General features: G+C 39.9%; 3 protein-coding genes across 4 annotated transcripts in view; 1 reads left to right on the top strand and 2 right to left on the bottom strand.

The window, feature by feature from the left end:
- Positions 1-15,791: 15,791 nt before the first annotated feature.
- Positions 15,792-57,793, bottom strand: brip1 (BRCA1 interacting helicase 1). 2 transcript variants are annotated; one of them, XM_061046070.1, is made up of 20 exons: positions 57,619-57,793; positions 56,816-56,912; positions 56,175-56,286; positions 55,843-56,061; positions 55,540-55,697; positions 54,835-54,972; positions 48,421-48,693; positions 46,545-46,766; positions 46,230-46,429; positions 45,547-45,679; positions 45,198-45,352; positions 44,915-45,092; positions 43,999-44,139; positions 42,588-42,749; positions 30,987-31,146; positions 30,735-30,856; positions 21,086-21,198; positions 20,920-21,002; positions 20,497-20,802; positions 15,792-17,643 (listed from the first exon to the last, which is right to left on the bottom strand). In XM_061046070.1, exons 2-20 carry the CDS (start codon positions 56,906-56,908, stop codon positions 16,943-16,945), a joined length of 3,669 nt encoding a protein of 1,222 aa, XP_060902053.1. In that variant the 5' UTR covers positions 56,909-56,912; positions 57,619-57,793; the 3' UTR covers positions 15,792-16,942. The 2 variants fall into 2 exon arrangements, with proteins under 2 accessions (XP_060902053.1, XP_060902052.1); XM_061046069.1 differs by having other exon boundaries at positions 57,665-57,710.
- A 1,537-nt stretch (positions 57,794-59,330) lies between these two features.
- ppm1da (protein phosphatase, Mg2+/Mn2+ dependent, 1Da) lies at positions 59,331-66,821 on the bottom strand. Its single transcript, XM_061046068.1, has 6 exons — positions 66,176-66,821; positions 64,759-64,987; positions 63,924-64,048; positions 62,778-62,959; positions 62,426-62,650; positions 59,331-62,089 (listed from the first exon to the last, which is right to left on the bottom strand). The coding sequence occupies exons 1-6, from the start codon at positions 66,690-66,692 to the stop codon at positions 61,715-61,717; spliced, it is 1,653 nt and encodes a 550-aa protein (XP_060902051.1). The 5' UTR covers positions 66,693-66,821; the 3' UTR covers positions 59,331-61,714.
- A 1,229-nt stretch (positions 66,822-68,050) lies between these two features.
- The window catches only part of appbp2 (amyloid beta precursor protein (cytoplasmic tail) binding protein 2), a 15,977-nt gene continuing 11,938 nt past the window's right edge, over positions 68,051-72,089 (top strand). The window contains exon 1 of the mRNA XM_061046082.1: positions 68,051-68,422. Coding sequence (XP_060902065.1) covers positions 68,285-68,422 — 138 coding nt within the window. The 5' untranslated portion in view covers positions 68,051-68,284. The remainder of the gene's footprint in view (positions 68,423-72,089) is intronic.

Genomic DNA, 72,089 nt, shown 5'->3' with positions numbered 1-72,089 from the left:
TGAGTTATCTATTTTGGTAAAACTTAACTGTAAGTATCTAATGGTCACTTAGACAGTGAATCCCTTTTTATTTAGAAGTCACATTAACAAGCTAAATGTTGATTGATTGTTCAGTTGACATGCACTAAACACAAACAAAGCAGACCAACTTAAATCTAGGCTGGTGCAGTCTTTTGTTGCTGACATACTTTGAAAAAAGGAGATTGTTCTTCAAAGAGAAAAAAAAAGCCCAACAAAGCTACGACTATAGTCACACAGTTACTGTCTATGATCACAGCATGGATTGACGCCAAGTGCGGTCACCTTCAAGTAGAAGGCTGAATCTAAACCCTGAATGACTTTTTATTGTGTGTCAGGTAAAACCTTTGTGACACCATAGCAGTTCTGCCAATCTAAGGGAGATGGTACTGCATTTGAAGGTCTGTAGTCATCTAAAGAGTTAAATAAGTAACAATTTTACAAAGTTAGTGGCCATAAAAGTCTAGTTGTAGTTTAATTGTAAGATGATGGTCGTTAAGTAGAATTAAGAGAGGGTCTCAGATGCTGTACAAGTAAGACTCACCTGCTGGTGAAGCAAGAAGAAAAGCCATTACATGACCAAAGTTATTATGATTTAACCTTTTGGCCCAATGTATATTTTTACATTTCAAGGCAATCAATCCAGTATTCACTCAAAGAGAAAAATGTCAAGCTGCTAATGGCACTTAGTGAAGAATCAGAGGGTCACCAAAGAAAGCAGGACTACCTTTCATGTACCCGGAGACACAGGGCCGGCCCGTGGCATAGGCAGTATAGGCAAATGCTAGGGGCGCCGGCATCCATAGGGGGCTAACCCCCAAAAGAGTGACGCAGAAAAGTTGAAGATAAGAAGAAGAAATAGAAGGAAAAATGCATTTAAATATCAGTAAATATTATTTATCTAATATAATTTTCATGCTATTAATTAGTAACGTTATGAAAGAAGCCATGAAAACACAACAAGGCTACTTCACATATTTAAAAAGGCTCTATTTTCTTTCCTCCTGCTTGACCCTGCTCATCACAACACAGCTGCTCGTTACCTGCTCGTTGTGGAGGAGGAGGGCAGGCGACTTATTAGAAGTGAGTGACACTGAGTGTACCAATTAATATCACGTTTATAAATGACCGTAATGTAAAGAACAACAACAAAGCCCTCAGGAGCCCAGAGACAAAACAGGAGAAGAGGAGGAAAAATGTGAAAAAGACACAGAGGTAACGTGCTGCACAGATCAGTGATTTATCTGTTGTAGTTAAGCTAGCTCGTTATGGATGGATGATAGTAACGTCAGTGTTTCCTAATTCCTAATCAGAAGCTTGAATTAACATCAGTTAGTTCCACTGTACTTTCATAAGGTAAAGATTATTCTTTTTAAGAAAATAACCAGTGTAAGAAATACACTTCTTCTTTTGTGAAGTAAGCTATGTTGTTGGACACAAAACCTACTTTTATATTTATTGACATCTTTGTGTACTTAGTTAGCTTTCACCCTAGTCAATTGAAGTGTTTATTTTCTACCTCCTGTTGTCATTAATAGTTTTAAGCTCTTGCCTTTAGAGTATTGATGTCTGAGAGCATGAATACATTTTGTGCTACAGTTCCTCACTGAATAGATAGTTGTGCATGCTGTAGGTCTGGTTAGGAAAACGTTTGGGCTCACCTGAAAAACTATGCTGAGGTTTCTGTACTGCTCTGAACAGAAAATAATATTTTGTGTTCACACTATATTATAAAATCCAATTTTCATCATAAACATTTAAATCCATCCCCTGCTGTCCCCGGGCCGTCTGTGACCACTTCTGCTTCCTGCACTGTTTGGTATTGTTTGTTCTGTTACACTAGTTATTTGTATTTATTTATAAGAAACATTAGTTATTGCCATTTTATTCACGTTTGTTTAGAAGTATTTTTTTATTTTAAAATAAAGAATTTCTGGTAAATATAAAGCTGTATGCCAGTTTTCTTTAAGTCTATGAATATTGTGATTAGTGGTCAAACTGGCTGCAATATAAGGTGTAACCGCTGAAATCTTGCCTAGGGCACCAAAATGGTTAGGGCCGGCTCTGCGGAGACAACAGGTAGCATCAAATTGTGAAAATTTATTAAGCCTATAAGGTTCCAGAACAATGATGGTGGCACAACAGAGCTATCCCTATAAGGTGATCACAACCACTGACAGGAAGTTTGACAGATGTCAGAGATCAAGTCCTTGGTCAACGTGTGTATATTGCTCTGGACAAAACTGTCATGAAATGTTATTTTCAGGGATTCTGCTCTTGAGTAAAAAGCCGGGCAAGAGGCGGAGGTCGAGTTTGAGGAATAGTTCAAGATTGGCAAAAAAAAGTGGCTCTTCATAAGGCTCTGATTCTTCTCCACTCACAAAGAAATATTCAAAGTTTGGATATTCAAAAATATTTGTATTAAACTTCCAGAAAATTAATCCCATAGCTGCTGGATATTACCATTCTGGAAAAAGTGGTATGTCAAAGGACACTGCCATGACTTATGCTTTCATGGCTTAAAAGGCTGAAAAGCATGAAGAATTTAAAATGATACAACAACATGGGTCCTGAATTAATACTCTTAGCCTCATTTGACTCTTCCTCTGTTTGGAGCAGATCAATAAGTGCTATTGATAAGTCACCGTGAAAGTTTGGCACATCTTACCCCTCCACCCCTTCCAGGAATAATAAGTTCAATTAAGCCCACAGGGCCGTAACATCACACGAATGCTTAGGCTAAAACAGATCTCAAGCGTTACATTAAGGCACAGTGGACTTGAATATTTCCTGTTCACACTTGTAGTTAAATACTTAACCTATTGAAGTCCCTTGACAGCAGGAGTATTGCTGTTCTATACTGTCTTTCTCTTTAATGCGTATTCTATGTTAATTGTTTTTCTGCACCTAAACACCAAGTCAAATTCCTTGTATGTGGAAATGCACATGGCACTAAACCTGACTCTGATATCTCCCCCAAAAATCAATTTGAAAGATTGTTTGCAGCTCTATTGTGGTGGGAATTAGCAAATCAAAACAGCACACTGGTGTCGACACTAAAGTGAATGATCACCAGTTTTTATTAATCCCATCTCCATACTGTATTTATATATCAAAGCATATTTCTGTAATATATAAAAGCAGTGACACATTAACCTACAAAATTAAATACAACCAGACAACAGCTACTAGAAAACCTCAACATGATACTGCACAAAGAAGTTAAGTAGTTTAATGGATCAGAGTTTCTTATCTCTGCTGGTGTTCCACCATAAAGAGGCGTAAAGTTGCATAATGGCTAATTGCCAGTCCTTAATGCTCTCCTGCTGAGACCGTCCTACAATATGCACAACTGAAAAGGCATCAGGCTCTCAGCTGACAAATGGTTGCCACAATCACACTTAAAGCATTAACCAGCTTATGGTGTAAGCACACTAAGATGAGCCCAAACAACGGATGTCTATATCAAGATTAGTCAACTTATAAAACCACATAGGCAGATTAGGTGTCTAATTCGACTGACCCTCTGAAACAAATCTGGGTTTATTATCCAAGGAGCTCCAAACCTCTGACTCAAGCCAAGTTCTAACAGCTGCAGCCGGAGACAGATTGCGTTGGATCCTCTAGCACTAGATGATCCGGACTACCAATCCTTATGAGGCTACATACGCTTAAGGAAATCAATACCAGTACCTATTAACCTAATGCACAACAATGACTGTACCAATTGAATTCCATTGAAATAAATTGAAGATTAAGAACATTTTAAAATGGTTGTGTACCAGTTTTTTTTCCAATCACAAATCCACCTGCATTCTTTATTTTATGACAAAAGGACAAAAAGCAGATAAACACTTTTTCCAACTCTTTTTCATACATTTTATACCAGAAAACAAAACATGCTTTGTGTCATTTATATTTTATTTGGAAAATATGGGTAAGCTGATTTTCACACAGGATGTTCAGCAGGGAAAGATCAAAATTTGTATTAAAATGTTGCTTTTTTGGATGCACAACTGTGAAACTTCCATTATTTAAATGACTTAAATATCCACCAAGCAGGATTCAAACTTTAGAGGGGAGGGGAGTTATACTTTTACATGGATGTTTGTTTTATTATATAGTTCATGTCTCTGTTTGAATTTCCTTTGCAAAAACTGTTCATTATTATGTTCTTTATATGGGAAGATGAGAGTGTGGGGAAGAGGCAAACAATTTAATTCCATTCATTTTGATACTATCACAGTAGTCTTGGATCATATCCTACAGAAACTATGAATCAAAATCAGAAAAAAAAAGATTTTGTAAATTAATCATACATCATTCATAGAGTTGCTCCCAATCTAAAATGTTGTACTTTATACGATTAAAAGCAAATACAGCTCAAGAAGAAAAGTAGGAGACCACTGCAAAAATATGTTTTTCTTCTGGTTGTAGTATTTATAGCTTTGTGTTTCAATAAATCAAATTTCTTTGTGTTTTATTGTCAAAAACATTTCTACTAACTTTCAAATCAAATATTCTCATTTGGTTATTTTAGCCGAAGAAAATGAAACAAAGATGTCGGATTAATTTAAAGACATTACATTAATTTTTTCTATTTTGTAAATCAAAAGTCGCTTTGTGTTAAAGTGAAAAAAAAGAAGCAGTTTGAAGACATCACTTTGGGCTCTGTGAAAGTTATACAAGTGTTTTTTTAACCTTATACAGACTAGTGGATAAAATTAATGAATTGATTAATCATTGAAATAACTAAGAGAGTAATTCTTAACTAAGACAGTTGTTAGTTTCAGTCCTCTGTTTAATAGTTCACTGTATGGAGCTATGGCTAACGTGTCCTGACAGTGACTGTTTAAATGTGTTTTATGTATTAGCAGAAGACAGCTTGCATGGTAATCCAACCCCATCATGAAACTGCAGATATTAAAAGTTATTTACACCCTTCTTTTGGAAGTGAATAGTTGCACAGATATTCGAGAAACATCATTAATAAAAAATGATTCAACTTCAGAGTTCAAACTACAAATCATCAGGGAGACTGTATCCGTCAGTTAACATGTTACTTAAGCATGTTCTTGAGCTACAAATAAACCGCTCAGATGAAAATAATCATCTTTAATAACCACTGAGGCGTAATTATTGAAAGGTCACTATCAGAGCTTGCAAGCCTCCAATCTGTGCTGCAACAAAGCACATTAACACACACATGGTGTCTGCGCGCTGCCCTATTATGTGAAGATGAACAATTATTAATGTAATTCCTCCCGCAGTCACTATATGTGATTATGACGGCAGGTTGGGTATAAAGATTTGAAAGCAGGTGTTGGAGGGATGAGGAGTGACATGTTTTGGCACTGATAACAAAGTGATAAATGATGGGGAGGGGGTGTTATGACAACAATGACAAATTGAGACAACGGGTCAAAATGGCATGGATCGATGACTCCGATGAAGTTGTTGTGGATGTGTCGGCCCCACGCAGAGAGTGTTGAGGTCTGTGAACTGGACTGCATGTAGACTGCAGTTTGGGTGTCTGGTGATTGCACCCAAACAGACTCCAAAGCTTTACATGCAATATGGTGTCTGTCAATTTTACAGCTGAACAGCAGGAACTTGAAAAGGCCTCATGCGAGCTCCTCATGCGAAGGTCCAAGAAAACCGCAAAGGCTGAACCAAAGTGTGTCCTAAAGCCCTCACAGCAGAGGGGGGCAGTGACGTGCGTTCAGCTGTGGGCTTAGTCCGATTCACACTGTGATCCAGATGGCACAAAATGTGGACGCGATTTCACAAACAAGTCCTTCATCTTCACATAATGTTGTACACATGAAAGAGGCGAGGATTATTCTTTATTACACAAAATATGGACTCAATGCACGGCAGTGTTTGGCGGTTTGTAACCTTAAGACATGTCAGCAGATATTCACTGATGTGGATGAGATGCTTAAAGTGACAGAAGCGGCTAACGATAACTCAACTGAGGTCCAAATCTAAAATACTTCTTTACTTACAGCATGCTCAGCATATTCAAATTCAGTTATTTATACAAAAATCAAAGTGTTCATGCAACTTTTATCTCACCTTACAAATGTTTTTTTCCCCATTAATTGTACCGGCACCTGTCAGCCTCCAACCTGCGGCTAATAAGGATATTGGATGTTAACAAGCAAAAATAAATGTGTCCTCAGTTACAGAGTTTTATACGAGGAAAATATTGTTTATAAAATGTGTTACTGGTTTATTTTTCATAGGAAAAAAATTATATTTGTCAGAGATGATTTCAGATCTGAAAGTAGCACAGACTTTGGAAAGTTACAGTTTAACCTGAATTTACAAGTCAATCAGGGTTAATCTTTTTAATCTGACAGGTCACAGTGATAATCTCCACAGTTACTAGAGGGCACTCCAGGCTACTGTGTCAATTTTGATCGGTACAGAAATGTAATTTTATTGACATGAGGATGGTGATTGTAAGTGGCACCCAATATCAGAAAAATCTATAATTAACGTCAGTGTTAGGCGGATTATGTTTTACTAAAAAATCACGAGTGAATTGTTTTTGATCAAAAAATCAACAAAATTCAAATACAGATTTTCATATGCAGGCTTCAAGCTAAATTAACTATTTAGATGATATTGTAGAAATCTTTAGTGAAATACTGTATTTATTGAAACAGTCATTTACTACTCTATACCAGATATATAAATACATTCTTCAGATTGTAACCCCCCCCCAAAAAAAGATACATATACATGCTTGCTGAGTACTAAAACAGACTGGTTGTCTATCTATTGCTGGACACAAAGACCGCTCCAGTATGTATAAAGGCATCTCCAGCCTGTAAACTAAACCATTTAAAACAGTTTCAGTGTTAACAATCAATGAGGCAATAAAAAAACTGGCTGAGACATTTGTAGAAGCTGGGATACTTTGTCCTGTGATGACTGTAAGTCGGATTATGGAGGGGTGGGAGTGGTTATTGATTGAAATCGGCCTCCTGGCACAGCATTTGTGCATGAGAAGTTAGAGAAACAAGTGTCAAACAACACGAGAAAACCATCCACACTCAAAAAAAAAGAGAGATTAATGTAGAGTAATCATGGCATGGAGGCATTTCTGTTTTGTTATGGACATTTTTAGAACTTGAAATGCATCAGATGTTTGCTTTCAAACCCTGCTGTGAAAATACAACAGCAGGATAAATGCCAGAGCACCAACTACAGGAGATTGTTATGAACATACCTAGGTGTAGGACTAACGGTGAAAAGGTGACGTCTGTTGAGCTACACATTCCTGGAACAAACTATCAGCACGTATCAAGGATGTAGAACTACTACAAAAAACTCAAACATTTATTAAAAACAAACAATCGTGTACCCATGCATCACCGCAAAACTCCAAATAAAATCCCATCCAGATTTGCCAAGTTATGGCCCAGACTTTTTTAGTAGCCTAGTGTCTTCCTTTTTTTGTCAAAACAAACCATCTTTTTTTTTAAAAACGTGAAATATGGAGAAAGTCGTGCAAGTTTTGCCGAGTGAGAGATCCTCATTGAAGGTACTAACACATGTCACGACACTAAGGAGAAAAGAGTCAGACTGTGGGTTGTTGTCTGTTTACTAAAAGCTTCAATAAAGATTCTTCTTTATGAGGTCAATCGATCAAAACAGAGGGAAGAACTATGAAGGCAAATGTCAAAAACACAGTCAAGGAAAATCAGCTCAAGCAAGAGAGAGAGAGAGAGAGAGAGATGTGGTGTAATAAACTCCACAAAGATAAAGCTTTAATTACGATATCAACACACCTCTAACAGGAAAAGGAAAGAAAGGAAGGTCTCATTTAGGGGCTCCAATTCATTTAGTGCTGAAAAAGTTTGCGGATCAAAAATAAGGACTAAAAGCAGCGGGACACAAAAAATAAATATGAACTGCAACATCAGGGTCATTTTATAAACCGATGCAAATAAAAGCCTTAATGGAAGTGTTTCATCCATAAACTGTAAATATTGATGGATGAAGCCTGAGTGACGTCAGCCATCTGTTACTGCAGGGGGTTCCAGAGGATCATCAGCAGCAGCCATGTTGGAATTCCTGTCTCAGCCTAACTTTCAGTCAACCTAACGACAGGCTGAGAGCCGGAGCTGAGGCAGGTTTTTAAGCCTCAACGAACTGTTACATCCGACCCACCTGTCAATAATGTCAGCTACACGCCTAACTATGGATAACACCGTATTGTTTTCAAAATCAAAACTGAGCTGAGAAAAAATGTAACGCCCCGTACAGTGTGCGCCAGTGATGACAATAACTAATCAGACCTATTTGTTTTTTTGTACCAGGCTGTAAACATGATCATTTATGCTATTAAAGCTTTTTTGCCTGTCATGTGTATGGGACTTCCGGTGTTCCTGGAGCCAGCCTCAAGCGGACACTTGAGGATCTGCAAGATTTTGCACTTCCGCATTGGCTTCATTTTTCAAGACCGGAGGTTTCAGCTTGGTTTCAGCATATCACTTTCCTATATATATGCCCATTCCCGGGATCTTCTGGCTTACTGTATATGGGTCTGTATAGTATGTTAAACAGTTTGTGAGATTAACCGTCTCATAGACTGTCCTGTCATTCTTTCTGAAAGTTTACCTGATCTTGGCTGGTGTCTCCAGGGTACTGGAGCTCCACTGCAATGAAAGCTGCAGACCGAGCGGGGCGTTCAGACAAACAGCCTTTGCACTGCAGAAATCTGGTGACGGAGCCCTCCTCTGGGTTCCAGATGGCATTATACGCTGCACGAAGAAGTAGTGGGAAAGCATGTCAATAAACTTAACAAGGAAGAAACTGTTCCGTAAAAAAAAGAAGTGAAAGAATCATATGTTTGTGTTTAACGTTTATTCCAGTGCTTCCCATTTTGCCTTTTTTTCAATGCAAAACACACAAAAACACCAACTGAGGTGTGTAGCAGGAGACTAACAATGTGTGTGTTCTGGGAGGTGAAATTACTGGTTTATCATGTTTTTACTTATTTCTACCTTATAAGGTATACACTGAGCAAAGCATATTCACCCCCCGTACAGTGTGTGCCCATGAGAACAATAACTAATCACACCTATTTTGTTTTTTGTACCAGGCTGTAAAAATGTTCATTTATGCTGTAAAAACTTTTTCTTTGGCTGTGGTTTATGTGACCTCTGGGGCTCCTGCAGCCAGCCTCAAGTGGACAATTGGCAAACTGCAGGATTTTTCACTTCCACATTGGCTTCACTTTTCAAGACCCGAGGTTGCAGCTTGGTTTATACTTTTCCCCCGCTCTTTTTTTTGGCTTGTAAATCATCAAGTGTTTGACTATTTATTTTTTACTATACTTTTCATTGTTTGTAAATATTAGTTTTTTTCTGTCTGCTCGCTTGTACAATTATTTCTCTTATTGAACAAGCTCAAAATAAATTCCTGATCAAATTATATATTTTTTTTATTTAATACTGAGATGAACACCATGTAGCGCTTAGTGACTCCCTGTGTATAACATGATAAGCTACAATCAATTGTTCATTATTTTTATTCCATCTCAATCTGGTTTCCAACTCACCAGTTAAACTGTTGTCAGAATAGTGCTGCAGAGAAGACCGTAGGGCTTCCAGAGACGTGAGACTTCGGACCACCAGCAGTGAGTTGTCTTGAACTGATGGCTGATGTGGTTCACACACGCAGCGGCAGCTCGATGCTGCAGCACTGGATGTGTTTTTACTCAGAATAGAGAGAGGTTTAAATTCACAAACAGTGTGTCCTAATGCATCTGAAAAAACAGTGAAAATGTATCAAAGCATTAATCACACATTGACTTTAGGTAAAGGTTTGATTTGTATTAGTTAGCTGAAGTTTCTCAGAAGTTACCATGCACCAGAGGAAGTAATTCCATCTCACACGAGGAGCAGTAGAGTCCCAAAGAGCACGGCTCTTTGATTCTCTAAACGATGAAGAAAAAGTCAAGACTTAAGGTGTTGTTTTCATCATTTAGGAATCCCTTAAAGAAACATCTTGAGGATATTTAGAGTAATTTTCTTTTCTTTTATTTAATTGTACAAGAGGAGCGCATCACGAAAGAGTCAAAATAACAAGACTATGTGACAAGGAAATGCAGGAAGACGATGCTCAATGACAAAATCTACAAAAACAAAGACAAACAAATAAATCTAAAACATAAAAGGAAAAAAAATAGTGAATGACAAAGTAAATAGTTTAAATGAATGAGTGTTCAGCAAGAGGAACAGGTGGGCATGGGGGTGAGTGCTTAATTTAAATGACAAAAGAAACATCTGTAGGATGAGTAGTTATCTATGTTTATCTTTATATTTCTTCAATTTACATAAAACTGTCAAGAGAGAGAGAGACAGAGAAGGTATATGTATTTAAATATGGGGGCATTTAGAGACATTTCAATACATTTCACAGGTTCATAACAGATGTCTCCAACAAAGCGGAATAAAAATCTCTGAATATTAATACCCCACCCCCCTTCCGGGCCAGAGGCCCAGGAGGCCTTGTCCCCATAGCAGAAGCCAGGCTCTTGAGTGAGTAGTACCTGACATCCGAGTGCATTTCTTTTTGGAGACGTGTTGTTAAATCTCCTACGTTTCTTCCTGCAGGCTCGCTGTACTCTGATGGCTTGGTTGGAATAAAAATACATAGTTAAGGGATATTTAACATCATTGCAGTGAGTAAAGTTGCAGCTCTCTGAATAATCAAATTGAGATTAATTCATGCTTAGAGTACCGAAGTACAAAAACATCGAGTCACGTCTTGGATGAGACGTCCTTATCTGCATTTTTAGAAGCTCCCTTAAAGCACCAGAACATATACTAGCTCTGAAAGTCACATCTCAGTGTAGAAAACCTTTTAAAAACATAATATGATCACATATCATAATCTGTATGCAAATGCCTCTTAAGTACATAAAAATCATTGCATCAAATTCTATTCAATAAACTGGTGTAATCACATTGCTATGTTGCCCTTGATAAGGTAACTTAAATGACTGTAACTGAGTAAAAAAATGAGCATTTCAGTGACTCCTGTCTGATTAAAACTTCAGTGTTAGGGATGCTCTGAAGCTCGATAGAGTTCAGCGATTTAGATATACAGTGGGGCAACAGTCTGAGGCCGCTGCAGGCTTAGTGGGTTACATTTACTCCTGAAATGTAAGTGATACAGGTTTGATAGACACAAATTGATGAATTTTTCACTCTGAATTTATCCAGACTTTTTTCCTGTCAGGTCTCTAGTAAAAGTTTGCATGAAGACGGGGTTAACCAATGTGCGACCACAGCAGGGAAATATTCAGGAAAATCCAACAATATGTCCAATTAGTTATTGCGCTGATATAAGGGCAACAACTGTCATCAGTGCATCACACCATTTAACATCTTGGGGCAGCAGGAGCTCAGTCTGTAGGGACTTGGGTTGGGGATCGGAGGGACGCCGGCTCAAATCCGGAAATTGGTCTAGTAGCTGGAGAGGTATCTGAGCACTGCCGAGGTGCCCTTGAGCAAGGCATCGAACCCCAAAACTGCTCTGGAGCGCTTGCAGCTCCAGCCCCCTCACTCTGAGACCTCTCCATTAATGCATGTCCATAGGATCCTGTTTGTGCATGTGCGTTTTTCAGCCTATGTTTGTGTAGCATGTTCATTAGACAGAGTGTAAAACTGAATTTCCACTCTCGGGATTAATAAAGGAAAAATTATTATTATCTTGGATATGATGTAAACAATATTGTGACTTTGGCTGCATCCTCTTTACATCATGGCTTGTCTCCCAAAAATTTCAGGAGCGACTGTCCTGAAATGCATCAACACATTTTCAGGATTGCATGTTGAAGGCCTTACCTTTAGGTTTCGTTTGCTGTCTTCCTTGACCATCCGCACCTGGACTTATAGGACAACATCCTGCTGCTCCAGCTTCATGCAGACTCTGTGTGCCCTCTTGTTTGGGGGTAATGATGTCAAACTCGATCCTTGCAGAACGAACAGGTGTGGCGGGCACATTTTTGAGAGCTTTTTGTTCCTTTAAACCATCAGAGTGCTTTCCTGTTTCAGTCACTCTGCTGTTCACACCTGGTTTTAAGATCTGTTCTGAGTGTCTGCAGGTAATCCAGCTATCATCCTGATTCTCTGGTAGACATGTATTCTTAGTTTTTGACCTGTTTTCTCTGACTGGTCTGACTCTGGATGGTCTGCTCTTCAAACATTCGTGGTCTGTTTTAGCCTTTTCTTTGTTCTGGCTGCTCCTGGTCTCAATCTGCTGAAGACTGACTCTCCCTATGCTCTTCACCTTCACATTGCCTCTACCTGTCAATTCACATCGAGTTGCATAATTAGCAAAACACACATGCTGTTACAGTATGATCAGAGTTTCTCATGTTATTTCTTTACATCTGCATTGGGCAGAATGACAGACTGGCAGAGTCAACAACAACAATGTGGGTCTCTGGGACCCAAAAGCACTGTTTGTAAGACCACTATGGCTTTTTAAATGAAGGTCACATTCAGGTACCAATGAGACTAGGGTTGTCAAAACACCAGATTTTCTTACTGAGATACGATGCTAGTAAAAAGCAAACAATATTGATACTGCTTCAAAACCACGGCAACAAAAATAGAAGTCCTAGACACCCATGATTGGATAATTTCTTGTCTTAAATTATTGTCAGGTGAACTCCTGCACAGCGTCTAAATTGCATTAAGAAGTTGGTAAAGAAGATGAAGAGATAGTGCTCTCTCTCACATTTTTTCGCTGTTCAATGTGCACTGACAATAAAGGATTTCTATTTTTCTATCTATTTATAGATTTTGACTTTCATGTCATTTCATGTCAGTTCTGTAATCTGTGTCATGATGGATGCAAACAAATCTACCTACGGGTACAAATAAAGTAACCTGAACCTGATAGTCGATTATATTGAGAATTTATGAACCTATATCTCCCTACATACATTTCAGTGTAATCCCAGATTTACTACTTTATTAATTTACGAACTAATACCAAGTTTATACGACTACTTTAATTTAATGTTATCACTTATTAACTATTATCTCTATCTATTTATTATCTAACTAATAAACCAACTTTACCATCCTGTAAATGAGCTGTGATTTAAGAGAGGTTCAGACGTGAAGAAACAGGAATTTGAACTCCGTCCTGTATTTTGATCCTGTTAACCAATCCATATCCAGAATTAAATCTTTGCAAAAACATTGTTAATCTTTTTATTGATGATGATGCAAAACATTTTTGTCTTTCCACTTTGTGATCGTGGTCAAGTCTGGTTCATTTCTTTAAATAAAAATGTTGTCTCAGTGAAGCTTTAATGATTCGGGGTTGGGCGGAAAGGATAAATTAGTCTAACGGGAAAAAAGCATTCATTCATACATGGCCATTACTGAGTCTTTCAGTAATGCAGGCTTCCTATTAAGTGCTTTTAACACACATTCACTGGCCTCTCCTCTCTGCGCTCTGTGTCCTGATGATGTTAACGAGTGGTCATGCACGATTAAGGGGTCCTGGGGAGGCAGCTGATGAGCAAAGAAAGGCTTTAATGGAACACTTGTCTGCTCTGCTCGTCTGTGCAAATCACACATTGGTGAAGTTTGAGCTGTAATGAGACAAATCACATCAGCGTAATCGTGTTTAATCTCCTTTTTCTGTCTCCCCTCGGCCCGGCCAGTTTGATGATTGTGCATTTAGCATCAGCTTGATTAAATGACCTCAGCTCCTCAGACTCCAACAATCAAATGTGGCCATTAAAGCGCTGATCACACAAACTACTGTATTGCTCAGGTCAGAAAATAATCCCTGTTGTTGTTGTCAACCATGAATAAAATACAGATGTAAAGGTTCAAGTCTAAATATCTGTGAATTATGAAGAACTGAAAATAAGGACTAACAATATTTAAACTATACAAAAAAATAACTGGTTATGATATTTTTGAGTGAGTTTAAAGCATTAAGATAAAATGATGTGCTGCTTATTTGATAATAAAAAGGATTTAACATTTTCAGGCCTAAACTGAAACAATCCTGTCATAACCCCTCAATAATGGAAGTCTTTATGTTTAGATGGTGTTAAAAATGTTTCAGGGAGGGTCCTGGTTTACTTTTAGGGACATTGAGTGTGCCCCTCATTGATGAAAAATGTTGACAAAAATATCAACATATTAAGGCTGAGTTGCACACGCAGTTGAATCTGGTTTGCAAATATCCGTTTGGTAAATCCAAAATCCTTTATGTATTTATTGAAGATAATGTCAAGTCCTAGTAAATATGAAACTTTCTACTGCCTGTGCTTTCCTATAAAACGGTTTTCTTCATTTATTTACGAACAAATCATTTGGTTGCCGTACTCATCTTCACCTTTCTCTTCCCTTCAGCCTTAGAAAATTAGAAAAAAATATCAATGAAATCCTGATTCTAAATCTATGTTGACCTAGCCGACTGTATATGGATATTATGAGGTGCATTTGTGTTCACACACTCGTACCATTTACGTTTGCAGCTCATGATTACACAACTGGAATTGGAATTGAAAGGTTGAGTGGGGCATGTCTAAAGCGCTCACATTCCTCGGCCTTATTCTACAAACACATCATTAAAAGAGTATTAACTGATTATCTGCTGAAAACAAAAAATAATTTTATGGCTTTGTATTTTAATGAGTTGTTAAAACGCACGTTCAATCAGCGCTGCTATTCCATTCCTCTTTGTTAGTTGTGTTTCTAACTGAGAATGGCCTTAATAAGATGTGCTGTCACTCTGGATGAGCAGCTGATCTTAAATGACTGGAGCCTCATCATCTCCCGGGTGCACGTGGAGGAGTGTGTGTGCCTGTCGTGTAAGGAGCTGTGACACTCTCTGATGATTACAGTGACATGTTTGATTTGATTTTTCTTTGGAAATGCTGCTGACCCTGTTTGAGACTCTGGAGTTGTATTTGAAGCCTGATTTATACATCTGCTTAGAGTCTACACCTTAGTGGCTTAGCTGTAGTGGCCTACTACACCATGAGAGCATTGGTGCGTTTGTGTAGCTTTGCAATACTCTGCTAACGATCGTTAGCTGGGAATGCAATTTCTATGCTAACTACAGTATATTGCCAGTTTCCCTTCTCGCCACATTCGCTGCTTCTTTGTGTACAAGAAACCATGGGGACCAAAACCAAGTGTGCGATGTTGGAGTTGGAGCTGATACATTTTAAGTAGAAGTTGATTATACTGTTATTATTGCAGAGAGGAGAGGAGACGTCGGAGGAGATGAAATGTATGGCCGCTGAATCAGTTGAGGCAGAGGACGGGGATATCGAAATGCAGGAAATACGATGCGACCCAGCGGACCAATCACAGGGCTTGTGGTGTGCGTCGTTTTGACTCGTAGCTACATGTTTGAAGAGGTGCATGTCAGGCTTTGTACATAGGGTTCTGTGTAGGTAAAGGGCTACACAAACCGACAGAACATGCTACGGCGTAGATTCAAAGCAGAAGTATAAGTCAGACTTAAATGTGAACGAGCAGTGTTCAGTCTGTCCTGATTCATAACGTGTCAATACAGCTGTTCAGTCACAGCCCTCAAAGTAACCTTCAGCATCAGCAGGAGAAATGAAACATATCAGACGGACAAAATAAAACAACCAAAGAAACAGCTGATGGTGATGTAGCATCAACACAGAGAGGTAGGAACAGCACAGGACCTCCACCATGATGTGTTTGTGTTTAGTGTAATTCTTAAACATACTGTAAATAATCTTTAAAATGTAGTTTTATTGGCCTACAATCAGCCAAACAGAGTGTTGATGTTAACCAAAGAAAAGAGGACGTAAGACATGAGCTACCTTTCGCTGCACTGTGACCCGCAAGAAACAATACCGTGGGCATCCATATGAGACTTCAAAGCGTCAGCATTTTAAACTCTGGACGCAAACATATTCTCTCTGATTTGTCACTTCCCTTTGTTTTTATGTAACTCAGAAAACAAACATCAGCCATGATGAACATAATGAACTAAGTGATGGTCTGATGATGACCTTGTTGTTTATGCTTGCTGTTGTTTGACATTTCAATTCTATATTTCAGTGGTTCCCCTAGGTTTACAGCGTTGGGGGAGGGACACGCCGACACTCCGACACGCTGACACAAACACTTGAATGAATCTTGGTGTTCATGTGTTACTTTTAATGACAGCTGTCCTTTTCTACTGGAAAGGTATCCTTAAATGACTTCTTTCCCTGATTTCCGACTCTATCCACTATCATATCTCTACAATAAAGGCACAAAAATAAATCTTAAAAAAAGTTGGCCGGCCGGCCGGCCACCACCACCACCGCCTCCGTCGCCCCCCCCTCCCTACTATAATGGTAGGGGAAACACTGTATTTTATTATCTTAATAATTTCTGTATGTGCGGGAGGTGGTGGTGGTATACGAGCAATTCCCGTGTCCCGTGGCATTATAAGCCCTGTTGTGAGTCAGAAAACTACAGCCTGTATCCCCATTGTAAGTGAATGGTCAGGTTACATGTGATTTCAGCGATCAAACCTCCAAACGTTTAGTTCTGAAACTGTTCTAAAACACTTGCCCGGACAGAATTCTTCTATTTCTTCAGAATTTCTTCTATTTAAAACTCGTTTTAAAACTCAAACAAAATAGTGTGGATGCATGTGCAGCGAGTGGATAATTCTGAAAGATGAAATGTGAAAAACCAGCAATGAAAAATGATTATAACTGTACAGAAATGAAATGAACTCTAGTAGTGTATTATGACTGGAATACTTTCTTTTCACTATTATATACATTTAACATGTTGTCAGCACTTTATTTGTTGATCAAGTTGTTGGGTTTTATTTAAATGTCAGACACTCTGCTTTGTTCACATAATTTATTTTCCCCAGGTGGTTAGTTACCTGTAGGAGTGGAGGGAGCTTTCTGTCTGGACCTGGAGAGTCTGCGAAGCTTATTCTCTGTCTGCCTGATCTGGTGCTCTACTTGCTTTCCCTCCTCAGATTGCCTCTCTGCGTTGATTTCTTCTTTCTGCCCCTGTGACGGCTCTGTGTCCTCCTTACTGACTGAACTATCACTCTGCTCATTCCAAACAGACGCCTGCCCTCGCTCCTCTTTGGCCTGCTTGGAGCCAAGAAGTTCCTCTGACAGCAGGGCAGGGTCTGTCTTCTGAGGAGTCTTTGTCTCCTTCTGTGGGCTGCCCTCATTCTCTTCTCCCTCGAAAAGTTCTGGAGTAAAAAAGATGGTCTCGTCCTCTTCATCTTCATCGAGATCTTGTGCTGAGGGTGGCTCACCTTCACAGCTGGGAGGGGACTCTACGGACAGATTGATTGGTTTCATTTTGATTTCACTGGAACAGTCTGGTGTGTCTTGTTTCAGACAAGCTGCCTCAGAGATCTGCAGTTTCTCTTTGTTCTCAGAATGATCTGATGATTCCAGGTGTTGGTTAGAGTTATGGGCTGTTTTTTCTTTGAAGATTGGCTTCTTGAAGCGGGTGCTGATGGGGCTGGAGGTGAAGATGCTGTACAGAGGCGGGGCTTTGCCTTTCTGATGTGATCTGGTCTCTGCTGGGGGGCTGTTTATCGTCTTCAAACACCCTACAACAAGAAAACAACATTTTACAGACTTTACTAGAAATAACATTTTAAAGCCTCTGGAAATATTACTTTGAATGGTAAAAATGCATTTATGATATCAAGGTAAACATGTATAGTAAGACATTCACAATAATCTGTGTAAAAATAGATGTTCCTAATGGTTGAAAACGAGAATCAGTTCATTTTGCTGTTTAGACCCTTTTCAAGAATATGTGGGCTTTCTATTTCTTTTCAGTTTATTTCAGTATACTTTTTGATACCATGTGTTCAAAACAATACAATCAGAGAGCGTTGGAGGCCTAGCGGTTATGTTGTGCACCCCACGTACAGAGGCTGTAGTCCTCGTCGCAGCGGCAGTGGGTTCAAATCCGGCCTCGGCCCTTTGCTGCCTGTCATCCTCTACTCTCTCCTCCCAACATTTCATGTCCCTCTTCAGCTGTCCTATCTTATAAACACTAAAAGTTCCAAAAATACATTTAAAAACAACAACAATACAATCCCAGTCTAAGGATTAAAAGTATCCAAAACAACAAATGTCTAAAACACTTCAGATCTTTTGTCATATTTTTGACCAAAAGCTACAGCGAAGGAGAGACTTTTGCTCAACGTCTGGTAACGGAAACCTTGCAGTATTTGTAAAATGTGGACAGTGTGCAGGAGTGTGCCATTTTTGGTAATTAAAAACAAGAAATGACCCAATATGGGGTGCCTAGGACTATGTTTGTTGTTGTGGTATAGAAACAGATATAGATATCTTCTGATTTTTACTAGAATCATATCAAAGTGTAAAATTCTGGGATTGTGCCAACCCTCGTGGATTTGGGTTTCCAGAAGCTTGAAGACTCATAGCTAAGCACACCATGAAGTGAGAATGGTATGCAGAGTAGCATAGCTGCTGAGGCTGTTTTGTAAAAGAATATATAAATGTGGGCTTACGCTCAATATAACCCAAACAAAGGTCAAGTGGATTTAATTAAAAGCAACAGTCCAACATCTGCTCATCAGCTCGCTCCAGCGCCACTCAGGCACGCAAAAGACCTTACAGTAATGAGGCAAGCCACCCAACTGATCCCATGGCCCCCACCCCCAACATCCATCCCCCCACCCCCAACTATGAGGGGTCTGCTCTGCACCACATCAAATTTAACTGCTCAGCCTTTTCGTGACCCCAAAGACAATGGGTGCTCGCCACTGTGATGTGCAATGGCGTCACCTCAACATGTTTTCTCCGGCTGATGTCATGCTCACACATTCTTAAGCAAGAAAAAAAAAATGACATGCACATTTTAGATCGCTGGCTTTTAAAAACCCAGCTGTTTAAACGGGGTGATTAATAAAGACAATAAAAAGAAATACAGGCCAGAGAGTGGAAGAAGCAGAGGAACCTTAACAAACTTAAGTAGGACAGCTTCAGTTAAATAATTAACTCCATCTTTGTCACATCCATATCATCAATTTAATTCAATAGAATTCACAGGTTTGAGTGTTATGTCCCCCCCCACCTTAGGAATATAGTTTGGTTAAGATAGTTGCAAGGCAGAGTGAAGCATCATTTAATATATTTGTTTGGGTTTGGATGTTTTTTGTCATTTTTAGTTTAAAGATTTTGACTCCCTAAAAACACATTATCTACCCTATGGCCATAAAACCCAGGGACGCTTCAGCGCGCTCCATGACTGTCTGGATTACAGGAGAAATCGCCCCTTAGGGTTTTAGAAAGAGAGATCTTCCTGCCCCATGTGAAACCAAAGGTCACTATTTATATACTCTGTTATTTTTGCTTAGCCGTGATCTATTTCCAAACCTAACCACGTGGCTTTTCAACCAAACTTTGACATTTTCACAAAACACGTTCAAGGCATCAAAAGGTCTTGTATTTTTTAGACAAATATCCTTGTCACTTGATAACCTATAACCTAAAGGGGTTCAAAGCACCATTTAATATAGAGCGTATAGAGTTTAATGCTCAATAAGAGGATATTTGGAAAAAACTAAGGGATTTTAGGCCCACTAATCAAACAAAATCAAAGTTAATTTTTAAAGCCTTTCTAATAAAGACTTAGGCCGAAGTAGAGGCAATTTAAAAGTGGGGGAAACAATAGTTGTTGGGCTTATATTATATTACAATGTCCTATTTTTGCTAAATGGTGTTCTTAATGTTCTGTTTTTTAACTGAATAAAGCACTTTGAGTTGCTCTTTGAATGAATGATCCTCTATGAATAAACTCGTCTAGCATATTGGTCTAATGAACAGACCAGTTCATCTAAGTAGAATTTTGTTGTTGGATTTGATTCAGTGCTAATTGTCAATGTAGTAAAACACTATTTAGTTATATATATTATGCCGTACTATGACGTTATGTTTGAGATGTCCTGTTTATGTTTTTTTCTAAAGTTGTTTTTTGGACCCTTTTGCCTTTATGGACAGCTGAAGAGAGACAGGAAATGTTGGGAGGAGAGAGCGGAGGACGACATGTAGCAGAGGGCCATGGCTGGAATCGAACCCATGGCCGCTGCAACAAGGACTTTTGTCTCTGTACATGGGAGGTGCGACGTAACCGCTAGGCTTTCTGACACTCCAGTTTACCTGTTTCTTAATGTTAAATTATGTTGTAGTTCCTTCATTTCCAACATGAGGTGTGTTTAAGTCAGTTTGATGATGCTGTCAGTAAGTACAATATTGGCTGATTTGATTTTTTGTACAAACATTAGAGGGAATATTAACACAAAGTAAAAAGAGATCTCAAGATTTAATCATCAATTCAAGAGTGACATTATTAGTATTTAATAAGGAGGGTCGAGAAAAGTTTCCCAGAACCAACGTTTCTTTGATCAAATTCTTCTTTTGCTCACCTGCTTTTCCTATTTGTTCAGCTTTCAACTGTGTATGAGAGAAAAAGCTGAAGGCCGAGGGGCTCGGGGGTTCAGGTGGATTCACACATGAGCGTGGTGTCGGTGGTTCTGACGTCTTGGTTAGACTCTGTCCCTCTGCAGGTAAACATGTGTGACCATTTGGAGATGAAGAGCTCTGGGTCTGACTGTCCGCAGGGGCGGCCTCCATCTTCTGCTGCTGCACCTGAGAGAACGCCACCAGAGACTGCATGGCATTGCCGAAGGTGTCATGATGCTGGACGAGCTGACGGACCCATTTAGACAGACCTGAGATCACACAGACACACACACACATCAAACAGAGATGCCCACTACCAACAGCTTTACAGTGGATAACTATTGCCATCTAGTGTTCAAGCTGAGATCCTGTGCATCACTGTGTACCTGTGATGTACTTATTGGGATTATTCCTGTACCGGTCATCCACTAGAATCAGGGCTCCCCAGTCGTTCTTGTGGCGGATGCATCTGAAAAAAAGAAGTTTGAAGGTTAAAGTATAAAAGATAAAGAGCAAACGAAACACCATACACACTGCAGAGGACTGATTTACCTCCCGAGGGCCTGGTTTAGAGCTCTGTAGGCCTGGATCTCGTACCAGCGATTGCCTGGGAGAAGACCTCTGGACTTGCAGTGCTGGTCGTTGTACTTCATCTTCAGTTCCACCTGAAATGAAATCAGGTGCCAGTGTATGAAAGATGGTTTTCTATGACTGATTAAATGAATCACAACAATAGTAACGTGCAAGCTCTATCTGTGGACATGCTGTCATGTTAATTTCGCGCACAAACTATCACGTAGTGTGTTTTATATCGCCTGGTATTAGCTAAGGTACTCCTGGATGTTTTCACGTTGTTTGTCCGACTTTTTGCCAACACGCTACTGGAACGCGCTTTCCTCAGGTGTGAAGTCATATCCAGCTCCGAGATACGAGTTAAATGGAATGCACCATTAATTTAATACAAAACATTTAACCCATGTGCCCTCCTTGACAATTTTTGTCAATTTTTTGTCATTTCAATATACATTTATTTTTTTTTAATTTTGGTTTATTTGTTTAATTTTGGCACAACACAGGACAATGAAGGAGCTTGTGATTCCCATGATTGTTAATGTTTGCTCCAATTCATGCATGCACGCACAAGTCGGGAAAACGGGGTGTTTCCCATGGCATTTTTCATTTGCTCTCATTTATCAGCAGTGGCTAGGTCTGTAGAGACTTGGGCTGGGAACCCAAGAGTCACCTGTTTAAGTCCTGGTACGGACTAAAGTATGGAAACTGATCTGGTTTCCGGAGAGGTGCCAAGTCACTGCCGAGGCAAAGCACCAAACCCCCACAACGGCTCAGGAGCGGCCCCTGTGTGCAGTCCCTCACTCTTACATCACTCCATTGACGCAAGTCCATAGGTTTGTGCGTTCGAGTATTTCCAGCCTATGTGTGTGTGGGTAGCATGTCTCTCAACAACACTGTGTAAACTTAAATGATCCCTCTCGGATTAATAAAGAATATAAAATAAAACAAGCCAAAATACATGTTTTTTTCAAGTAAAAAGATCAAAGTTCAATAAACACAGCATAATTAGAATCAGAATAGTTAATTTACACATGAAGGGAATTTGACTTGGTGTTTTGGTGTAAAACAATTAGCAAAGAAACTTAAATGTTATAAGATAAGAATATAAAACGCTATTTAAAAATAGAATAGAATAACAACACAAATGTATAAATGGCCATGTGAACGGACGCCTCGGTGTGTGTGGTGCAGTTTGTTTTTTTAATACTAAAATATAACCTGACCTAATAAAAATAGCATACACTTGTCTGGTTCTTTAGCAAACTGACTAAAAAAGGAGGGTGAGAAGAGCAGGTAGAAAATGATTTTTAGGAAATTAACTTTAATTGTTGTTTTGGAAGTGATCCCAAGTAAACTTTTAAAAGGATATCAAATTAGTTGGATTAATCATGGATTAAATAAAAGAAAATTAAGAGGATGCAATCTAGGACAAAGTAAACCCCAAACAAATTTTACCGAGGACCTGAAGGGGTCAGGTCTCATTGCCCCTGCAGACGGATTTGTTCTGAAAGGGGAACAGAGGGGCTAAACAGAGGCAATGACAGAGTGGTTGGGGAAGGAGGGGGCAGACAAGGTGGTCTAGGTGACATGAAGCATCCCTGCACAAAAATGCCAGGAAAGCATCCATCCATTTGCATCTGTCGCTGCTGATTTTAGCGCTAACCTTTCAGAATTGACAAGTGAAAAGTTCAGCTGGCGTCTGACGGGATGCCATGCAAGGCAGCCTGCTGAACAGGGCTTTAACTGCTTTTGACAGGTACCGTGTGTTCGCCCTGAGCCACCAAACACGGGGGCCGTGGCAGGTACAGCCTGCTCCCTCACGCGCATCACGCAATGCCACTGTGGCCTGTCTGGGCATAAACAAACAAGCAGAGTCACAGGAAATCCTAAATGTCGCACCAAAGTTGGACTATGACTAATAACACCTTACCTAAGAAGCATGCAAATCACTAACAAACACCTGGAAAACTTTAAAGTCTGTTTCAAGAGATGTTTTGATCACAGGATTTATATGTGCAAATACAATACTACAGCAGGATGTCAGTGGGAGGCAGCTCATGCATTATCACAGGACGTCTTGTTAACGCTGCTAGCTTCATGGTGAGATGTTTGCCAATGTATGAGACACCAGAGCAGTTAAAGAATCTACTTCTAAAGCCACAGCTCGAGCAGAAAGGCCAGTAGCCCTGAGCTGGTGGTGTCATTTAAATCCAATCACAGTCCACTTCAGCGTTCGAGCCATCACATCCCCGCTCTGCACCATGTCATCGTTCAATCCAACATGACAGGTTGCATATGTGAAAAAGCCAATTCTGGCTGCTAGCTAGTCTCGCAAATGTGCAAGAAACCACAAGCTTGAAGGGATTAGTTAAAATGTCAAGAGATCACTCGCTTGCTTTGGCCTTGTCCTCTACAGCTACCTGTTCATCCCTAAAAACATATATTTGACCAGTAGGCATGATTCGCAGCTGAGCGCATCTGTTTGAGCTAAATATTACGCAGGGTGTGTGTGTGTGCATGCGTCGGTGTCAGTGTGCACGCCCCTGGCAGTCCGGGACATCTTGTGCCTGTCACTGAGATTGCTGAGCGCCTCATCTGCCACATAAGGCCGAGCTGACAGTTGAGTGGCTTGTCTTGAAAACAGTGTCCATATGTGCGTGTGTTTGCTGCACACACACTCACAAAGGCATCAGACTATCACACTGCTTTCCAACGTGCACAAGGATCAACTATCACCAAAGCCACTAACTGAATCCAACTTCTTCTTTCATCATTATATTTGAAGTTGCACTCTTGTAAAGTTGATTAAAGGGAAAACTTAACTTCATGTTTTAAGTTGTATGTGAAGGTTTAGGCTTAGTGTTGAGAAAAGTAAAAAAACTTCTGAATTGGCAAAGAACAGAGATCAGTATGAGACATAGGATAGTCTCCATCTTGAGAAAATGTTTCCATTATCTCAGTCTTGTGTCATTTTATCACTAACAATGACTTTGTGAAATTGTTAACAGTAAAATGATTTGCAATGTTGGAATACATTTACAAGGGTTTTGTGTGTCAACTTAAGACACGTGTCCACTTGCTTTAAAAACCAAAGAATCCTTATTAGGACCCATATCACAATGTCCACAGCCTGGTACAAAACAGTTTTGGTGTCACTAGCTTATTTCTCTGGAAAAAACTGCATGCTTCTAAATCATCTGTTTTGATTATATCAAGGCTAAGAGTTATACATACGTTTGCAGTATTGGTGGCATGGTTGATTTGAATAACGGGAGGAGCTTTTTGCCAGGAGGCTTCAGCTCCACCTCTTCACCCGTTTCTAGATTGATTTAAAGCTACCGTATTTGGAATCGGCAGTTCAAATACTCTGCCATTGTTGGGCTTCAAAATGCCTCTTCAAAATCTGATGGGTGATGTCACTGAGGCTACGTTCCTGTTTTTTGAGTTTTTGGTTAACTCACTGACTCACATTGTAACCATCCTTACCTGATGTAACTTTCAAATCTTTATGAGATGCCAAAAAGGACTTCAGATGTCAATATTTGTCAAACTTTAAATTTCAATGGACCACCACTGCGCTTTCTCTCTCTCACTTGCAGCAATTTAGGGTTAGAAATATGACTTTACATCTGAAGTTTTCAAATCAGTCATCAAAAAATCTGACATTATATTGTTTTTAAACACGTGTGTTGACAAGCATTGAAGTTTCAAAGTGTTTGATAACCTAATGCAAACTACATTGAACAGTCTCCCTTTCTATTTTAAACTTTATCTTCAATGTGTTACAGCTGTATGCATTTCCTGTGCTAGTTGTCCCTTTCCCCTTGTCCTCTGCCGGGTTGTTTGTTAGGGTCAAAGAAGGCGCCTCATTTCCCAGATTGAGGTACAAAACGTTTCACTATGAGTGGCTTCAGGAGTGTGAAAAGTTCTAGATGTTGTGTTGCTCTTTAGTTATGTATTTGTTTTTTGTTAGTTTAAAGTTCTATTTTCACTGAGTGACTTGGTCCGTTGTGTGTCCTTGGTCCATTAGACTTGGTTGTTTTTAACCGTCGCCTTTGGTTATTTTGTTTAGTCAAAGTGTTGTTTGCCCTAAAGGGCCGTTAAGGAGCGGGGTGCAACAAGATGGTCTTGAGCCCCATATGGATCCTGGTCACTTGATCTCAAAGCTGCTTGGGAGTGGGGGCACCTAATTGGATGATGGTAGCGCAGGGGCCCCATGTATCAAAGTAGCTGCTGGGTGTCATCCCGTTTCTCTCCAGCTTTCTCTTAAATGCTAAAAACTGTTTGGACTTGGAATTCAAACTTTAATTAAGGGGGCTAAACCTTATCAACCTCTTTGTTTCTTTATGCTGTCAAAAGTTGAAAATTGGGGGCATGGTGGTTGTGTCACGCCTGATGTGCGGAGGCTGTAGTCCTGCATATGTGCGGCCCGGGTTAGGGTCCGACCTGTGGCTCCTTTTCCCCCATGTCTTTCCCCACTCTCTCTAGCCGGTTCCCTTCTCTAGCCATTGTCCTATCGAATAATGGCAAAAAGCCCGAAATAAATCTTGAACAAAAAAATATTGATCATCATCGAGGCCAGATAGCTGGCACTGAATGCCTGACTAAATTCACAATCTTAATATTTGATCATAAAGTTTAATCTTTTAATTTTTAATTCTTTTGTTTCTGTTGTAGAAGAAAGAAGTTGCAATAAACTGGAATATATAACGTGTAAGTTTTTTTGTACTGGGGCAAACGATACACTGTAAACATAGAAATGAATGATGTGTAAATGTCTGTGTTGTTAAGGGTAAATAACGGGCTGAACGTGCATTAATAACAAAGAATGTCGACTCGGGCGTCCATCTAAACCAGGCCTGTTGTGCTGACAAGGACAGTAAAAGTTGAGATCATATATTATATAGCTCTCCTTCTGTGGCTGATGATATAGCCATGTGTACAGTGTTCTGAGTGAGCCTGGAGCATCCATCACCCCCTCTTTTTGATGATTTCCATAAACTCTCCAACATTCCTCTAAAATCCCCTTCATCCACCCGTTTGACATTCTAGCAGGCCTTAGAATAAAACTTCTCTTGTGGTTGTCTTTAATAAGGAGCAGCAGCGAGAGGTTGGCTGAGCCTGTCGTTAAAGTTACAGAGATGCCTTATCAGTTGTAAGTGTCTTTTTATTGCTTGTTAAAGCCGCTTATTGTTTGACTCACTCACGCAGGATGGGACTGTTCACTGTAAAACATGCCGTTGGAAAAATCTCAACATAAATGTAATTCCACCTTTTGGCAGGGCTTTCTCTGCAGAGGACTCTTCAAGTTCAACCTTTGATCTTTGTCACAATAACACAACAGGCCAATAAAATGCCATGCTATGTGCTTATGCTGGAGCGTCGGAGAGTTATGCCCGTCTGGGAATGCAGGCCGTGCAGGCATGTAAAGTGCTGGAACAGTTTACATGGAGAGAAGCCGGGCGTACACCTCTTATCCTAGCAATGGGGTGCTGCCGTGTGAGTGCGGCGTTGAATGAATGAATTAATATGTCTGGGTCCATGTGTACTCTTAAGAGAATGTGCACATGTTAGCACTAGTGCATGGAGGTGACAATGTTAGAACATGTCAGGCATGTGTGTGCGTGCATGTGTGGGAACCAGGGAGCTTGTTTTAGTGTTAGACATATGGTGTAAATATGATCAGGCGTTAATATGGAGCGTTCATGCAGGTGAAAATGTGTTACAGGAGCAATAAACCCAAACACATTAACACTGATATATATCTAAAGAAGCAATAGAGCTTGGACATTGCTCTCTCTCTCTATGCACTCGGCATCTTTTGGTTAAAAATAGGCCTAAAGACGCTTTTTTTTCTTTAACTTTGGTTGATTAACATAACAGAAATTGTATATTTTTACAACACGTGGTATCGAAAAGTATCAACATTGTGTGTGACCTTTTTAAGAAGCTATTATTTCTGTATCTCAGAGTGCGGCAGCAGTATACAATATATCCCAGCTTAGGCTACGAGGGCTAGCTGCACGGCTTTCAAAGTCATTAGTGTCAGTGTCCCCTTCTTCTCAGTAGTGAAATGGGGTTAGCTCAAAGACCTTTTCAGCCCCCCAAGGCCTCTCTGGGGCCCACACTGCCTCGGTCATTGAAGTAGGAGATATCATGAAGAGGAAAAGAAAAAAGGATTAAGAAAAAATGCAAATATATGAATTTTGATTTAAATTGTGCCTGAAGGTGGCCACAATTAAAAGCCTTGACATAATATTTTGTTATTGCTTTGATACTGTGCGTTTATTACCATGTGTATTTAATATTGCAAATATATTTGTGTAATTAAGATAGTTTGTAGGAGTTAGCTTGCCGTTTTAGGTAATTAAAAAAATAAATTACCCTATATAAGTTGCCTTGAACTTCTATTCTTCTCTAAGTCCATTACCTTGATCAGGATCGAGTGAGACTCTCTTTTTAATTACTGCTGACAAGAACAACTGTTCAGAGCGCACAGATGTTTGTGGTACACACAAATATTTGCGAGTCAGCTTGGAGAGTTGCAGGTATCTTGCATGCCCCATTTCACTCAGCCAAAGCAGCAGGCTGCTGTCTGCAGAGAGAGGAGTCTCCCTACTGAAAGTCTGCATCTTCTGAATTGCTTTTGACCTAATTTTTACAGTCTATGCTTTTGATTTACTGAGGTCAAGAGTACATGCAATGGTCAAGTTACACTGATAGCACCCTCTGCTGGATCATACTGACAGCATGATGCGCCAATAGACTGTATATTTCACATTTTGAATGAATGTTCAAATTTATTTAAGATTAAGATTTAAGATCTGAGAGCCCTACGAGGTACAGGCTCCAACTCCTTTCTTCTAACAACCACTTCTCAGAAAACTTGCATTAGCGAATCATTCACACACACAACACTTGATCGCTTACAGTTAACTTGCTAGCTACAGGCGCAACAGAGCTTTGCAGAGGACGCATTAACAGAGCAGCGAGCCAGAGCATTCAAAAAACAGCAGATCTGGCAGGGTTCCATCAGAAACCCACTAAGTGGCTGATCCAAACTAGACATAAAAGCCAAACTCAGAAAATAAGGTTATAAAATTGAATACCTTATCATTTTGCACTGAAGACTTGTGTCCATAGTGAAGTATTTCTGACTTTTTTGAAGGCATGTAGCTCTTTACATGTATTGTTTGAAAATAACAATCTTTCCAACATTGCTATTGTATGGAGACTGGTTGATAACCTTGGTTTGAAAATTCAGATGAAAGTGGAATAACAAATGAACGGTTCCTAAATTCCAGCCAAAGCGTAATTTTTTTATTCATTAATTTTTTTTCTGTATTTCAATGGTATATAAAAAACAAAGATTAAAAGGTCTGGTGTGCCTTAAGAGGCAGCACAAAATTAAATTGTCAGCAGCTGCCACCGCCAGCCTGTCCTGATCTAACTGCACAATTAAGACAACATGTGGCAGGAGACGGAAAGCTCTCCGAGGAGCTCAGCACTTGTAACATATAAACAAAGGATGTTGATGTGGAGCACAGAATCTGTCATTAGGAATTCACCGTCTCTTCACGCTCGGTCAGCTCCACCTTCTACCTAACTAGCTCTGGCTCTCTCCATCCTCCCCCCGGTGGTCTTCTCCATCCACACAGCTCCTGTTTTAGTCTATATCAGGCACCTTATTTTACAAGTTTGATGCAGCAGAGTTACACGGAAACATCCCTTTCATGACACTGTACACTGACTTTAACAAGGTAGTGAGGATATAAAGTTCTTCTTTTATGTGTTTTCTGCCATATGCTGCATCACATGGATGCAGGTGGACATACCTTCTACATGGTACCAATGTACCAATTGTACAATGTGTAGAATTAAAGAGCAGTCTGATGGATTGGCAGGACAGCAAAACAAAACATGCAGGCGAAGAACAGAATAAAATATACTGAATTCAATGAATTCACGTCTTGTATTTCAGTAAATATTCTCATAATACCTGTTGCTGTAAAACACAGCTATTTGAAAATGTCCTATTGCAAAAATAAAAAAAAGTTAAAACCTTGTTGACAAGTTATTGGCTTGTTGACTTAACATCAGGTGTAATTTCATTTTGGGGATAGTACTGAAAGCCCCTATGAGGCGTTTGTTATGTAAACAACCAAGAAGGTTGTATTGATTGGGGACTTCAGGATACACCATTGTGTAGTGTGCACTACCTGGACTAGCAGCAAACCACTATGTAAGTCTTCATTGCAATGATTGGATGCAGCATCAGGAGGGATTTTTGTTTGACCCTATTGATAACGCTCTCCCCTTTGACAAACATTTAATTCTAGCTTCAACTTTAAAAAATATTCTTGCCATCGCTAGTTGCAATGTGTGCAAATGAATGAACATCATCACCGTGGCCTCTGCACACTTTTGACCATCTATGTGTTCAGAAGCAGCCGTTTTAATACAAACTAGAACGTTAAAGAAATTCATCTAGTTAGGAATAAGGATCAACATCCTGAGAGCTGATGGTGGTGAAGCTGACAGCTTTGGCTCAGGTGAAAGGGTCTGGGAAGCTTCAATCACCCACACATCTCCACACACTGACAGATCAGGTTAGTGAAAGCTCCGTCGTGCTCTGACAGGAGGACGTGGAGAAGTAAAGGGGAGCAGAGGAGGGAGGCGGGGAGAGAGTCAAACTTAAAGGTCAACTTTATCTGCTAAGGACGGGGCAGACACAGCAACATCGCTTTGGGATTTTCTTTTACGGATCACCAAAAAGAGATGCTCTTATTTGGTGTGTGTCTGTGTGTGTGTGTGTGTGTGTGTGTGTGTGTGTGTGTGTGTATCTGAAAGGTATACATTTTGTGTTCATGGTATCTGTATATGTGGGCATTTTAAAGAAAGTGTTCTTTATCCATATACCAGTTGTATGGACAATAAAACATGTCTACCAACAAATGAGTAACATATTTTAAAGGTAGCAGCCTAAATCTAAAAAGTATTTATATATGCGATAGTTAAACTTTATATTGGTTCCATTTGATGATGGATTTGTGAACATATTACATTTGGTCAAATTAGGAATAGGTTAGCACTTTTTACGCGAGTGGTTATTAAGCTTATTGGCAAAACTCATCGTTAATGTAATCACCATCCAATTGAATGTTCCCTAAAGATTATTCTGCAGTTTTCCAGAGGGGCAGGGGTTGATAAGTCCAGATAAAGTCAAAGGGGAAAATTCTGTTATTTGTGTGTACACACGCAGCTCACGAAAAAATTCAGGAAATATCACGCAGATTTGTGCATGTGTGAAAACAGCTATACTGATACCCTGAGCTGAGATAATTTAGCGTTACTTACTAACATGGTGCCCTAAATCAGATGAATTTCAGTAATTTGATATAAGCGGAACAATAGGGATTTAATAAAATGTATTCAGAGTCATCTTCAGTTTAATTATAACAAAATCATTTCGATGGTTGGTTGATGAATAATTTTCTAAGTTAAAATGTTTTTTTTTTGATTGACTCAAAAAGAAATGTTCAATGTTGTTACACTAGAATATAAGACTTGTTAGCATATCTGCAAGTGTCTCAGCAAAATATTTGCAGACCATCTTAATTTGACTAACCTGGAGGTCTTTGATGTTCGGGAAAGGAATTCCAATGGTGACCACGGCTCGAGCATTGTCATCTGTAAAGTCTAGTCCTTCACTCACTTTACCTCTGCAGACTGCAATCAGCAGTGCACCATCTAAAATAAAGACACCACACACACAACATAGAACAACACAGTGAATTAAATAGGTAAACATTGCATCATAAATTAAAATGCAAAAGAATCAATTCACTGCAAGCCTCCATGTGCATCGTACGAGTCTCACCTCTTTCCTCACAGTACTTGATGGCATCATAATACGTATTAAGTAGTTCGTCAAAATCCCCCTTCGCTCCACCGCGAGGCTCTGTGATGACAGTTTTCTTCAGTTCCAGCTTCTCCCAGAGACCCGTGTTGGTCCACCGGTCCCGCAGTTTGTCCAGCATCTGATCAATTCACAGGAGGATTCATGTCGTTACAAAAAAGAGATGTTGGACTATGTTTTGCTAAAAAAGTAGAAGCTTAGTACAGTACTGGAATCATCCTGAGGGCTGACAAAGAGCATCATTTATTGTTCTCTATCACAAATAAAAACTTCCCTGAGTGAATTTCAGCATCGATTTTTGGGGATTAAATAAGTGTGTAATTGTGTCTATGGGCAGAACCTGGACCTGGAACTCAGCAATTTGTACACCATGACAAAGATGGCAGACTAAGCAAAAAAACTGAACAAGCGGTGGGAGTTTTTGCTTCATATCAATGCTTCATGTACTTTGATGTGTTCACAGTATCAACTAATGAATGGAAAAGAACAAAGTGGAGAGCAGATAGGAGAATGAAGCAGCTTCATTACATACACAAAGATCTAACTACTCATGCTCTGGTCACAGGACACAAACGTCATCACCCCGCACCCTCGCTTACAGTAACATTTCCTGAATATTACTGCGTATAGTGCGTTAACACATCCGCTATATCGACTTCTTGCACGAATGAATTAGGTGGTTGGCAGGAAAAGTCTAGATAAAGTTGCGTTCAAAATTCTGCTGTTTGCTTTGACACATTACAACAAATATCTGGAAATGTTCAGATGTTTTGTGTTTGAGTGAAAGGCTACATGACATAATTAAACTAGAGCATTTTATTAGCTTGGAAGAGATTAAAACCCGGATTGTGTATGCGCGTTTTATTGCTGAAAGCTGCTTACTTAATGCTTGATTTAAGTTCCGCTGCTCGTCATCTGTTCTTTATTTGTGTAAAACTTTTCTCTTGCTGCTGTCTTTGCCAGGACTTTCTTGTAAAAGATATTTTGTATCTCAAGGAGAATATAAGATAAGATCCCCAGAGGGGAAATTTGGGGGTTGAAGCAGCACAAAGACAAGTAGAAGAAGGTCATACAAAATACATTTCTTATCAGAATAGATTATGCGCAGGGAATGGCAAGATATATTCCTGGAACAATAAATATTAAATAAAATGAAAAAAGAAACAAGGAAGCTTCTAAATCATAATTCCTCCTAGAGTGTAAGTTAGAAAAATAAGGTATTTTGAGTTTGAATTGATGGCAGTATCAGTTATGTGTTGTGTTTTGGAGGATGGTGAAGAATTAGAGACCAGAAATTGATGTAAACAAGGACAAAAGTTTCAGACACCGCTAATGTGTATGCCAAGCAACCGAGAGGGATTGCATTGTTACACAGTAGGACAAAAGCTCACAAATAAAGGGTACAGGAAGAATATAGCAATAACATGTTTGTTCATGTGTCCTGAAACCGATAGGATGTCTTTTCTTTACTATCCCTGTACAGTAAGCTGATGGGTTTAAACCCTGTCTGTAATAAAATCACTGTTCCTGCACTATTGTTGGTACAAAAAGTCAGCAGCTCTCAGGGGAGACTCATTGATCTAAAAGCCCTCTTCCTAGCACGGCTCCACTGTCTGTGCTGTGCAGATTATATCCTTGAATAAGCATGGCTTCACAATCAAAGAGCAGCTCCACTGGATTGGAAACGTGTTAGAAGGGTCAAGTAGAAGTTCTGCTTTTGAGTCAGCAGAAAACTTCACAACACGGTGATAGTGACAACCAGTGAAGCCTGAGCCAAGTTCAGACGGTGCCACCAAATGAAGGGAAGGTGGGTAGGATTCAACAACATTTTGACCTTAGCAGCACATCTATTCTGTTCACTAAACACAAGCTTGAACAAAAGCGTAACAACAATTCTCTGCAGGTTTTGTGCAGAACACAGGAATACATCAAATGCAGACAGGGAAATGAGACGCTATGAAAGCGTTGATATTTTCTTGCATGCCAGTGTGACAGCGGTGAAATGAAGCATGAGGAAGATTTCGTCAGGTCGTTGCCTCCTGAAGTAAGTGAGGGTGGGACGTTTGCATCAATAAAACATGTCACACTCACTAAATATGTAGTGTTACATTGACGAGGAACCCCTTACGTGCATCTTCAAGTCAGTAAACTGTTTGTCCTTCAATTGCTTTCCTGCGCAGGATGAATAATTCATGTTATGTACTTTAGGTATATCTACCACTAAACAAAACAGCCATTATCGGCCACGCTGCTCTTGGAAAGGAGCCGAAAAAACCACGAGTCAAAGAGTATCAAGCAAACCTGATAATAATAGAAAAAATGTCTTACACCTGTAGAACTTAATTTGATGGTACCACAAGTATCATATCTGCCATTTTGTCCCCTCCAAGATGACACCTCAATTTTCTGAGCAGCCTTTATTGAGACAGAAGCTGGAATTTTTTTATACTAGTCTCAATAGAACCGCATTGAGCACCACGGCTAAACACAGTCTACAACTATATATAGTGGGTAACTTTGTTCATTGCTTTTTGAAACAGTTCATCACATTCCTTAGTAACAAGAATGACTTACGTAAAAGCCACTGATATGTGTGACAATTTGCTACATTCATTACTCTGTCGATGAACAATGTCAAAGCGTTTTCAGTGCTAGCTCCACCAGCCTTAAGTCCTCCTTGCAGGTGAAGGTCCACCATCCATGTTTGTGCTGAATATGGTTATTGCTCAGGTTGACTTTTTAAATTCCAGTTTACCTGCACTGCTCCTACAGCATGCCATCAGTCCACTGTGCTGGTTTACATCCAGGCTGTAAAGTGGGGAGAGCAGGCTCATTAACTGGAGCTTCAGCCCTGACTAGTGGTGGGTGGCTGCATTACAGCTTAGGCACAACATTTATCAACATTGTGGGCTTAATTGGACTGCCAAACGATACATTTTTTAATTGCGTTTGAATGCAGAATCTCAGTAGGTAATTGAGATTGATTTATTTTTTTATTACATGTTTAAAATTCTATTGTGTTGCATTTCACAGCAGTTTTTAAGTCCATATGAATAATGTGAATCAATCTTATGTTTTGATTTGGAAATTAAATGAACGTAAAGAATTTACTGTTTAATAAGTGCTACACTGCCAAAACCAGGGTGGTCTGAAACCATGACTATGGGCAGGAGACAGCTTCTTCTGAGGAATCTGAGGACGTCCTCCAGAGCCTTCCACTATGTCAACGCAATGGTGTTATTCTCCAACAATGCAGCTGCAGAGCGACTCTGTGGTACTGTAACTATGACGTGCTGAAAGGGACTAAAGGGAGTGCCTTCGGTTTGCTGAAAGGGACAAAATAGCACGCAATTAAATGCAATTTAAAAACATAAATGCATTTATTTCAGGCCTTAGACACACTGCAATTAACGCATTAACGCTGACAAACCCAATAATTTACTAGTGTCTAATCATACACATCCCTACAGGTGACACACTTTGTTTGAACCCTTCAGCACATCCATCAATGTGGTATTGATCCCTTCCCCATGTAGAACAAAATCCTGTCATTTTCTTAATAATCTAAGGACATTCAGACACTGATGTTTTCAGGAACTTATTCAGCCTTTCATATGTACCTCACAGCGAGAGATTGTCAGCGTCAAACACAAGCTCACAACTTGAAATAATCGGTTTGGTTTGGGCGAGGGGGAGCTGCGTGGGTAGCATGTGCAAGCGGAGGAATCTTTGTAAATGTTCCAGGATTTTACCTGCTTTGCTCACAATGTTTTGATATTGCCTTTTTAATAACAGGACACAAAAAAAATCGGCATAAAGTCTCCTGTATCCATCCTGCACAATGTCAGGAATAGTGCAGAACTGTTGTGCATGATGAAAGGGGTTCAATGTCCTGAATAAAACTGGTTCTTTATACACTGTTAGTACGTATTTTCATGGATTCATTCATCTTGATAATTTTGTGGATATATCTTTGAATTGTGTCAACCATCTAAGAGTAATTCTTCTTTTAGGTTTGTGAAGCTGTAATACATATGTGTAAGAGACCTCATAGCAGCAGAGTTATATTTGCATTGAAGTGTCTGTTGTGAGCTGAAAAGGAAATGTGACTCTGAGACTGAAGAAATGTATATGTCTGATATTTACGTATCAAGGTGATGTCTTCTTTCTAGCCTTTTAGAGATGTAACGAAGCAGCCAAGAATTTGTAGGATGTACCTTCTAGCAGAATATAAGCAACACTGTGAAGATGAAGACTTTGCCACTTTGCTTGCATGATTGCAAGCGATTGTGAGATCTTGGTCAGCATGGGTCAGCGATGGTCTACACTTTGTCAGCCATGTGTGTTGTGTTTCTGTGTTGTCTGACCATGGCTGAATAAATCTAAGATGATCCAGTCTGTTTCACGATTTCATCATTGTTCATCTACTATAGAAACAACCCCCACCTAACACACACCATCAACACTGTAGTTAATTAGTATTTATAGCTGGGTAAGTATGTTGGTCATTTGCATTCCATTACAGGCGTTACTTTTATTGTCAGCACTGATCTAAGTCAGAGGACAGGTCGGATTCAAAGTGTAAAGGTGCAGGTGTGAAGTGTACAACTGTGCAGTCATACGTATCTTTAGCACCTTCAGCAAATGCTTTCAGCAATGTGAGTGTTAGACACTCAGCACAGAAATTACAGACACAAAAATTACATACATGAGCAGCTCCATGAATAATTCAGAGGCAACATCTGACAGAGACACGGTGTTTAGTGGACAGACTGGGTCGGGCAACAATATTTCCATCTAATGGCTCAATTCACACATGCCTTGGTAAAATCACAAAAGCAAAGATTTAAATAAAGAAAGGATCAGTTCATAGTTTTGTATAGCCTGTAAATGTATTACTGGAACAGATGACATTAAAACGTGCAAAAGACGCATTTGTCCTTTTAAGAAATAAATCTGCTATTTCTTACTTTTTCAAACCTCGAGCCATTTTCCTTCCACTTACTTATTGGACTAAAAGATTTATCCTGAAATGACTTGGTAATGAAGAGTAATCGTTAGTTGCAGCTAACTATGTTCCTTATATAAATAAGCATGACTTTAAATTATTGTATTTTTAGCAGGAGAGCACAATTGCCTTTACCTTTACACATTTAGATTTTAGTGCACCTTCTAACATAAACCATTGTTCTCTTTGTCCTTAAAAGATAGGAAAGTTGGGAGATTAAAGTAAATTCATTTGTTGCCATCCCCTTTTAGACTTTAACAAGACATCCTAAAGGAGCACCGTTAGGATTCCCAGGCATCATAAATGGGAATGAGCAGTATTTAGGACATAAGAGGGCACAACAAAGTGTACATAATTTATGGCCCTTTCTAGGCATGGTAGGTGCAATGTTCAGCCTCTGCCAGCGACATGGTAAAGTGGGCCAGGCCTCTCTGCCAATTGGGACAGGGTGGTGAAACAAGTAGCTAGAAGCAGTGAACTGTAGTCTTTCTCGCACTTTTACATTTCCCCTCTCTCTATCTCTCCATCTTTCACCTCCCCTGCATCCGGGCCTCTCTCTCTCTCTATCTCCTTCCCCGTGTCCCCGGTGTCAGTGAGCTGTGTGGCGACACATCGCAGCTTCTCCAGTGCCTGCTGAATTATGGAAGGGGTCTGGAGGCGACGGCATTAATGAAACATGCAGCCAGGAGCCACATTTCGCAGTGGCGAAGGGAGACGTGTTGTTGCCGTGTAAATTATTCAGCCCCAAAATATCACAGCAACCATCACGCCAAGATGGGTGGCAAGAAGCCACCTGCCACCTCTGGCCTGCCACCCGTCCCCTGTCGTCTGCTCTACACATCCCCGCCACACCGACGGTGACAACGGAGCGCTGCAGAAACACTGCAGCCGCCCAAAGAAGAAGCCACTGACCGGGCTGCATCGTCTCCTTTTGAATAAAATAAGTTATGAACTGAGCTGAATACTAAATGTGTGTAAGTGTACCTATTAGATTGATTGTAAAATGTCATTCTCACTTTGTATGAAAGGATTTCTGAATATTCTTTATTCAAATCAAATAAAGTACCGTAGTAGTATGTGCTAATAAAAGTTTCATTGTTCTACATCTGATAGTGCTGCAAGTCATTATTAGACTGAACTTGTACCCTATATTGCATAGGGTTGTCACAATACCAGATTTTTAAACTGATATGATTCTGGTGAATCTAATGATATCAACACCCGTTTAAACAATGAAGCAGCTAAGATACAAATCCCAGGCACCGAATATTAGGCAAGTTCTTGTTTTAATACCAAAACAAAAAAATGCAGGCAAACTCCTGCATACTGTCTAAATTGCCCAAATATGCACCCAAACATTGCCAACTTCTTTGTACAATTTAAACAGTGCTCTCTTTCACCAATGTGAAAAAAAGGTTTTGGTACTTTTCAATACTGTCAATCCTAAAAGATAATGGAGATTCTTTTCTTTTTAAAACATGTGGTCTGTAAAAGTTTTTAAAGGCTTTATATGCGATTTTTTTGATCCAGCAGATGTCGCCCTTGAGCACCAGCATGAAACCAAAACAACTCGCGCTGCATTGTTGTGTTAGCATGCTAATGCTAGCAATCTTTATTATTTATTATCTTTATTTACCCGAAATGAGCGTGATCTAGAAACACAGTTAAGCAGTGAGTACAGTATGTTATTCTTCTTTTCTCTAGTCCCTCAATTAAACAAACTTTTATTCGCGAGGGGAGGAGTCAGCTGCCGTCCGGGCGATGTAAACAAACTGAAGATATGAGACAAAGCATCACAGACAGTGGGACTCGGGTGTTAAACCCATTGTAGACAGTCATGACTCTCAGAGTTATTTTCAGAGGATATACTTGATTTATATTATATTTAAGTGTGAAAAATCACATATAAAGCCTTTAAGTGTCTTAAAATTTGACAACCTAAATAGGGCATCGAAATATATATTATTGTATTTCAAGTGCAAAGTGTCTTAAAACTGTATATTTCATTTACATTGTGAATTACTGGTCAAAGAGACTCGCTAGGAACAACAATATGTGATTCTGACCGAACTTCTGCCATCCTCTCTAAGCCATAAGCCCATTGTCTACAACTGAGAATGTAAAGTGGTTTACTCATGTACTACAAGTTGTGAAAATCTGTGCATTATTGAAATGTAAGTAGTTTTTGCTTAAAATCCACCACTGCAAATTAAAGTACCTCTGTCATGACTCTATAGCAGAAAATGGGTCACAGAGGAGCTTTATCAGAACAAACAGATGACTCCAGCTACATTTGACCTGTGTTTTCAAGTCTGAAACTCTAAGCCTAAAAAAAAGCACCCAGCTTAGTGAAACAGCAGTAACCTTAAAGTTTCCACTGTAAAAACTCTAATAAAACATCACCTCAGCTCTAAAAGAATCAGGAGGGATAGGCTACACTGGACAAATTGACCCATGACTGTAATATCTTCCCAAACACAGACAGAAACAGTCTCTCTCTCTGAAATACCAGCTCTCCTGGAGCTGTGTGATTGGTGCCTCGAATGCCCCTGAGCTGCAGCTGAGGACAGTGCGTGCCGGTGGGTGTTCACCCTGCACTCTGCCTTGACTTTGATTTGACACATGCTCTGCGGAGCCAAGGCGCCAGCGCTGGGTGCGTCTTCACACAGACAGCGAGGCGACATCACCTAATGGCCCTTATCTCAATCTCCTTTAAAAGCATCTTGTATTCCCCGCCATCTTTTCACCTCTGCAAAACCTCGCTTTTTTTTTCCTTTCATAAACCATCCGTCCCCGTCTCCTCAGCGGAGCATCAGTCCTATCCTCTGGCGGCTGGGACCGTGCCGCAGGGCCCTCTGTGGTTTTAATGGGCATTAACTGGGGGGCTGTTGAGGATAAAGTGCTACAAAACCACAGTGAGGCTCTATGGGAAAAGGTGCACGTGAAACCATGATTACAGACATACATTTTGTGTATGTGTATCTTAAAAAAGAAATGTATTGAGCTGCATGCGGCTGCCCAACACGCTCTTGAGTTTTCTCTGCACTCATAACTTCAGTGCACCAATGATGCTGTGGGGGAATATATAAACCTGCTGAGAAAAATACAAAGTAGGGCTGCACAATACATCACAATTTCTTATTCTTTCTAACATTGGTAAATGGTAAATGGACCCGAGATTGTATAACCTTTTGCTTTTTACACCGCAGGTCACACCTACACATTCAAACACTGATGGCAGAGGCAGCGGTCTTGAACAAGGACACTTCGACTACATACTGGGGATCAAAACAACGGACCTTCTTATTGAGAGTCGAACGACGATCACTGAGCCACAGCCACCTCACTGGAGTTTCCTTCTTGGATGCCAAATGTAAAGATATTCCCTGCAGTCTTTCCTCAGAAATCACACTCACAATTAGACGGACATAACGGGCAGGAAGGAGTTTCTCCAGAACATTATGATGGCACAGTTCATAACTTCATTATGTTATTCTACTACACATCTGTATGAATTTTTCATTATTAGCATATGAATTCTAGTGTTAAATCATCCTTTGAGAGATCACTCTGTCCTTTTTTTCAACCCAAATCTCCCACATTCATCCTTTGGTCCAAGTGTGAGTTCCCTCAAGACTTCCTAAGAAATCCCATTCACAATAACGGGAAGGCTGGAAAACCAGAAAACAAAATGATCTTACAATGCAACACATCCTTTTGTGAATGTTTGCCTTTCATTGTTTCTGTGAGGGCCGCAAACAAAGCCTTGAGGTACACCTCCTTGAAAGGTTGTCAAAATGTTTGATGTTTCAACACGTTTCAATACTATTCGATACTCTGTGTTTTAAAACAATGCAATCTACGTTATTTTTAATGGTTATAAGTATTGGAAAAGACCAAAGTAAAAAAAACAAAAACTCAATATCTTCATTCAGATTTTAACCAAAAGCTGTTAGTTGATATTGTTTGTTGATAGTTGATATTAAGTGTAAAATTCTGGTATCGCAACAATCCTACCTGTGCCTCACTGCTCTCTCTGCCCTTTGCATGAGGGGCTTATAACCATGATCTGGACACACTGAACAGGGATTTCTGGAGATGACCTATCCTCTGTATGTTGCCTACACACACAAAAATACACACACATCCCAGGGCAGACGGGACTCAGCGGCACCAACGAGGCCTCCACGGGCTCCAATTAATACCCAAGCCCTTCATATCCCCTCATCTCCTCATCTTTAAGAGCTGACTGCAGATTAAATATTAATGTGTGTGCATAGAGAGAGCGATAGAAGACTCCTGCATGGCTATCAATAATAAAAAAACATCGCACAGCTCGCAGTTGCTCCTCGGCTGGCAGAGCAGGCTGACAAAAAGGAAGGTAAACTGAGAAAACAATGAGGCCCAGAGTCTTAGCTCCCCCTTTCAGTTTGGATGATGGTGTCATCAGCTGTTGGAGCAAGCAACTAGATAGCAAGCAAACAAGGACAGTGGAAGAATGAAACAAATGATCACTGCAGTTGAAACAGTGAAATGCACGTTTAACACAAACAATGCAAATATGCCAAAGGCAAAAACAAAATTTGCCAAGGGCAGAACGTAACAGTAAAGGTTCAGAGTTTGTGATAAAAAAAAAAAATAACAACATATTACTCAGCACAGCAAGACACAGATTGTAAGTGATACCTGAATTTAATTATATCATATAACTTCACGGTTTGGGATTTAGAAGGGAACAATCTGTTGAGTTGAGCTCAGTTGGTCGCAGTATGTACAGAGGCTACAGTGCTCATTGCATTGTTGCAAGTATGATTCCTTGTCCCGGCTTCAGCAGTCCTATCAAATAAAGGTAAAAAGGTTTCTGTTGTGATCGGTCACTATATAGTAATGCTTTTTCAAAACCAAGTGTTTAAGAACGATATATTTAGATGTTCAATGATATTTTTGATTAAAAGCTGCCTGGAGCGAGAAATTGAGCAGAAGTTTGCCTGCATTGTAATTAAAAACAAGAAATATACCCAATCTTAAGTGTTGATTTAATTTTTGGTTGTTGTGATTTTGAAAAAAGTAACAATATTGCTTGCTTTATACTAGAATTTAATCAAAGTTCAAAATTCAGATTTTGTGACAACCCCAAAGGTTAAAAAAAAAGATTGATTAATTAATCAAATAAAAATTTGGTCTAGCTAAAAGTGAGATTTTGTTAAGTCAGATGATTTATTGCTTGATACCTCAGGATCAAATATTAGCATACACTTTTTATAGGGGGCATACCTTTTTGTTGATTAAAATATTTTAATTACTTCTTCCTTTCATTATTCATTATGTAGGGTTTTTTTCTATTCCTACCTTACATGTGTCGTGCTTCCCACAGTAAATATGTCCACTGACCAAAATTGCTAATTGAAGTAACACATAACATGTGCAATGTGGACAAACACACAATGATAAATGAAAATCCACTTAACCCTTAGTAAGCTAAAGTGACAACTGAGCTCCAGTGGACATTAATTATTCATGAACAAAAACGCACAGCAGACAAAGGAGAACAAAGTGTCTATGAGTGCGCTCTCACAGGCGCCCTCATTAACTGAAAGAGGATACAGTTCTGTGAGGATGACGCCATTTAACAAGTACTTGACAAGTACCTCTATTGATTAGTCTTGATCTATTGTAACATACGACACTGCCGACAGCTGCCTCTTCAAGAATGAGATCTGCTGGAATCCAATCGAGGCTTTGAAAACTGTAACTTGCTTTGTATAAATTGTTAGAAATGCCTTCAAAGAACTAAAGCAGAGATTATCACTCAACTCTATCTTACAGTTTATGTTGCGGTGTCTAGCACCTCCAAGTGGTGAGACATCCAAATTTCTGTTTCAACCAGAAACAATCCATCATGTCGATGACACTCAAAGTGTAAATTAAATTTACATCCACAACGAAGCCTCATTAAAGCATCTTGTTATGAAATCCTCAAACAGCTGGGAATAAAACTACACATGGATGCTGTGGATCAGTGGTTGAGTCGGTCGTTTCTCAATCTGAGGGTCAAGGATTCGATCCCCAGCTCCTGCAACCACATGTCTGATGTGTCCTTGGGCAAAACACTTAACCTCAAGATGCTCCTGCTGCTTCGTCTGTGTCAGTTGAATGTGTATGAATGTGATTAGTTTATAATACTGATGGTCACTTTACACAGCAGCCTCTACCATCAGTGTGTGAATGGGTGTGAATTAGTAGGTGTGACCTGCGGTGTAAAAGCCCTCTGAGTAGTCAGAAGACTAGAAAAGCGCTATACAAGCTCAAGTCCATTTACCATTTACCTTGATAAGTGAAAATCCTGCTTGACAGTACAGGCATCAGGACTATGTTGGCTGTCAGTCAAAACTTGCATTCTCACTTGTACTGTTCATTATTGCAGAAAATAAATACCACAAAGCCCATGAGTATCTTAAATCTGACTCATTTGAAACACTTTCTATTTTTATTCATATGTAAATTAACATCCTATTTCACTGTTTTGTGAAGGTGTGATTTGGTGGTGGATTTACCTTGTAAGAGGGCAGAAAGCAGAGCACGCCCTTTGCAACAACCTGGCAGATGTGGAGAATCAGAGCGCCGACCTCGTCCTGAAAGGCGTATGTTTCAGAGTGTTGGAATGTGGCGCACAGTTTTCTGCCTTGGGGTCCTGCGCCAATAGTGCCCACCCAAACCTGAAAAGAGGGGAGCAGAAATGTTAGGTTATCAACGGCCCCTACACACATGTATCTCTTCGTTTTAAGTCTTTTATAAAACATAATATTTAGTTCTTTTCTTCAGAAGCTTAGCAGTGCAGGGTGCCAGTTTCCTCAGTCCTCTTATGATCCTCGGCCTGACCTGCAGCATACTTCATGTAATCTTTAACAAATATAAATCCAAGTAACACAAAAATAGCGCTCATTGCTATGCAATCAATCATTTTGTGTCTAACAAGACTGTATAACTCTGATTTTCCACAATCCTGTGTGTCCTTGTTGTAACACTAACTCACTGTGTCCTTGCTGCCCTCCTAAATCTGGCACAATGAAAAGCACCACACCTGTCTGGCCTTCAGTTTAGTTTCACAACAATCAAATGGTTGGACTGTGACATCTGCTGGACAGAGGTGGCACTGGGAAATGTTCAAGATTTCCAGAATTATTAGTTTTTGATACACCCTTAGCGTAGATATCAGAGTTCTTCCAACTGACACAAGAGCATCTACATTTCCCCACTTTGACTAACCTTTTAAGATCTCGACCTCATGTAGACTGTTTTCAGAGATTAAAGTTTTTTTTAGGAAACTTGGGGAACTTGATTAAAAAAAAGAAAAGTTTCACTATTCCCATAAAAATCAACTTAGATGCGTTGATGGACACCCTTATGTCAGTATTCACATACTCAGCACAGATGGCAGTAGAGGAGTATAGTGAGCTCATATAGTTATTTATTTCTTCTTAAATGTTTATTTTTGGGCTTTTTATGCCTTTCTTCTAGAGACAGGACAGTGGAGAGAATAAGGAATTAGGAGCCATAGGTCTGATTCAAAACTGGGCTGTCCGCTTCGAGGACTATAGCATCTGTACATGGGGCACGTGCACTAACCTTTAGGCTACCAACTTTGCTTATCTCTCCTGATGTCTATTATGAAAAAAATTGTATATGTAATATGTGAGATGGGTACAGACATACAGCATCTGCACAAATGATTAAAAAACAGCCGAATGTTTTTTTTTTTTTTTAATCTCTTTTTATTGAATGTTTTTTTAAATTAAAACAGAAACAGGCAATGGGAAAAAAATACAAGGAAAAACTCTAAAAATAAATTATTCAGAGGCTATATGTTCCCATGCCTGCCTGCAAGTTCCCACTAGAGCTAGATTTGTTGGAAAGCATGAAAAAGCTTGAGATGAGTGCTTTGTTAAAGCTTGAGACACTACTGACCTGGGACTTGTTGATAACATGGTTGGCCTCTAGCTGGATGGTGAATTTCACACCAAGTTCAGAGGAGAAGGAGCCCATGGGTGATAGAGTTCCTGATGTCAGCACAATGCTGTGAACTGACCCGCTCAGGTCAGAGAAGGCCTGCCAGAAACAGACACAGAAGTCATTAATGACATGATCAAAATGTATGATATCAGAGATATAATGTAGTAAACAAAAGCTGTTTTAGCTCCCCTTTTAATGAAGTCATTAGCTCTTTGGTTTTACTGTGTGATTTTAAATTATGCTACGGTGTTGCAGAAGCACAAGAGGCACAACATGAAAAAACAGCTGGGGCTTCACATACACGTACACAATCGGTGTCAGCCCAGAATTACATGTAGGTTCAAATAATTATTAATTTTTTTATTGGCATAGTCCCACAATGCTAATGAAATCCTGTATCTAAGCTGTATAGTGGGTAGATGGCATCTTGTAGGAGCAGTGCAGGTAAACTGACATTTTTTTTTTTTTAAAGATTAAAGATAGAGAGGACAGTGGATAGAGTCGGAAATCAGGGAGAGAGAGAGAGTGGGGAATGACATGCGGGAAGGAGGCCACAGACGGGAGGCGAACCCGGGCCGCCCACCCGAGACGACAGCCTCCACACACGGGGCACGCGCACCAACCACTGCGCCACCAGCGCCCCAGGTAAACTGACATTTAGCCTTTCAACAGGATCAGTGTGTAGACACATTTAGCACAGGCATGTGGACATAAGCCTGCAAGCAGGAGCGAAAGCTTGTGGTGCTAACATTGTTGATCTAAAATAGCTGTCAATTAAATATGAAAAATGTTTTTTATTCTTTATGTTTACAGACTTCAGTAAAGATCAATGTGGTCTACATGGCAGACTCTGCCACGTCTAACCTCTCACCACAGCGGGGTTAAGGCACCAGAAGTTGAGCGTCAGGACTTCAGTCTTGACTCGGCTGCTCTGACGTTGTCTCTGGCGAGGTCGGACAAAGTAGCCTTGCGCGTCAGGGACATCAGGCGGGACCTGGTTTGTCCACGCGTAGCTCCTTTGCAGAGCCACCCGGTAGTCGTCAGCAAACCTACAGACACACAGAGAAAAGCCGATTGGCCTTACGATCTGTATCCTCTGAAATATGAACTGGTATGAGTTGTGTTATAGTTGACTTCTGCTGTTGGTCTCTGACCTGCAGTTGTCTCTGAAGAGGAAGTCCAGGACCACAAAAAGGCTTTTGAGGACGGTGGAGGTAGCTGAGCTGATGGTTGGGACTTGCACCATGTCCTCTTTACCGTTAATGACACCAACACGCTCCTCTTTCTCCAGCACTGCGGCCAAGTTTTGCTGTAACACAGAAACAGAAGGAAGTGTATGTGAGAAACTGAAAGAGACTATTACGACGAAACTCTCTCAACTCCCGAGCCATCGTTGCTGTTCTTTGCTTTAAATCTAAAAGCAAACAACGAAAAATCTTTGTACCAAATGACTCATGAGGTGTTTAAGTGGTCAGTAACATGTTGTAGAGACATTAGCTGTACCTTCAGGATGTCAAAGGTGTCAGGAGTGATACCGAGGCCATGAAAGATTCCCAGTATGTCCTTCCCACTCCAGACTTTAGAGGCACTCTCGTATCCCCGTTCAGACAGAAGGCTTTGGCTCTCCTGGATCCAGCTACACCATAGATGAAAATACTTCCTTAGCACATACTGTATCTGTTCACACAATAAGCACCACAGATGTTAAAGGGATAGTGCGGGTTGTATAAGGTACTTTAAATAGTAAGTGTAGCACTTACAGTAGATAACAGTGAGCACTGTTGGAAAGCTAAATGGATGCTAGGCTTTGTACCTGAAAGTCTCACGCTGTGAGGGACATGTGTGAAAGGGTAACTCAGGGAGATTTCCGGGACAGGCTGTTCTGATATTTTCTAAACATCTTCAGATGTGCATGGGTGAAAAGTCTAAGAGAGAATGATGATCTGTGCAGACATCGGTCGAACATGTAGTCCTTTTTTTATGTTTAAACTTAGTGTATTTCATGATCCTGTCTGCAGTGGTGCTTAGCCTACATGTTAAAACTCAAGTCGGCTTCTTCAAACAAGGACTGTACCGACTATTATCTACTGCGAAATACATTTGCAATTGATAAGTGCCTTATACAACCCAACTTGAAAGAACCTGAACCATCCCCTTGAGCAGCATTAGGTTACCAAATGACTTACTTGATGAGACTGTAACAGAAGTCTCTGAGTGGCTCATGTTTGGCGGCTCTGATGTTGCTCTTGACCATCCCATCGAGATCATCTCTGGACATCATCAGACTTTTGTTGTCTAAATTATAGCTGGCACTCTCCCTCGCACAGTCCTCGATGTTGTGGGCCTCATCCAGCACCAGGATCTGTCCGGCCAGGTTGATTTCCATCTGGTGAAAATTAAGACAGAAGGGGAAATATCAGAGGGAGTACCACAAACTTTGGGTCCTTTTTTTTTTTCTTTCTCTATGATTCTTCTACCCTTTTCTTTCACACTCTACTCACGCTCTGTCTGATCACCGGGTCCAGCAGGTAGTTATATGGGCAGAAGATGATAAAGGCGTCCTGCATTAATTCCCGAGCGGCATAGTAGGAGCATGAGCGGAGTCGTTTGCCCAGAGAGACCAGGTCTTCAATGTCCCAGGCGTGATTGAGTCCGTGGACTCTCTGTAGTACGGACTGGTCCCGCATCCTCTGCACACCGTGGTAGTAGCGGCAAGATCTACCCTGTAACATTGTATTTTATTCAAAGGACAAGGGTACAGCACTGCTGATATGTGTAGACACATAGACAAAACACACACTGACAGTAATTCTAGGATTAACATATCTAACATATCTGAGCTGTTTTATTATTTGTTTTCTGGTTTCCAGCTGTCTGATGAAGAGCAGGTGTGCTCGAAAACATCACCCTAGTGAAATACATTTCTGGAATATTGGAGCCCTGCAGTCTTTCTCTTTGTTTCCAATGGTTTCCAGTTGAACCAGAGGTGACTTACAGTATTTCAGACGTGATCTCCCTGCTTCCTGTGATCAGGTGTTGCAGCTATTGTAGCACCTTACATGTGCTGACACTCATACAGTGAATGTAAAAGGCGTGTAAAGAAGCAGCATCTCATGTAATGACGACCAATTACTCTGTCAAAGCAGGTGTCTGCTTTAGATGTCCCACCCTCTTCTTTATGGGTTCACCAGCTGGAGGTGACACTGTCTCTTGTGAAAACTGTACACTGTGGACTCCGTAACCTTCAGACACAATAGTGATGTCAGGATGGCACTGTCTCACAATGATATGCTAAGCTTAGACACTTTGATGACACTGAACCCTGTCTGCTAAGAGTAAGGGGGTTGGAGGGATTAAAGACAATGAAGCAAAAGTAATGAAAGGCTGGACTTCTTACATTGCAGTTTATATAGCAGGCAGGTTTATGCCAAGAGACAACCTCCAGGGATGAAAGATAACGCCAACATGGAAGGGCCAGAAACTGCAGGTTCTGAAGAGTCCACTTATTATACTAAAGGTCTGTCTTATGATGTGGGAACTTCTACTATTAATTAATTAATTAATTAATTAATTAATTAATTAATTATTGCAGCTTTGGTACTTTTTTGAGTCAATCGATCAGTAAAATAACTGTGGCTGTGAAATTTTAAAACAAATCAAAGTATACATTTTCACAACCTTCATTCCTACAGTCTGTGGTTAAGATTGAACGCTGACTGATGTGTTTCCCTGTGCTTAAATCACTGCGTCTGTACAGCATAGAAACCTGACCCTGACCAGACTACACCCTGGGGTGATGAAGACACAGATCATCAGTAACACCCACTCCAGTGAGGGGTTATGACTCGGCCATATGACAAAGTGAGACAATTGCCATGGGAGGCAAACACCTCCAATGACAGCGTAATTGTCCTCATTACAGTAGGCGCCTCAACTTTAGGACAGTATGGGGGGTTACAAGTGTCTCATGTCTCTATAAAAAGCTCCCTGAATGGCTCGTGACATTTCGGTGTGTCAAAAAGAGCCTGCTGGACCAATTGTTGATATTGTAGCTGAATAATTGCTGCTCTGGGGCGACATTGTTAGAGGACTTTTGTCTGGTGGAGCCAGTTATGTTTATGTTTGTGTTAAAGGGTGACAGCGGGGGATAAATCTAGGGGGATCAAAAAGCTCAATTATATTTTGGGTCTGTTTTATTGTGTCATTCAGAAGCTGGTGTCAGGCTTTATCCTGGTTCTAAAAAGTCTTATATGGTTATCAACATTTTCAATACTTGTATACCTGTTGATTAAAGACCAGTCTCAGGTGATGTATAACCTAAAAGTTACACCGAGGTTTAATGTGAATGTATATGTGTTTGTTGGTGTTCATCCTCACATCTTTCGCGTCCAGAAGGTCCTTGCAGCGTTCATTACGGTTGGCGTGAGGCGCCACCTCCGGGTTGACACAGGTGTGATCTCGGCTGGATAAAATGGTCATGGGTGTTCCCGAGTACACAGTGCGCTTCAGCTCGTGGGCAATCTGAGTTATCTGTTTGTGTGTGCGAGTGCCAAAGAAGATCTTCCTAATCTTTTTTTTGCCTTCTTGGTCCTTCTCCTTCGAGCCGTCTTTGGTTGAAGCACACGAGCAGTGGGAGCAGGGTTCAGAGGACTGGAAAAAAACAAGGAGAAAGATCAACAACTTAGTACAGAACCTGCTGAGTCCCAGATCTGGTTCTGTAGAGAGCTACAGTACAAAAGCTTTCAAATATTTGTTGCTTCAATTAACACGTCCAAAAAGGAGTGGGTTTAGAGTTTGTTTGCTTTGGTGATTACTGCATCACTCGTTGTTTATGAGGAAGAGCCGTTAAGCAGGGTTTGGCCTACAGGCGGTGGCAGCTCTGTGTGGTAGAAGTAGGAGAAATGATGACTTCTACATTTAAGAAACGATACACATTGTTTAACTGCATTGTCTTGTACTTTTGAAGAGGTTTTGAGATTATACATTCCGTTTCTTGTAGTCTTAAACTGTCGCCCATGCATCTCCTACCAACCACACATCCTCATCACACACAGGTGTACCACACATACAGTATGAGCATGCAAAGAGTTGTATCTGAGACGGTACTGCAGCCTCCTGGCAAGCAGCTACAACGCAACCATCTGTCACTCAACTCAGCCACACCCCCCAATTATGCAAATGTATGCACAACTCTTAGCCTTATGGTGCATTCATGGGGTGTCGGGCACATCAGAAAAAATGAGTTTCCTAGTTGTAAAATGCACATGAAGTCGGAGAAAAATGCACATGAACGCCTGAAGTCTGAACAAAACTCGGAAATTCTGAAAAAAATGAGGTGCCCGACTTGCCGACATAATCGCCATGGGGAGAAAAATATGTTTTGTTAATGTTAAGATACTTTTTATTAATTCACATATTGCACATCAACTTTTTTGCTGAAATATAACAAAGGAGCCATTCACACAACTCCTTTGTAGCTTCCATGCAGTTTTTTGCTGTCGTTACAATATTCCGGCTTCCCAAAACTGAAATCTCGTGAACGGTCCGAAGTCGAGGGAACGACTTCCCTACTCGAAAACTGGGACCACCCGAGATACACATGAATACAGAAATAGAGGGCAAACAAGTTTATTTCTGCTGTAAAAATTAGCATTTTAACATGGGGCCTAATGTGGTTTCCCTGACTTGTGCAGGACGCCTCAAGTGGACACTCAAGGAACAGCATCTTTTTTTAATTGCACTGTTTTCCGACACATTTTGATAGAAAGGACGAGATAATCATCCCGATCATTAAGTACCTGAAGAGTCTTTCTGGCAAACTGTCTTGTATGCTCCTCAGAAACACACATGGAGAAGCGTATAGAATTAGCATCCATACATAAGGTGTCCTGTCACTCAGCACCAGGTGACCTTTAGAGGCTGAAAGATGATCAGCCACCTTTGTGTCGGCTCAGAAAATCTAGCTGCTTCATAATTGGCTGACCAGTGACGTGGTGGATTCTTTCTCTCCCCACCTTCACAGGTGAAGTGTAGCCGACAACGCTTATGAAACTGATCCTGCTTATGTGTTGAGCTCTTTAAAGTGGCGTACTCTTTGACCATTCAGCTGTTCACATTCACGTCCGATCACTATGAACATTTTATAGTAGCAGTATTAGGAGTAGCGGTAATTTATTTAAATAGATTTCATATATGAAATTATTTTTACAAGAGGAAAAATATAGTGACATGTAAGGATTAATTAATACTCCTTTCTAAATTAATTATGGTCAATTAAAATAAAACTGTTTTGAAAACTGAATTTGATAACTCATCTGTTTTTAAGAGATCAATAATATTATTTTATTTTGTTAATATTTGTATTCTAATTGCTGAACTGAACAAAAACTAGACAATTACACTCACATCAATATTAAACCATTGACCGTTTTTATTTGCACTGCACTTACCTACTTATTGTAGGTCACATATACTGAAGAGATGCTCCGATACACTTATTTCAGTTTCGATCCAATTCCAATACATATGTACCGATATTTACCATAATTAATATTGTTATTAATGTTGTTGGCATTAAGTGTAAGGCTACACATAGCTGTAGGAAAGCCGGCATTGAATTTCTTGTTAAAAGTGCAAAAATATTATAAGAATAATAAATAAAAATGCATAAAAAATTCCTGGCTTCACATACAAACAGGAAGCAGCAACAACTGTAAGGTTCTCAAATTAAAACTTTTAAACTGAAGTGTAAGAATTGTTCTTTTTAATCATACAGAAGGAGCTGTTCCATCGCGTCTGAACATCGTCATGGAGACATTTTGTGGGCACCGTTCAGTCTAAACGTCTTCAAAACGAGACTGTGCGAGCTGAAAATGTTTCAAGTGCCCAATTTTTCGTGATCAGTGAAGTGGATCGTTGCTGTCAGTCCGACAATGAGAAAAAGATTTGCATTTATAATAAAGCTTTATCTTTTACCGTTATCAATAAATTGCAGCCTCTGCCATTTGGATATTGCCCTTGATTATGGTGCAATTTTATCTACATCAACACAGTCAGTTAGTTAAATGGCAAATTAGCAAATAGTATCGCACCATGAGGTCGACATTGACATGCACATTTCTTTAACTTTTTATCTGTTTTGATCATTGAACTTAAGTTATGAAAATGAGAGAGATTAACATATTTGTGTTATTATAAAATAAACATAATTTAGATGCCTGATTAACATGTTTTAACGCTAATTCCTTAGTTACCCGAGTGATTCCACACAGGAATGAACGGTATGTGTTGTCACGCATGGCAAACTATGATGGGGATCAGAAGGTAGCACTTCTGATGACAGACGAGGAGCTCAAGTTTCCCCTGCGGCTCAGATTTTCCGAGCATGTTTGCCCATCAAATATTACAATGTGTGATGGAGTGTAGGCCAAAGGGAGCCCTTAGAGAGCCGCCTCTCAGAGTTAAGAGGGATAACGAGCCCTGAGCTCATGTGAAAAACAAACAGAGGTGCTGCAGGGCCCCAACACCAGTTCAGGTTACCTTTCTCTTCTGGAACAGTTACGCTCCACAGCCTGGGCCCTGAGCCCGATCACCTTACCTGCTGCTGCCACATTAAACAGAGCCATCCAAATATCCTGCCCCAAGATGGCTAATAATTACTTATTCATTGGCAGGTGGGGGGAGGAAGGGGTGGGATAGGGCAGTGTAGAAGGGCTTGCTGATGAATAGAGGCTCTTGTCAAAAGCTGCAGCAGGAAACAGCTGACACAAGAGTATCCTTTTACGCGCCTGCCTCTCAGAGATGCCAGGACAACAAGGTTTCAAGCCTGGCCCCACAGCCCGGAGCAGACACCCCCTGGAAAGGAATGTAGATAACTGGCAGAAGAGGCAAACGGGACGCCAGCTTTGCTTGCAACAAGAACATACTGATTCTTTCAGCGCACAGTAATTCCCGTGGTGTTGCTCCTTGGGTGCTGCTTTGTCCACCAAACTGCTAGAGTTGTTGGGATAAAACAATGTAATTTTGCAACGCTATTAAGCCAAACATTAAAAAATGTCTGGCCTACTTCTATCGAACAGTGTCACTTAATTAACACTTTCTAATTTTACTGTATGATGGATTTAGCCCGCTTTTCAGATGAGGTTAGCTAGATAACTAATCAGGCCTTTCAGTAGAATGTCCAAAAATACATTTGGTCAAAAACAAGATTTTTTTCAACATGAAGTTGCTGTTTTAAGTGTTTTAGGAATGTTTATCCCTTTGTCAGTTTATGTGGTAGAGGAGGAGACCACTTGGGACAATTCAGCTAAAAAAATCTGATACAAAAAACTGAGAAATACTAGTGGCAGCTCAGCTCCCAGTCCCTCACGATTCCCTGTCCGCCAAGCATCATCAAAATAACAATCATTTTTAACAGGAAGTTACTGTTTATCATGTTTTACAAATGTTGATCACCTAGCTAATTTGAGAGAAGAGGAGACCTCGGAGGAGACATCCTAAATGCTAAAAACTGGCAAACATTAGCAGCAGCTCGGCACAAAGCCCCGGATGCCCTTTCAGCTCAAGAGCGTTGTAGAGACTGCTGTACTCAATGGGGATTTTGTGGTTTTCACTATCGTAATAATACAACAAAAAAAGAGCCTTCTAAGACTAATATAGATCAATATGGGGAAAAGTGTTCACAATCATGTAGAATGAGGGAGCAGCATTTTACATGATCAGAAAGGTAGATTCTAAAGGTATAGGTATAACACATTCCTCTAGGTTTACTGGCTTTCTTTGGATATATTAAGTTTACTTCGTACAGGCATACCAAGTTTCCGCAGTACACCTACACTGTAAAGGTGTAAGTGTATGCAGCGGCTAAAGCTCTCTTGAATTGACAGAACAGAGGTCAGTGGTGTTACTGAACACCTAAGAATATTCACAGGTAGGCTTCTGTTGCTCTGCTCCCTGCCAACACCTGAGAGATGGAAATCTCACACTCCAGGGGGGCAGTTGGAGGGCAGCGAGGGGCCGTAGGCAGTGGAACACTTAGGTATCACTGGCGCCTCTCACTGGACACCTCTCACTGGACGCCAATTTGCTCCTCATTCCACAGCTTTGGAGGGCTTGGAATTCATTCCAATAAGGGTGGGCTTCAATAGCCAATACCTGGGAAGACATGACACCAAACACCCCACCTCTACTGATATGACCACACTATGAAGGTAGGGGCCCTGGCAAGTATCTGCCCTCCGAAGCACCTGTTTATCCCTCGGGCGCAGTAACCAGCGGGTGAACCCCATTCAATATTTATCCCCGTGGCTTTCACAGATCAGCGGCCCAGGCGAGGCAAACCCTCTTAATTAAAACTGGAGCTTGCTTCAAAGGAGCCCATTCAGGCCGTCAGTCAGCGCTCGCGGGACAAAAGAGCCCAGGTCATGTAGCTGCAGGGAAACCAGAGCCCGACGCGCCTTTTCGACTTCACTTTCCCTCCTCCTCTTTTTCCACCTCCCACAATCCGAGGCTCTAAATCCAAACCGCACACCTGTGGCAGGTTAAGGCTCAGTTTTAGCAAGTTCCACTATTCCCCGTGAGCTGTGTGACACAACTCTATGACTGAGCATTTGATTGACTAATAATCAGATCATGTATTACATGTTAGTCTTTCGCACCAGTACAGATCTTAGGAAAATGGGTTACAAACACAGCAGATATAGACAGTGATAAATATTTATATTTGATGCACTTGGGTTTGTCTGACTGAGGTGATGATTCTGAGTGTAGAATTCTTAGTTTGAATTGTGTTTTACTGGAAGGTGTATTTGACCACCATTCAACCACTATTGATATGAATTGGGGTTTTTACATTTGAAATACATTACAATGAGTTTATACACTCATCATTTATCCATCTTTTCATCATTCAGCTGCTTAACAAGCTCTGATAAAACAGCATGAATTTGGCACTGCACTTTATTGAAATCACCAATTGGCATCCCTGACATGTAAACAGGCGATGCTTTAATCGTGTATTTTTCACAATTTTTCTGTCATATTTGTTGTGTGCTGTCATGCATGGTCACTGCTGTCTTTGTTATTTATGTTTTTATTCTATTAGTGCAAGACAAATTCCCCTCAGAACAATAAAGTTTTCATCCGTTCATTAATATGTTGATGTAATTTAGTACACAGTTTACCAGATTAAACCTGCATTCATTTTCTTTTTTTTTTATTTGAACAAAAAAAAATATAAGAACAGAACAACACAACAAGTTCACCTGTAATGTTTATAAATTAAATGTTTATAGTTTTATCTCAGTTATTATTTTCATTGTTAAAACTAACTGAAGTTTTCATAAAGACATAACTATCTGCTTTGTTCAAATGTGTTTAAGCCCACTCAAATTTGAAACTTTCAACACAGACTTGGTCTATTTGGTGGAGTATATCGCCACCTAGTGGTAATAGTTAATAGTGATAGTGAACTCCTGGGCCAGGAAACAATAAAATAAGTGGTCTGAAAAAAGGCTTAACTCTGGTATACCAGACTCATCCATGCCAGAGTTACTACTCTGTCTTCATGTTTGATTACATTTTTTATTTCGACAAGTTATAATTGGCAATATTGCAAAAAAAGGGAAGTCTAACTAAACAAGAATGATGATAGAATATAAAAAAAAATGGGTAGGATGATGATATGTGGGTCATTTATGACACTGAAAGTGTGTTTTCACAACAGACATTGAAATATATCATTGTAAGAGACGCACAGATTTAACTGATGACACTCAGGATGTCTGTACTCACACAGCATGATGACGACCAACCCTGTGCCGGGCTGTTTGGCTCTACTGTCCAACTCGGAGGACCTTGTGACTCGTTCTCCTGCTCATCATCGCCATCTATAAAAATGACTCCTTGCTCCAGACGCTGCCTCTTACGGCTCTGAGGAACAAACAGAAACATCCCTGAGTCACTGAGCTGCTTTTTAAACCAGTGAACTGTAAGCTCAATTTCAACAGAGATTTTAATACAGACCATCTGTAGCTTTTGACAACACGGTAATTACTTAGTAGGGATTTAGTTTGGTATCAAATTACAATCCTTTTAATTTTATTATGTGCAACAATAGTCAAACAGAGCCTGTACCTATTTTTATTCATTTATTTAAAACATTCATTTTAGCAACATTCTTGTGTATTGAGATCACAATTCTCTCACAAACCTTTTTTTTCTTGTTGAAAAATGTGCTGCCGAGTCTGTGGTCTGATTAATGAATTAAATAATTGTTTTGCTTCACGCTGTGTAAATGTGACTGATACAGCAACTGGGATAGTTGTGAAGCAAATAAGTGAACAGGAGAACTGTTCTGAATGCATATACGAGCGAAGTGAATTGTAGAAATGAGATTGTGATTTTTTTACGAATAATCATGCAGCCCTACATGACACTGAATTTTTAAAAAAAATCTGTATTCATGTGCTACAGAGTGAACAAAGGGTTTACTACTACCTTGGTATCTGCAGTGCGAATGCGTTTCCTTTCTGGCTGGAAGTCGTCGTCTTTCTCGCGCTCAGAGGAGGACTGACCAGTAAGGAAAGACTGGAACTTGTCAGACAAACGAGAGGCGATGGTCTGCTTCTTGAGCTGCGGCTCCTCTGGTACCGAGCCTGAAAGTCATCAAGTGTTAAAAACATTATCTATTAATTTCACTGCATAGAAAAGTTTATCTGTTTACATGGAAGTTGTATGCTGAAGAGGTGAAACAAAACCAGCCCTAAACTCAAATGCAACAAAGAATTGAAAGATTATTACTATGTCCAGGCGCTGGAGATGCCAGCTGTGCTGTGTCTTTGCAGGGTGAATCAGTGAGGTCCACAACAGGAGATTTGGCAGCTGGTGTAGCTGTGGTCCTCTTGATGTGGCTGTGGCACTCACATTGACAGGGGGTAACATCTGACTTCTTATAGTCTCCAAAGCTTTTATCTGCCTGGCTCTTGAACTCTCCAAGGCTCTCTCCTTGTTGCAGTTTAGCTGTGATCACATATTGAAACACAGAATTATCTTACAGTGACACTCACTTTAAGCTGGTACAAGCGGTACCTCATCGTTTTCTATTTTGTTTCCTTTGGTTAGAACTGACTCACCAAATTGAGCATGCTGCCAGCCCAGGGCCGAGCACAGCAGGGCCAAGCTTTTCCCACTCCCCGTTGGACTCTCCAGCAAACAGTGCTGCCCGTAGTTCAGGCCTCGTACAATCTGCGAACAAAATTTAGACAAAGTAGTTTTAGAATTTAGACTTATCTGTTACAATCTGAGGTTTGTGTTGCCTTTTCAGTGATTATTTTGACGACCGTTGAAATGCAGGTCTTAAACAAAAACTGGGTACATTTACCAATCAACAATCAGACAGAAATACCTCTACATTGACTTCCTAAAGTAATTTCATGGCATTTAGCCTTCCTTTCAGAAAGTGAAAAAGTAGGAAAGAGACATCAAGGGATGAGGGGATAGACATGGGTCACACTCAGTGACAGGCCTTCAAAATGTGCATTGCTGAGGTTTGGAAACTTTAAAGAGTTCTGGTCACACAGTTTGTGAAGACAAAACTTTGCATTAAACTCTTTCTTACATTTTTGACTATTCTGTGCCATAACACAGAGATACACTACACAAATACATTAGCAACATTTCCGTAAAGAAAAACATTGCCAGTGTATTTATATTACCTATAAATTACAATCAGCTTTACTGCTGTACAAGATGAGTTTTTGAAGGTGTTACTTACAGAGTTCATCATGGCCAGCTGGGAGGGGTAAGCTTTACAGGGGAAGTTGATCTTCACCCCTCCAATGGTGTACTCCACTGGGGATGTAGCCATTTTCCTGTGTCATTAAAAACAAGAAACATGTATGATAAGGTTTGCACTATTCATTTATCAATTTTAAGATGTATGTTTGGTGTACTTTGTGTAAAACCCTCAACACATGTGATAAGGTACTGTAATTATGACTGTAACATTAAAATGAAATGATATAGTGCCTATATAGAGTGCAACATCACTGAGGCTTTTTACAATGTGTATCACTCTGTCTAGGCCAGGTGTTCTCAATTCATGTAAGTAAACATTACAGTAGATACAGTTTGTCCTGAGTCATCTAGCTGGTACCTCTGTATCACAAAACAGACTCTTATTAGAGTGGCTGCATGGTCAATTAAAACATAAAAAAGAAATGCACATAAAGCAAGTAGCAGGTCTGTGGTAACCATGGAAACAAAGAAGCAGGAGACTCTTTGGGTGGCAACAGGTCAGTTTTAGTTAAGATGTCTTGGTGGATGTTTTTAACTGTTTCACTTCATGCTGGTCCTACAGCTGTTGTATAAAAACAATATGACACGTGGGGTCCAGTTGAATTGATGTTATCGGTACCAGCTGCTGTGATTATGATATGGTACATCATGCACTTCCGAGTGATATCGTTTGCCAGCAAACAACAAAATGACACGCTTAACACACTGAAGAATGCACTGATAGTTTAGGAATAGTTACTTTAACAAATGTGTTCAGCATAACTCCTGAGACTTACTTACCTGACAGTTCAGAAACAGTCACTTGATAGCTTTGTAAGACAGTTACCTAGAAAGAGCTAAAGATACAACATCCATATGCCATGGTTATACTGGAAACACTGGTCTGACAGAAGTTATAAGGAACTCATTTGGCGAACACACGCTGTTTATCTCCATGTTACATTCCCCATTCGTCTTCCCGCTTTAACAGAAAACATGTTTGACCACTAGCCCGGAAGTTAGCCGAAATACACAGTTGTACTTCTCATAACTGCCTTCAAAATGAAAGCATGTATTCGAAAAATAGAAGAAATAACAGCATACTTGTAGTATTTTATTCATGGGACTATTATCTCTTCGACTTACGACAGTTTGACGAAAAGAAAAAAAATGATATAAATCATTTTGACCATTGACAAGGCAATTTTGACGTACTGGTGGTAAATTGAAAAAGGCGGAAGTGACGAGAATAAACATCCGCACAGGTCCTGTTTTTCTGGAATTTCACAGGTGAGTTAATTTCAATATTTACTATATATGGTAAATTTATACGCAAGTACTAGGAAGTGAATGACAGCTCAACAAATTAAAGGAATAATATAACTTGAATGGTTAAATCGGCGAAATTGTATTTCCAAAATAACATTAAAAAAAACATCCCGTAAATATCATAAAGTAATTACTTTTTTCGCCACCAAAGTTTTTTTTTGTTTTTTTTAACTTCAATCAAATCACCTTAAACCAGCCCCTATATTTTTCATATCATAACTACTGCAGAGGCATGCCCAGGCAAAGCACTCATCACCAGGCAGCCGCGCATGTGCAAAAAGGCTTTACTAGGTAATCAGCAACAGATTCATCATGGATTAACTAGTGATGGAAATTCCGTCTCTTTTTAGTGATCTGGATAATTTTCCTCATCTCAGCAATAGGAACCGGCTCTTTCGGCTTCTAAACTCTCTGTCTCTGTACCATTTGGGCTTTATGAAACCAGCCAGATTTAGTATGGTTTTGAGCTATGGTTGATATGTGTGCATGTATTTTACTAAAATTAGTCATTGTAGTTATACAAAGCTGTATAATTCTCAGAATGATGCAATTTTACATGATGTATTTGTATAAAACATTAATGTCATACCAACATGCAGGACAAACCTCCTGAATCTCAGCTTAGAGATAAATTACATATGGTTATTTAAAAAAAGGAATAGTTTATAATCATATATGATAAAGCAACTGATTTGCTTTCGTGTGTCTTTTTTTTCAATAATATATATATAATTTTTTTTCAGCTGATCAGTTTGGCCTACTTTTTGTGATAAGCTTTAAGTAACCACAATATGACGTTGCATTTTCCTGCTTTTTAAACCTTATACTGATAATGCTGTTAATGGAAATAAAAACATCTCTACTTCGGGAAACAGAAATGTAAGTGAGGAAAGATATCAATGCCAACACTGGTGACTGACAAATTTGCTCTATATGCTTGTTTTAATGAATGATGGACATGCTGTATGCTTTATGTTACAAAATTAAAATTACCAAAAACATATTGAACAGAAGGAACAAGAAATAAGAAGTATTATATTTCTCAATATGGGATTTAAAATAAGATGGTAGGGTCAAAATGCAACATTAAAGTTTCTGTACTCAGTTTTTTTTCAATGAAAAAACAAACAAGCAGGAGTTCTTAACAATTAAATATAAAACACTAAATTCTTGCAAAACATAGATTACTGGACACCAGGGAGATTTTTATTTTAAAAGGTTAATTTCCAGGTAAGTGTTTTCCACATTTACACTTAACACATGCACTTAATGCTATTAGCACAGCAGCCATCTGAATCAGGAATTCATAAATCAACAGAGGAAATAAACAAGTGGATTCAAGGGAATTCTCAAAATAGTTTTAAAATCACAGAGGGACCCAGAGAAAACTAAAGACTGTAAGAGCTGAGGAAACAGAACCATCATAATTGCTCCATCAGCTTCAATCATTAAAATACACTTTTCTACCCAGTTCATAATGCTACAAAGTCCGGTTTGAAATTGCACTTGGCTTAACAAAAATACATCATAATGTAACAAAGGTTCACAAGCAACATCGATCATAGTGTCTCATGGACAATATTCTCTTGCTGGGAATATTTCTTATATGAATTAAACATTTCTGGCAACAAAAACAAAAGAAGGCAGAAGAGGACAAGGAAACACCAAGACAAACTCTCCTAAAAACATTAAGGATATTCTGCTTTAAGATTTAAAAAATAAAAGTTAATCTATCTCTAACCATCCTCTATTTTTCATTTCAGGCTCCATCATGTTCTCCATTCCAATCTGCATCATTTTCAAACTATGTATAAAAACAACTCCCTTTTCATACACAATTAAGGTCACAATTACAGTGCAAAAATATTCTCATATAAAGTCCATGCAGAGTGTATTTACTCACAAACGAGAATTGTGCATACATCAGTAACAATGCGACTGCAGCTGCAGCATGGAGGGACAATGGCTTGTTAAAGGAGAATGATAGAAGCGGAAAGAAAGACACAACAGTTGATGCAAACGAGGTTGCAGGATGATGGTGATGTGAGACAGTCTGTAAGGATCGACTGCTGGTGATGGAGAATTTTTTGCTATTCATAGGATTGAACAAAAACAAGATGACATCATTTATACCTCAAAAGCAGCCACAATGGAAGTCTGGCAGCATAAAGGTAATCATCATTACACATCGATTGTAAACATCAGTTTTTGTGTCGGTCCCTCAGAACCAAAGGAAGTCTTTGTTTTAGAGCCACCTGGTGCTCAGCAAACACACACACGGGGAAACAAAAACACACCATTTCTGCAAAAGCTTCAGCAGAGTAGAGGGCTGCAAAAAGGCATTCTGGGAAACAGAGTAAATAGACTTGTGGTGTATTAAGGGGGGAGTAGGCTAAAAGAAAGTGGAGAAACAACAAAGAAACTCAAATGATCCATTAGAAATGACAGAAATGTAAAACAACAACATGAACACTTGATTAAAGACCACAAAGGCAAAATCAAAGAACTGTTAAAGAACGTCCAGTTTCACGCTCACTGTGTGGACACTGCGACTGCACGCCACAGCGAGGCAGCGTCCTCGTGCTGCTCAGATGTGCAGAGTAATCCAGGTGTTAAGAAGCATTGTGCAGTTTAACCTTTAAAATTATCATCTGAAAACCTCACAGGGCCAAGAGAGACACAAAATGCTACCAACACTTATCCGATATATATTTTTATATCAATGTAGCTTATGGTTTGTGGCTGTAGCAGCACCTTCAGTTTATATTCAAGACATATCTCCAGTGATTACATAAAATGCTAAGAATAAAATACATAAATATGCTTAAACACAGGGTGAGTACACAATGATATACGAGGAGATTTTGAAAAGGGGAGGAAAGCTATTGTGGAGCTCATCAAAAGTCTATCACTGAATAATACAAGATTGTATAAAAATATATATGTTTGTTTAAACGAACATTTACTTCAATACTCATCCTAAAAAATGCATATTTACACCAGCATCATTAGTGGTACTTATTTCTTTCAAGGAGTAAGACGTGCATGTCTGAAGGGTTTGATGTATGGAGAAAACATGAATCTGTGTTTAAGGATGTGTCTTAACAACAAAGGAAAGAGATGTCTTGTGTAAATAAGCACAGAAAAAAAACTGGTTTCATGGATTTCAAGAGGCGATGTACTCTGGCAAACTCCAGAGTACAGAGGAGGAAAACAGCTACGTCTGAAAAACGTATATTTGTTGAGATTTAAGTTAGAATTTTAACTTGACCTAAGATTACAACTTTCAACTAAAACAACATTTTTTTTTAAAACTATATTTTTTTGTGTAATTCAAAGTCAGAATTATTCCTAGGTTGTTTTTTTCCGGAGACATGAGTTCTTCCTTCATATTTCTGTTCTGATCCAAATGAAGGCAGCCAAAAACCACTGACTTTTAACATCTTTGTGCTTCAGATGTACATTTTTTGTTACATTTTTCAGATTGTTTCTCTTTTGTGCTCTAATTTTTAGAGATTTAGGATAGAAATATGGGAATAAATCTAGGACCTGTTTTTAAATCTTTGTTTCAACACACACACACTGTGTTCTTGTTATGCTGTTGGAGAATTGGGGAGGCACCACTGGACTCCTGTTTCTTCTCTGCGTTGTGTTGGACTAGTGGCTGCCTGTCAGTAGTCCTGCGCCGGGCTTTTTTAGCTTGGAGGCTTGTCGGTGATGCAATAGTTCGCTTGCTGTTTGTTGTCCAGCTGCCAACTGTCCTGTCAGACGGACCCGACTGACTGGGCACCTCAAGGCTACCGAGTGAACACAGTCGAGTCAGAGAGAACGGATCGGAGGAATGAATGTTGTACAGGCTGTTGCTTCCTGACAATCCGTCCCGTCGCTCCAACGCAGGGAGGAACTCACACACAGCAGAGTGAGAGTCTTCCTCTGGAGGCCGCTGAAGAAGAACAAGATAAACAAAAGTAAGAACAAACTTTTGGGCCAAGTTGTTCAAAAGTAAATCCAACAGGATCAAAGCTCAGCAAATCCCGTATTCTGTGAGGTTAAATTTCTTGCTTTGTTGATGGGGTTTGGTGGCAAGAGGTTCCTTTGTGTGTTGTGGGATTTTTGTGTTAATTAATTGCAGACCCCACCCAGAACTTGCACAACACAAAAATAAACAACAGATTAGAAAAACAGGTTGTTGGTTTTTTTTTTGCCTTGGAGTTGGGTCGCTTACCAAAACTGTTCTTTTTGACACAATTCAAAAACAAAAACAATATTTGTTTGCTACCTGTAGGAGAGGCGTGTCAGCACGGGAGATGGAGGTGGGAGGACACTGGGAGATCTTGGATAAGTCGAGCAACACCTCCTCGGTGTGCAAGGTGTCCTGGGAAATCTCGGACTCCTCCAGTGTGATTACAATGACGCTGGTGTTGTCAGCACGCAACATACGCTGTCGCCACCTCAGAAGAGCATGGCTGACCAGATGTCGGGCGCTCGATACCCCACATGGTGCCTGCAACATGAAGATTTGTTATTATACTCACACGTTCTGATATGAGGTCGACTTTTCTGTGTTATATCATTATTATTAAGGTATCATTACAGCACTGTTTGGATCAGGTTTTCTTTCCTGCACTCACCATCGCCTCATCATTGTTTTGACACATGGAGATCGCTTCTTGAGGAGGGACCATGTTCCACAGACCATCGCTGCCCAGGATGATGTAGCGATGTTTTCTGGGGTCAAGTGTCACCACACTTGTGTCCGGCTCAGGAGAAACTACAAACTCCCCGCTGTAGAAGTCATAGCTCCACAGGTCGCCTGTTGCACAGAGAAGAATCATTGTAAAAGGCAACATAAATCCAATCAGGAATAAAGTGGCTACTTCAACTCTCACAACCAAAATTGTGAAAATGGACTTATTGCTGAATTGGAAAATACAATTTACAAATTCGGTTTATTTTGGTGTGTAAAAGTAACAAGAAAAAAGAACAAATAAAGCGAAAAAAGAACTAGTACTCCATCGCTCAAAAATTAAAAAAAGAAATGTAATTAAATTTGTTGAAGAATATGACATAAAATGTAAAAGAACAGATGTACAAAGTTGGAGTGTATGAGCTGTACAAGCTGTGTAGAAAAAGTAAAATTCCAAATGTTTTCAAGTTTCTCAATTAGTTAATGTCTGTAATATTCTACAATTCTACAATTCTCCAATTCACTTAGCAGATGCTTTTACCCAAAGCGACGTACATCAGAGAGTACAACACAAGCAAGGATCTATAATAAAAGGAACAATGTCAGTAAGAGCAAACGATCAGCTTTGAGTCTGATTGGACACACAGGTGCTGACAGGAAGTGACCAGAGGCAAAGCACAACATTAACAGCAGTTCTTGAGAGCTCTAATCAGTATAGAAACCATCTTATAAGTCATCGTTATCAAACAAAAACCATCGTCACAACCATCATCATCATCATCAATGATATCGAACCCTTAATCATTATTAAGTTAGTATGTACATATATATATATATATATATATATATATAATATATCTATTTTGTTTTACGGGTCATTCAGTTTATTGGATCCAAACATTGGGAAAAAATCGTTGACCTCTCTGGACCTTTGAGAACAACTCTAAAATAAATAAAGATTTTCACTACAATAAAGTTAGTTAGTTATTCATGGCAACACAAAAAAACAACAATGCAATTGTAGTCATTCAGCTCTGCTGTGATCCTAACAGGTCATTCACTGAGATGACTGTTATTTTACTTTTCCTACCGAGAGCTCGAGCTACAGCCAGGAAGGGTATCTGGTCAATGACGGTGCTCCGACGGACCGGGCCATTGTGACTCAGCCTCGGCCTCTTCCAGACAACCCGATTCACTCCAGACTTCTTGATTACACTGTAGAAAAACAGAAGAAGGAGACGAGAGGGGTTGCTTTATATGTGTCCTGAAACTACAAAGAATAACAAGAAGCAGTGTTTTGGAGGAAGATCACAAACCCACAACCGTTTGATCCTTATTAGTTATTTGGACCGAAAATAAAAATACCAGAATTCATCTTGGCAGCTGTGTATTTTCCTTTAAGCTCAAAAGTTTGTTGTAAGCAAGCCACCAAGGACCTTAACACCTCAGTATCTTATCTGTAGACATACCACAGGCAGTTAAACACATCATTCTCTGAGGTAGATTACATTAGATTACATTTTGATCTGCTATTGTGAAATACAGATGCTTCTTGTTTACAATCACTTCTTTGTTGTTGATAGGCTGGTGAGTAATGTGAATGAATGAGCTATTACGAAACTGGATTTTGTTTAGTCCATGAAATGAATGTCCTTTTCTTTTCCCTGAATTGCCTCCACCTGCTAAACTGTGCCATTAACTTACCATTTCAATCTACTGTCTCAGACCATGACGAAGTGTTTTATATAATGTGAGCAGCTTTAACAGCTAATTCACAACACGTTTTGACATGATCTCTAACAAAATTCTTGCCTTTCTTGTTGATTTATGGTTATGTAAAAATGATCTTTACAAAACAAGTATTGAATAAAAGCTATTAATACAATTTAAATTCAGTGCAGAAGCAGGTTAGAATTAAGTCTTACCTCCCTCCCAGACCTTCGATACGCTCCCTCTCTCTGGGTAGTTCAGGTTTGTGGTCTTGTGTGACTTCCACAGCTCTTATGAAGGGGACTGTGGGGTCATCCTGGACCCCTAGGACCACGGCAGAGTCCCCGACATGAGCCACATACATACGATTTCCTCTGATGACCACAACGCTGGCTGTGGTGCCAGATGTGCTGGGAAGGCCTGTAAGTGTCTTTGGCCATTCAGCTGTAAAAAGAAAAGAGAGACATTGAGTGTTAAGGCGGATGGTATGAAAATAAACACAATATTGAGTTTATAATTCGTTATTTTAATGATATCTATGCCTTTTATTGATGTAGACAGTTTGAGCAGCAATATATCAGCTGACATGCCAAGGCATATCCAGACAGACAGCTGATCAGACCGCTGGTGTCTGTGCAGCACACATTGGCTTTGAATTGGGTAAAAAAGGAAATACATGTAAATCATTACATATACGCTATCAGATAGAGAGTGAGTTTAATAAAAATGTATATATATGTGGACTATTGACGGGGATTTATCTTGTGAACATAATGTACTTCTGTATCTGCCTGTGGGCGCTAGGGCAGGCTTTGTTTAGAGTCGACACTGCTGTATTCACTTGCTCCTGGGGTGCTCGGAATTCCCAGGTTTAGAAGTCATTGACACTGATAAACCGGTTCACAAGGTGAAACAACATGAACTCGATCAAAATGATGTTTCATATTTAAGTATCCATGACTTTTTTGGGTACCTAAATGTGGCCAGCAACTGACAGATAAAACAATATGCTCAGTATCAGGATTGTCACATTAGCAAAGAGGTTAAGTTGCAATGTTTGATTTATTAACGTTCACTGTAATCTGTCATGTTCCTTCGTCATATGACGTCAAGTTTTTTTTAACCCGTTAACCAAAAGATTAAATGTTGTTTCTCCCGTACGAAAGCCTTCACGTGACACTACAGAGTCGAAAACTCCCTTTTCCGACATTCCGTGAACGCAGTGTTACTTTGTTAGCTGCACTGCCTTTGGTTGCTAACATTGTTAACCACTAAAATCATGTTGTACTTAAATAAAGACACAGGTAACCTGCACAAATTGTTTGTAAATGTTGGTTAGCCTTAATGTGAATAAAATGGATACAAAATGTTAGCTAAGCGAGTCCAAAAAGTCCATTCGGAGGTATACATTTGAGATAGCCGGTGTTATGGTTTAACGAGTGACCGTGTTAACTGGTGACTACAGCTGTAACACACAAAGCACACAGCCGGTTTTAGGTAAAACGTTTAGGGTGTAGGCCACACAGACTAAAGTGTTATCCCGGGTTAGTTTGAGGTACACACTGAAGCAGGTGGAGAGGGACATGATTGTTTGTCGTATATCAGAACTTAGTAAAGTGTTAATAAACTTACGCAGCTTTTTCCACATAGCATGATGGCAGGCTACAAATCCTTTGCGTATGGCAGCGCACACCTCCCGGTCACACTCCGACCAGAACCCCCGCTGTTTCTTCACGAAGTCCCACAAATAGTCCCGTGCAAACTGCGCAGCCTCGCGTCCCCCGTGTCCGTCAAACACGGCGAAGAAAGCCACCGACCGGCGGGACCGACACGCCGGGCTCGGCTGAGCTCTAGTCGGGCTCTGACCTCCGGGTAAAGGTGTTTCCACTCCCACACTCTGCTCTGCCCTTCGTGCTAATTCAGATAATGCTTCTGATAACTGAGAGGACTCCACAGTTGTGCTGGTCCGGTCTGTCTGCGTGTCACCGGCTGGAGAACAAACCGTGAGGACTCCTCCGCTGCTCTCCTCCGACGCCGAGTCGTCTTCCCCCGGCTCGGGCTCTACTATGACCTCGGTCACATCTTCCATGTATTTCCTGCCTCCTTGGTCGGTGAAAACACTCACTCGCATCAAAAGTGCGTTGTCCATTGTTTCGAGAAGGCACCTCTCTCCAATTTCTGATTCTGCTCGTATATAAAATTAAAAGAGTACACTTACTGTAGCGCTATGTCCTGCCTTTGTTTATGTGCGAGCGTAGTAGGCATGCTCATACCTGATGACGTCAGAGTTGTCTTCTTCTAGCACGTAGATTTACCTGCTCTAGTGCAGCTGCTGCCCTCTAGTGGTTGGATGTTGGAGCAGCGACTGGGAGGGAGAGAGGGTAAAATGCTGCACAAACGTGTGTAAATTAAAAAAAACAGATCCAGATGAACACAACCACATTTGTCAGTGTTTACTCTCTGAGATTGAAAGACGATCAAGAGCTTTTTACTAAGCATTTTCCGAGAAATCCCAGACAAAAGAACGATACTAATACATGTTGTAAATTTAAATTTCATATGGGAAACATGTCATTATATTTAGGAATAACCTGATTAAGAGTGATGATATAGATTTATTTAATATGAATTGTGTGTCCTGAAATTAAAATGTATTGTTCCTTTGTCATACAAAAAAAAAAAAAACATTTGGATTATTATCCCTGACACTATTTTACTATTACAGTAATCAGTCAAATCTTGCTGAGAATACCCCGTAGCGCCAGGGGTCAATGCTGCAAGCCATCTTGAGAATCTTTATTTATAAATGTATTTGCTGGCTCAATAACTCAAAAAATAAAATCATCCTGGCCTTGACAAGCAATCAAGGGCTGCTTTACACGCCATCAATCCAAGATATGGAAACACTGGTACAGTGGTATCCCATGAGGGAATTGTTTTTATTTATCAGAACCAGAATCTGCTTAATTGGCCAGGTATGCTTACACACAAGGAATTTGACTTCGGTGAACTGTGCTCTCTATTTACAAAAGTACAACATTAAACACAAAATAAGCAAATGCTATGTACAAGTGAGACAATATAGTACAGTGGTGGGTATGGTGCAAAAAAGTTGAGATACACATGATAATACAATATTTAATTATGTAACAGATGGGTTAATATACACCAGGTAGAGAGTTCTTATAGTATTTGCATTAAGAGTATACATAGATTAATATCAGTGGATTGATAATAATACAGTATATAAATATAGGCTACAGTATTGATTCTGATAATATAAACTTTTCATTACATGATTATGACACAGACATAACAAGTTTGGAATTTACTAAAATATTATTTAATAATTTAATTCTAATGATTAATGTCAAACAGAATAAATTACTATCTGAGATTGGGGAGTTTGTGTTGTTTTTACAGTAAAAGGCTTATTTCTGCCAATAATCTCCTGCACGATGACGTCATTGCGTCAGCGCCAGTGAATGTTCACGTCGGGACGGGGGGGACGGAACTGCTGTAGGGTCGACGAGTAATTGAAGATGAAGGGGGGAAATGGGAATTAAATAGCGTGTTTTTTATAGTCGCAGTGGTAGTTCGGTTATATTTGTGATTCTCTGTAAGGCGGATGTTGTATGAGGCCCCGCGGAGGACGTGTTTTAATCGAGGTAGTGAGTGTAGGGAGATTTGGGGAGGGCTGTAGCTGCTGGGCTGTGTTTTTTTTAGGAGAGGGAAAACAACATGGCGGCGGTGGAGCTCGAATGGATCCCTGAAACCCTTTACAACACCGCTATCTCGGCTGTGGTGGACAACTACAGCCGCTCAAGAAGGGACATAAGGTCGCTCCCGGAAAACATACAGTTCGATGTCTATTATAAGGTAAGAGATGGCAGTGAGGAGGCTCAGGTGTGTGTGGCAGCAGGCAGACTGTACGAGTTTGTGTAAGCAGCAGCTAACATTGCTGTACACTGTTAGCTGCCTCTTCAGGGCGTAAAACAGCTTTTTCTTGTCCCTCTTATGTCTCTTTGTTTACACAGTCCTCCAGCCTATTCCAAACAGCTTGTATGTACAGCATATATGTTGAACTTCTGCAGAAAAAGAAGATCCTCAGAGGCGCTGCTTGTCAACAGACATTTGCCTTGGGGCCCCCAGACCCCCCCCCCAAGGGCTGAAAAACCTAAACCAAAGCAGTGGATCAAAATATGCAAATTTTGCAACGACAGTACAGTAGGCAACCTCCCTAGGAGGGCCCCATCTGACAGCTCACTCAGTCTCGTTGCCCTGATTGGCGTTGCATGCATTAGTGCTGTGAAAACCAAAGTTTGTCTATGAAAGTCATCAAATAAAGATGAAGATGAATTAATTGTCTATAGGAGAGGAAAAATAACTAAAGAAGACATTCTCCAATTCACTTATCAGACACTTTTATCCAAAGCGACGTACATCAGAGAGTAAGTACAACACAAGCAAGAATCTAGAAAAAAGGGAACAATGTCAGTAAGAGCAAACAATCAGCTTTGAGTCTGATTGGACACACAGGTGCTGTGGGTTGATCCTAAAGCTAATTACATCAGACTGTAAATGAAATGTGTCACTCCTTTACACTTATGTGGTGTTATTGGACCAGTATGATTCTCATCTTTATGGCTGAGTATTGGCATGAACTTCACAATACGACACACATATCGCAATACATGGGGTCACAATAGGATACATATTGCAATCCATCACTATGTGGCGATATAAATGTACTTTTCGATACCAAGTGTTTTAAAATGATACCGTCTCCTTTATTTAATGACAAAGAAATGCACCAAAGCTTATAAAGAAATGTGTTAAACCAAAAGCTACCATAAGGAAAAGGAGAGAAGGAGCCATGTGTGAATTACACAGTGTGCAGGAGTTTGGAGAATTGTTTTGGTAATAAAGAACAATAAATTACCCAATATTGGGTGCCTGGGACTTCTATTTTTGTTGCTGTAGTATCCAAACAGATATTGATATCGTTTTGATTTCTACTAGAATCGTACCGGAAGTTTAATAATGTGGTATTGTGACAACCCTACGACGCATTACTCCACACACATCACTCAAAATGTAAAAGTGGAGCTGACACAGTTTTAAATCCTAACAGCAGAAAAAGGCGCAAACTCAAACAGTAACACATCTTCAGATGCACGACCAAGGCACAAAGGCTTATAAGAAAACTGAAAAGTTAGCACACTCAATGCCCTCTAACATTTTTATAATCTAGGTAGAACAGCAGTGTGCAGATCGACATCAGACGTGTTTCAGCATACAGCCTTTATCAGTGTTCAAAGCTTAAAGTCCTGCCCAGAACTTTAAACATAGAAAGGTCTCCTAACTGAGGCCAAGTAGTGTCTCGTAGGATCGTTTTGAAAGCTTCTCATTGGTCTGCAAGTTTCCACGTTCTCACATCAGCCCACTCGGACTTGCTGCTGAAAAAATACTAGGGGTCTGGCAGGAGAAACTCCGGTTGAAGTCCGAGCAAAAACTTTAACTGTTTGCATTCACATATATATACAGCTCCTCTGGGAAATATCCTGAGTTTTTCAGGAGATTTCTGCCAGTGTGAAAGCCCTAAGAGACTGTTAAATCAAGTCACTGATCCTTACAAAAAGAATTGCACATGAGTGGATTCATTTTTTCATCTAACCGTCCCTTCTGTTAAGTAGTGTAGTCAGTTTTGGCCTCTTTATTTAAAGTAGCCTTTGTTAGACATGCAAACAATGTTGTTAATAAAGTTGTAAGCTTTTTTTTAAAACCATAAGTCTGTCCAATCGCAATAGGTCGCAAAGCAGCAGCAGCAACTTATTGGACTTGAAAACAAAATTCCGTTCCCTTTGACCCACATAAAATGTCATAACATTTAGCACTAAAAAAAAACAGGGCGGCATTTAAGTATAAACAGGGCAATGACCAGAATTTTGGAAATACTGAATAGATCATGAATACAGCTGTGTTTTTAGATTTCTGGTCTGTTGTCATGACAATTATCAGTACATGGTTACACGGATCTACTGACTGGATCTCTAATCATTTGTGATGTGTGGTGGAGTTTACACATTCCTACTTAACAAGACATCACAACACAACTTTTTTTTAAAAAGGGTTTTCCCATTTTTGTTTATAACTGCTGAATAGAAATGTCTGTAACTTATAAGTAACAGGATGGGTCAGAGGTTTGCCTCAAAGTTTCCTTACATGGTCTTACATGCCGTGTCATGTGAGAAACAATGTGTCATACATAGATGGAAATGGTTACAGTAAAACTAACATAGTGTAAACACACCCTGAACCCAAGGCAAAATAATGAATAAACCATCCTGTGCTGTGTGTCACACCTCAAGCAAACATCAAGAGGTGAACATATGCTCCACAGAGTCTTCTTGTTGTAGTGATTGAGTAACTTATATTCCAAGTTTGATGACATGAAGTCATAAAATACTAGTGTCTGTGATATGAGATGGTGTGGATGTGCACCACCTGTTCGATCCCAAAGTAATTTACACTGCTCTGTCATGGTACCTGAGAGTATTTCTCTAGCTCTCTGGAACATCAAATGAGTCAAGTCAAAGCTTTATAACATCACCTGGAGGCACATAAAGCTAGGTTGATTTCGCCGCCTTCTCCAGCAATTGTGTCTAGATTCAATTTACTGACACTTTCAGCTACTTAAGGCCGACCTTGATGGTTCAGTTGTCGTTACAAGAATCTGGACTTCTAATGCCTTATAAACGCAAATTAGACAGATTATCCTGTGATTACATGTAATAAACATGTCAAAAATTTTGAAAGAAATTGCTGAAATAGCTTTTATGAGGATTCAGATTTGTTAAAAGTGATAGTACATAGTCGGTGTTGACACAAGACAACAGCAGCATGCAAATTACATCTGAATACCTTTAACGTGCAAGTGGTGCGTAATTATGAATGTTCCCATCCCCAAATTGGCTTTGCTTTTGGTCTGACCCTGATATATAATTCCAAAGTACATGTCTTGTCTACCAGGGGCAGCCAACCTGGAAACTTGTAGTTTAAGTTTTTGGTCTCTTCATGGAGATGCATAAGTTTGTTTCCAACTTTCAAGTTCATCAAGATAGCACGACTACCCTAAATCCCTACAAAACTGCAAAGTCATACTCAACACAGGTGTTTCTGGGTTTTTTTTGCCCTCATTCTGTCATCACAAAGACAAGTGCTGAGGCACTTTTGCATAATTCTTCACTGACATTTATAGCAACAGTGGGAACTTTATAGGATGAAATGTTCTATTTAGTGAGGAACTTCTGGTTTTCATGCATTCAATTCTGATTTGAAACGCACATTTGGGTTAAACCTTATCCTGTGATAAAAGCAGCGACATGTCTTACACAAGACTGGAAAAGCCAGCTTGCGGCTATTTTTTAAGGCCCATGAGGAGCTCTCAATCTGCATTAAATGCCACTGAGCAGATACTGTTTATTATAAGCAATTTGTGCATATAAGTAGGAGCATGAGGTGGCGTTAGCTGTCTTCACTGAGG

The sequence above is a fragment of the Labrus mixtus genome, chromosome 9, assembly GCF_963584025.1.
Source record: "Labrus mixtus chromosome 9, fLabMix1.1, whole genome shotgun sequence".
NCBI classification, from domain to species: domain Eukaryota; kingdom Metazoa; phylum Chordata; class Actinopteri; order Labriformes; family Labridae; genus Labrus; species Labrus mixtus.
The sequence above is the reverse complement of the archived record's forward strand: the minus strand, read 5'-3'. Positions and strand labels throughout refer to the sequence as shown.

Excerpts from the sequence above, each read along its gene's own strand:
- brip1 (XM_061046069.1), bottom strand. The coding sequence starts at position 57,693 with ATGGATGTTGTATCTTTAGCTCTTTCTAG. Across the intron at positions 48,694-54,834 it reads GTTGGTCGTCATCATGCTGT|TCCTCTGAACCCTGCTCCCA; the intron begins GTGAGTACAGAC and ends GTTTTTTTCCAG. Across the intron at positions 46,767-48,420 it reads ACCTTCTGGACGCGAAAGAT|GGTAGATCTTGCCGCTACTA; the intron begins GTGAGGATGAAC and ends ACAATGTTACAG.
- ppm1da (XM_061046068.1), bottom strand. The coding sequence starts at position 66,692 with ATGGACAACGCACTTTTGATGCGAGTGAGTGTTTTCACCGACCAAGGA. Across the intron at positions 64,049-64,758 it reads ATCGAAGGTCTGGGAGGGAG|TGTAATCAAGAAGTCTGGAG; the intron begins GTAAGACTTAAT and ends GTTTTTCTACAG. Across the intron at positions 62,651-62,777 it reads AAAACAATGATGAGGCGATG|GCACCATGTGGGGTATCGAG; the intron begins GTGAGTGCAGGA and ends TTCATGTTGCAG.